This window comes from Ranitomeya variabilis, chromosome 4, assembly GCF_051348905.1.
Source record: "Ranitomeya variabilis isolate aRanVar5 chromosome 4, aRanVar5.hap1, whole genome shotgun sequence".
Classification (NCBI taxonomy): Eukaryota; Metazoa; Chordata; class Amphibia; order Anura; family Dendrobatidae; genus Ranitomeya; species Ranitomeya variabilis.
Window position 1 is genome coordinate 690,159,141 of NC_135235.1, and position 72,089 is coordinate 690,231,229.

A 72,089-nucleotide genomic window follows, 5' to 3' on the forward strand; every position below is an offset into this window, starting at 1 on the left:
CTGAGGGACTTCTCTCAGAGATGTGTCGGACATGGACTGCTTGACAGGGGGAAGGGAAGGACGAGACCCTACGATCCCTTCCAAGTCCGTACTGGTATAGCAACTGATGGCTGAGGGACCTCATATTCAGAGAGGTGTCAGCCACTGCTTGACAGGGGAAAGGAAGGCCGAGATCCCCCTTAGCCGGTGGACGTTGCACGGACTATCTTCACTCCAAGAGCTACCTCTCATAAAACCATCCCCTGTAGGGACAGGAAAAAACACTGGCGGGTGGAGAAGGGAGGGGCCTTTTAACCTCTCTGCCCCGCTACAGGACAAGGAAGGACTACGTCTGTGGTGCTGTCTGGAGGGACGTAATGGAAAAGTGTGTCTTATAGTCCAAGTAATATGGCAAGTTCTAAAGTAATTTCCCTTTCTCAATCAATAATACGTCTGGCTGTTCTAAGTTTTTGTACAATTTTTCAATAACGTATATTGCTTCTCAGAGTTATTTTATTATTCAACAAAATACGATTTTTCCAGTAATTCACATTTCACTCTCTAGGTATGACAATGTCTTCTCCTCTGTGTGGGATTTTGACTTCTAATTCCTCATGTTTGGTCCTGTTAAAATAAAAAAAACCTTGTATAAACCTCCCATGCTGGTGCGGATCCAGCAGTGTCAGCACTTGCGTTTTGGGGGCTCAGGTTATTATGTCACACGAGCCCTGTGTCCAATTAGCGCTGGCTTCACTGTTCTCACCTTCAGACAAAAATCGAACAATAAGAGGAAGTCAAAAGAGAAGTCGCAGCCCTGGCTTCCAGTTGATTTTCAATACGTCTCAGGGCAGGGACAGTGAAGCTGGGGCTGATTGGGCACAGGGCACGTGCTATGTAGCAACCTAATAGAGCCCCAGGAACATGATTGCTGATTCCGCTGGAACAGCACTGACATGGAGGGTGAATATGATTTTTTTTTTATAATTTTAACAAAGCCAAACATGATAACAACCCATTTAAGAAAATACCTTTCAGTTTAAAAGATTTCCCACATTAAGAACATGAAAAAAGCTTCTCCCCAGAGTGAATTCTCTGGCATTTAAGCAAATCTGATTTATGGTTAAAACATTTCCCACATTCTGAACAGGAAAAAGGCTTCTCCCCTGTGTGAGTTCTGTTGTGTTTAACAAAATTTGATTTCTGGTTAAAACATTTCCCACATTCTGAACAGGAAAAAGGTTTCTCCCCTGTGTGAGTTCTGAGGTGTATAACAAAATTTGATTTCTGGTTAAAACATTTCCCACATTCTGAACAGGAAAAAGGCTTCTCCCCTGTGTGAGTTCTCTGGTGGTAATCAAGATGAGCTTTCTGGTTAAAACATTTCCCACATTCTGAACAGGAAAAAGGCTTCTCCCCTGTGTGGGTTCTCTGGTGCTTACGCAAATCTGATTTATGGTTAAAACATTTCCCACATTCTGAACAGGAAAAAGGCTTCTCCCCTGTGTGAGTCCTGAGGTGTATAACAAAATCTGATTTCTGGTTAAAACATTTCCCACATTCTGAACAGGAAAAAGGCTTCTCCCCTGTGTGGGTTCTCTGGTGGTAATCAAGATGAGCTTTCTGGTTAAAACATTTCCCACATTCTGAACAGGAAAAAGGCTTCTGCACTGTGTGAATTCTCTGGTGCTTACACAAACCTGATTTATGGTTAAAACATTTCCCACATTCTAAACAGGAAAAAGGCTTCTCCCCTGTGTGAGTTCTGTGGTGTATAACAAAATCTGATTTCTGGTTAAAACATTTCCCACATTCGGAACAGGAAAAAGGCATCTCCCCTGTGTGAATTCTCTGGTGCTTACGCAAATCTGATTTCTGGTTAAAACATTTCCCACATTCGGAACAGGAAAAAGGCTTCTGCCCTGTGTGAATTCTCTGGTGCTTACGCAAATCTGATTTCTGGTTAAAACATTTCCCACATTCGGAACAGGAAAAAGGCTTCTCCCCTGTGTGAATTCTCTGGTGCTTACGCAAATCTGATTTCTGGTTAAAACATTTCCCACATTCGGAACAGGAAAAAGGCTTCTCCCCTGTGTGAGTTCTGTGGTGTATAACAAAATCCGATTTCTTGTTAAAACATTTCCCACAATTGGAACAAGAAAATCTGTTCTCAGCTGTGTGAATTGTTTGATGTTTAAGAAAAGTCTTTTCAAGGGGAAAGCCATTTCCATCTTCTGAAGGTGAAAATGGCTTCTTTGATTTAGGAGCAGTTCGTTTTTTAATGCTTATTTCACGAATTTGATTTTCCTTAGTAGTCGGTAATGAATCGGAAGACAGGACCTGTTTTAAAGGATCAGATGACAGACAGATGCTGTGAAGGGATGATGGGATATCTGGAGTAATTGCATTCACTTCAATTGCATCCTGTGGGATCTCAAGATCTTCTTCAATTTTTAAATCAGATAATGTCAGCTGTCCCTCTGATCTCCTGGTACAGTCATCTGTCAAAAATAAAACCAATTATTTTTCAATTAAATATCCTCAAACTTAATATTTTTGAACATTTCTATTTAAACTGTCAATAAAAATGGCAACTTATGTAAAAAAAAAAACGTAGTTACTTACCGATAACTGTATTTCTCTGATCCCATGACGGCACCACGGAGAGAGAGGGATCCGCCCTCAGTGACAGGAAACCTACAGGTAAAAAAAGTGGTACCTTTCTCCCACATCAGTTGGTTAACAGAGCATTAAACAGAACTTCAGCTGAACTTAAACAGTTAAACCAAACAAATATTTTAATTCAGACTTATTAATGTGTAGTCACGCGGTGCCTCTAATGAGTAATCTTAGTGTGCACACCCACACGTGAAGGGAGGGAATGTACGGGTGCCGTCATGGGGTCAGAGAAATACCATTATCGGTAAGTAACTACGATTTTCTCTTTCCCCCAATGACGGTACCATGGAGAGAATTTCATAGAATGTACATTGGGGGGGGGGGGGACCACTGCCTCCAGAACCCTTCTGCAAAAGGTGAGGTCTGAAGAAGAGGTCAGATCTAGTTAGTAATGACTAAAGAAAGTAGAGGGAGAAGACCAAGTAGCTGCTCTACATATCTGCTCAATTGAGGCTCCGGCTCTCTCTGCCCATGAGGTCACCACTGATCTGGTCGAATGAGCTCTGACCCCCTCTGGAATTGCTTCATTACACGAGGAATACGAAAGGATGATAGCGTCTCTTATCCATCTCGCCAGTGTGGCCTTTGATGCTTTATGTCCTTTGGACCCTGAAAGCAAACAAAAAGAGACCTATCCCTCCCTACAGTCCCTCTTGGCTGACAGATATTGGACCAGGCACTTCTTAACAACTAATGTGTGTGAAACCCCAAAGCTCTACTATGTAGTTGAATACCGCTGGTTTAATTCCCACTCCCCCTGCCTCAGCTGTGTTCGACTTAAAAACATCTGCGGCCTGACTTTTCGTGCCTTTGATGTGAAGAGCTGATAATGAAGCTAGATTGGTTTCTGCTAACAGCAGGATGGATTTTGTTACGTCCATCAATGCTCGAGACCTGGTGCCCCCCTGGTGATTCAAATATGCCACCACCACCCTGTTGTCTGAGAACACCTTTACATGATGGGATTGGAGAGAGTCCAGAAAGTGGCTGATATGAAAGAACTCCTGGCGGTGAAATATCCTGCTTGAAGAACCAATTTTATGCTCTTCTGACCAAGGACCTTGAGCAATTTGTCTGTCCAGATGCACCCCCCAGCCCAGGGGCTTGCGTCTGTGGTTAGTGTTATAGACAGGGCCGCCATCAGGGCATTACAGACGTGACTGGTGTATGGGGCCCGGTGGGCAGAGGGGGCCCGCATCGGGCCCCGTCTCATCTGCCCACTGGGCCCCTACCGGCAGCCGCAGGCTGAACCGGGCCCTTAGCTGCGGCCGGCGCTACAGCGCTTTTGACGTGCGGGCCCGCGCCCGCACGTCAATAGTTAACAGCCGCCAGCCAATCTGAGGCTGGCAGCTGACGTTAGCTGCAGCGTGCATGTCGCCGGCGTCTGACGTCATTGTCAGTCGCCGGCGAGTGCACGCTGCAGCTGCTTGGAGAGCAGGATGTAAGTAGAACTTGTTTTTGTTTTTTTTTTTTAATTGAGAGCGGCGATCCGGGGGGGGGGGCAGGGCAGAGCGCTGGACACAGGGGGGCAGAGCGCTGGACACAGGGGGGCAGAGCGCTGGACACAGGGGGGCAGAGCGCTGGACACAGGGGGGCAGAGCGCTGGACACAGGGGGGCAGAGCGCTGGACACAGGGGGGCAGAGCGCTGGACACAGGGGGGCAGAGCGCTGGACACAGGGGGGCAGAGCGCTGGACACAGGGGGGCAGAGCGCTGGACACAGGGGGGCAGAGCGCTGGACACAGGGGGGCAGAGCGCTGGACACAGGGGGGCAGAGCGCTGGACACAGGGGGGCAGAGCGCTGGACACAGGGGGGCAGAGCGCTGGACACAGGGGGGCAGAGCGCTGGACACAGGGGGGCAGAGCGCTGGACACAGGGGGGCAGAGCGCTGGACACAGGGGGGCAGAGCGCTGGACACAGGGGGGCAGAGCGCTGGACACAGGGGGGCAGAGCGCTGGACACAGGGGGGCAGAGCGCTGGACACAGGGGGGCAGAGCGCTGGACACAGGGGGGCAGAGCGCTGGACACAGGGGGGCAGAGCGCTGGACACAGGGGGGCAGAGCGCTGGACACAGGGGGGCAGAGCGCTGGACACAGGGGGGCAGAGCGCTGGACACAGGGGGGCAGAGCGCTGGACACAGGGGGGCAGAGCGCTGGACACAGGGGGGCAGAGCGCTGGACACAGGGGGGCAGAGCGCTGGACACAGGGGGGCAGAGCGCTGGACACAGGGGGGCAGAGCGCTGGACACAGGGGGGGCAGAGCGCTGGACACAGGGGGGGCAGAGCGCTGGACACAGGGGGGGCAGAGCGCTGGACACAGGGGGGGCAGAGCGCTGGACACGGGGGCAGAGCGCTGGACATTGGGGCAGGAAGCTGGGCACGGGGGCAGGAAGCTGGGCACGGGGGCAGGACGCTGGACACGGGCAGAACGCTGGACACGGGCAGAACGCTGGACACGGGCAGAACGCTGGACACGGGCAGAACGCTGGACACGGGCAGAACGCTGGACACGGGCAGAACGCTGGACACGGGCAGAACGCTGGACACGGGCAGAACGCTGGACACGGGCAGAACGCTGGACACGGGCAGAACGCTGGACACGGGCAGAACGCTGGACACTGGGGCAGGAAGCTGGACACTGGGGCAGAAAGCTGGACACAGGGGCAGAAAGCTGGACACAGGGGCAGAAAGCTGGACACAGGGGCAGAAAGCTGGACACAGGGGCAGAAAGCTGGACACAGGGGCAGAAAGCTGGACACAGGGGCAGAAAGCTGGACACAGGGGCAGAAAGCTGGACACAGGGGCAGAAAGCTGGACACAGGGGCAGAAAGCTGGACACAGGGGCAGAAAGCTGGACACAGGGGCAGAAAGCTGGACACAGGGGCAGAAAGCTGGACACAGGGGCAGAAAGCTGGACACAGGGGCAGAAAGCTGGACACGGGCAGAAAGCTGGACACAGGGGCAGAAAGCTGGACACAGGGGCATGATTGGAGACACTGGGGCATGACTGGAGACAGATGGGGCAGGAATGGAAACAGATGGGGCAGAATTGAGACACAGGGGGCATGATTGCAGAAATGGGGGCATGATTGGAGACGGGGCAGAATGGTGATACGGGCATGATTGGAGACACTGAAGGCAGGATTGGAGACAGATGGGGCAGGATCATGGGGCAGGATGGATACGATGGAGACAGATGGGGCAGGATGGGGAGATCATATGGGGCAGGATGGATACTCATTAGGGCAGGATGGGAGAACATATGGCTGACGCCAGGAATGAGACACACAGGGCTAGGATGGCGAATATTATTACCATAGGGGCTAATTAAGGGATATTATTACTGCAGTGATGTATTTATTTTATTTTTTGAGTACACTGTTTTAAATGGAGGGGCGGTCCTATTACTGTGTAGAGTGACACTATGTCGCCTTCTTCATGTGGTGTAATGTAGAAGTTGGGAAAATTAAGTAATGTGTTCTGCAAGCGAACTCGAGATAACGGTGTTATTTCCTGCAGAAACGAGTCCTGGCTGCATGAAGTGATGGCGGTCTGTGCGGGATGAAAGATGAAGGACTTCACCTAGAGACGTCACTGGTGAGTCAGTGTGTTACCTATACACTGACACTATACACTGTATACTATATACAGAGCTCCTGTGTATAATATCACCAGTGATCACTGGATTACCTATAGACTATATACAGAGCTCCTGTGTATAATATCACTGGTGATCACTGTATTACCTGTACACAGACACTGCATACTAAGTACAGATCTCCTGTGTATAATGGCACTTATGGTGATAGTATTGTGGTTTTTTTTATTATTGATCAGTATTGTAGTATTCAGTCACTATGTGTTGGTAATATGTGGTCTGGTCATGATGTTGTGGTATTTGTTCCTTGTATTTGATATTATTCGATCACTGTGGTGGTAATATGTCATCTGGTCATGGTGTGGCGGTATTTGTGCCTTGTAGATAGTATTATAGGTCACTGTGGTGATATGGTGTCTGGTCATGGTGCTGTGGTATTTGTTCCTTGTATGTGGTATTATAGGTCATTTTAAAAATTGAAAAATAAAAATATACCTAAATTGTACTGCATATTTTAACAAATATTTAATAGGTTACAGTATAGTAGGGCCTGGCCAAAAGTGTCTACCTTGTCATTTTGGTGGCTTAAAAAATCTTTTGGCCAAAACAAAAGCTGCCGACTATATATGTGTGATCTGGTGATGGGAACTGTCAATGTGTGATAGGTGAGAAGTGGAGTTTTTCCAAGAGAGGACGGTGGGACTGTGGAGAGTTTGAGGGGTGGAGCGTAGAGGCGGGGCTGGGGTGGAGCCTGGGCGGAGTCTCAAGGGGGCCCCGGAAATTTTGCCAGTATGGGGCCCCGAAATTTCTAGTGGCAGCCCTGGTTATAGATATTAGCCACACCCACGGGACACCCCTGACTAGGTTGTCTGGATGCACCCACCAAGCTAGGGAACGTATTGTTTTTGATGAGATTTTTAAAGGGAACCTGTCACCCCCCCAGGCGTATGAAACTAAAAGAGCCACCTTGTGCAGCAGTAATGCTGCATTCTGACAAGGTGGCTCTTTTAGTTCTGGGTGCTGTAACTAGAGAAATAATCAGTTTTATTATTTGTCTGACATACCTGGTCTCCAGTCCTGGAGGCCGGCGTTTCCCCCCTGCTTCAGACAGCACACAGCTGTCACTCACATCTTCTTGGCGCCGCCTCCTCCTCACCGCTGTTTTCAAACTAGCCGGCGCCTGTGCTCTTTTCCCCTGCCTGGTGCAGGCGCAGCGAGCGCTGGCCGTCTGTCCTCATATGCAGCCCAGCTGACTGCGCCTGCTTGGCCACCCTGCCTGTGAATCCCAGCCCCGCAACCTCCCTTTAAACGAGACTCTGCCTCTAGTATCTCCCATCGAAGGTCCCTGGTATCACTTTGGGCCCATCAGACCGCTGGAATACAGGCTGTCATTGCTTCTAGTATGGACATTGCTTTGCGCAAGGTGATGACCGGGGATTCCCTCAGTTGTGCTACCAGCTGCACCATGTTCGAAATTTTCCCGTCTGGAGATGGCATTCTTGCCTGTTTGAGTCTGAGTCATTCATTATTCCTAGGTACTGCTGCATTTGAGTTGGAATGATCCTGGACTTTGCTAGGTTTAACAGCCATCCTAGGTTTGTCAGGGATGTCATCACTTTGTCCAGCTGTTGACTGCAATGGTGAGAGGATTTGCCAACCACCAGGAAGTCATCCAGATATGGAACTATCAGAATATTTTGTTCTCTTATGTGAGCCATGACCTCCGCCATTAGTTTCGTAAACACCCTCGGGGCTATGGCTAGGCCAAAGGGGAGGGCTCTGAATAGGTAATGTTTTAACTCCCCTTGCATCATTACTGCCACCCTGAGGAATTTGATCTAAGTGGATTGGCACATGGTAATATGCATCTTTTAAATCGATGACAGTCATGAAACAAGACGGATAAAGAGCTCAAACTTGTCTTTATTGTCTCCATTTTGAATTGTTGAGTCACTAGATATTTGTTTAGTTTTTTCAAATTTATTATTGCCCTGTAAGTTCCATCCGGTTTTATCCGAAGAAATAGAGGGGAGTAAAATCCCATGCCTTTCTCCCAGTCTTGGACTTCTTGCAGGACATTTTTTGCTAATAGATTCTGTATTTCTTTTTGGAGGCCTAGTTGCTCGGCTTCTACCTTCCTTTGAGGGGTTATGACAAAGTGACGGGATGTGATAGTATGTAACTTCATCTTTAGACCTGTTCTTATTAGATTTAAGATCCATGCGCTCCCTGATATTTTTTCCCAGGCTGGAAGAAAGTAGGCCAATCTCCCTCCCACCTGGGTCCCACCTTCATTTGGGTGGTTTTTTGTTTTCGGGTTTGTTGAACATGAACCCTTTCCCTCAAAATCTTTTATCCTCCCATCCCTCCTTTTGACCATTAGGGGGCTTTTTACGTATGAATCTCCTACTCCGAAAGGGCCGTCTATAGAACTGGTTGGAAAATCCCGGGAAAGCCTTTTTCTTATCCCCTGCTTTATCAAGAATGTCGTCTAGGGTTGGCCCAACTAAGAATTCTCCTTCGCAGGCAATGGGGCATAGTTTGGCTTTTGTTTGTAGGTCGGGCCAGCATTTGAGCCATAAAGCCCTTCTCGCCGTGTTTGAAATGGAAGCGAACCTTGCCGCTAACCTAACCGAGTCGATAGAGGTGTCTGCTAGGAATGCAGCTGCTCCTTTCATTATTGAGACCGAGTCCAAAACTGATTCTCTCGGGGATTTATCTTTTAGTTGTGACTAAGTGGTCTAACCACACCATTAGGGCTCTGGCGGTGCATATGACTGGTTTTAATCCCCTCCCCGGCAGCCTCCCAAGCGCCTTTCAAGAATATTTCAACCTTTTTGTCCATGGGGTCTTTCAGGGTCCCCATGTCCTCAAAAGGCAAGGCGAATTTTTTGGAGCCTTTTCCCCAGAAAGAACAAACAGGGTCATCAAAGGGGTATTTTCTCTTTGGGGGTCAGGAGGACTTTGTCTGAACTTTTCCATTCCTTTTTTATTAGGGATTGTATTTTCTCGTTTAATGGGAACGCTCTTCGTTTCCTCTGCTCTAGTCCTCTAAACAAAGTCCTGCGCCGTTCTTTTGGGCCGTGACTCTACCAGCCCCATTGTTGATCTAACAGCTTTTACTAAAGCATCCGTTTCTTCAATAGGGAAGCAATTGCAACCCCCCTCCGAGGACGAAGAAGATGAGGGTGAAGAGAGTGAGCTACTGGAACTGGAAAGGTCGCTATCTTCCTCACTGGTACTCGATTCTGGGGATCTATGTCTGGATTTGCGCTTTCTTTTTGAACTTTTAATAACTTTAATCGCATCTTCCACCTGGTTTTTGATCAGTTCTTTTAAGTCAGATGCGAATCTCGGGGACTCTTCACATATGGTATGTTCTATACATGTAGTACAGAGCATTTTGACCCACGTAGTGGGCAGCTCTATAGAGCAGATTGTGCTTACTCTGTGCCTGGATTTTGCTGCGCATTTCTTTCTCTAAGAAGACACATCAAACCCCATTTAGAAGATGAACTTTCACGAAGGTGACGACACAACTCCTACGCCAGAACCAATACCCCCCTTTCAGCAGGAGGGTATCGGTTCTGGCGTAGGAGTTGTTTCCACGACTTGAACCGCTGATGGCCTTTCGTATCCACCGAGCTCTCTGCTGCGTTGGGATCCCGAACTGCGACGCTGAGAAGAGACATCTCCTTGTTGCTGTCACCGCTGTGGGTGGTGGTGCTGTTGCTGCCGGTGCTTATTTCGAGGGGACTGCAGGGTTTGCTCTACCGGTTGCTCCTGGTCACTCATAGAGAAACAGAGCACTGGATGCGCATTCTGGATTTCCCAGAGATGCCCTGCGGCTGGCGTGCGTGCCTCACTTCTGCAGCATGCGGCCTCCAGGAGGGAGTGTCGGAAGCAGCTGCCAATGCCCCAACTAGTAGCAGCGCTTCCCTGCAGGCAGCCGCCGCCACCATCCTCTCCTGGGCCACAGGTCGACCGGCGATGTAACACCAGGTGACCGCCGCCACCTACTACCGGCTGTAGGAATCCACAGGGAGAGGCAGACAGGATCCTGCTTCACTGCCTCTCCCCCTCGCACACGGCCCGCCGACCCAGGAACCGTGGCGCTTTGGGGAGAGAAGACCATTATGCCCGAGGCAGGGCTCCCCGCTGCCTAGATCGGTCAGATGGACCCCCCCCTGGCATCCCACGACGACTAGTCAATCAGGTATGCTGTAGGTTCTCCGTCAGGGACAGGAAGCTGAACTGATGTGGGAGAGAGGTACCGCCTTTTCCACCTGTAGGTTTCCTGTCCCTGAGGGCGGATCCCTCTCTCTCCATGGTGCCGTCATGGGGGAAAGAGAAATTTGAATTATTCACCAAGAAAATGACAGTTCTCAGTCTAATAGAAAACCTCATAGGATGAACCAGTAGAGCGTGGTGTTCAACTCTTTGTTCATTCTGCCTCCCAAATACGGAATAAAAAGCCACCAAGCAACGTTTGTAGAAAAAAAAAAAATACTACCAATAAAAAGTTCTATTCATCTTACAAAAACAAGTCCCCACTCCGGTCCATCATCTGTCAAAGGAAAAACAGAGGTTTCTACATTGTTAGTGGCTCAAAGGCTCTTGAAAAGCAACATGGCTTCCATAAACCAATCCAGCAAAATACACTCTCCCAAAGTCAAATTTCCCCCTCGCTTCTGAGTCTTACAGTGTGCTCAAACAACATTTAGAATCAATGTATTTGGCATTTACAGTCAAGAAACGGGGTGCTCACTGTTGAATGGGGTCTCTGGAGTAAAAAGTCAATAGATCAAAATTGTAGAAATTTATCTAACGTTTTGTTGTGCTGAAACAAGAAAATCCACAATTTCAGATAATAGACCCATATGAATACAGATGTGTTTAAATCATGAACATTTCGGCACATATTTGCCTTTCTCAAGATACATCTGTTTTTACAGGTGTAAAGCAGAAATAAGCAGGAGGCGAAACGCGTGTCGGGGTGAGGGGACACCATAAGCACAGGGTAACATACCCCTTCACTGCATTGTATGATATTTGGCTTCCACACTGGTCCACTCTAGGGGGTTGTTTCGGGTGGCATACCTTCATCAGCATTTTTTGCCTATGTAAATAGAGGCCATTGTGCTGATTAGGATTACCTTTTTATAGGTTATTAATGTATTGTTTGGGCTGTATATGCTGTCTATATTATATGACTACGTGATGTAATAACCGCCTTCTTGTGGACATTACCTTTTGGAATTGTGTCCAGATTGATTTGTTTCTCAGTGGAGTTACTTGCTAATATTTACTATATATCACATTATGTGTATAGGTATAGATATCTGTGTATGGTGGTGTGCCCTACGGTATTGTTTGCTTTTTTATCATGTTATTTTTAATATTTATTAATAAACATTGGTTTTAATAATGATTTGGGAGCTCTTCTCGCATATAATTATGTGGGATTAGTTGGTAGGTACAAAATGAGGGAAGGACAACCTCTTGTAACCTATGAAATTTTGAGGCTACCTTTTGAGGAAGATAAAGAGGATCAGGTCTCATAATAACTATTTTCTTAAACTGCATGTACAGAGGCTGTCTGGACAAAGCTTGTATATCACTAATCCTTCTCGCGGAGGTAAGCACAACTAAGGGCCCCTTCACACTGTGCAATCAAAGTCTGAACGAGCGTTCGATTTGTGACGTTTATCCGTCCTCGTTCCGAGGTTGCAAAGTGTGACATGGCGTTACGATTTGCGACGCAGCCCAGCATCGTACGATGTGAAAGAAAGAGCAGAACTTTCTTTCGTCGTAAATGTCTCGCTGTGGCGGTCGAAATCGTAGTATGTGACGGCGGTCATACGAGCTCGTAATGCGACTACGTGGGTTGGGCTTCCGCATACCTGTCTCCTGATTGGGCGTGACGTTTTAGCACGCCCATGCTAGTAATACGTCACGCTCGGAGTCGTAGGACTATGGCGGTGTGAAGGGTAGCGTACGATTGCGACGCGTGACGTTCACATCGCAACTACGTCAGAAAAAGCGTTAACATCGTAGAGTGTGACCGCTGGCTACGAGCTCGTACTGCGATGTCGAATATGACGCAAATGCGTCGTAATCGTAGCAGAATCGACCAGTGTGAAGGGGCCCTAAGAGCTGTTTTCAGGGATAGAATTTTAATCCGGGCATCATCAATAGGCTCAAATGGAGCTTGCGTTAAAGCTGAGAGAACAAGATTTAGGTCCCATGGAACTACTTTTTGTTTAATGATTGGTCTAGATCTCGTAACTGCCTTGAAGAATCTGACTATCCAATGATTGGTGGCCAAATTTCTATTGTATAGTGCACCTAGAGCTGATACTTGAACCCTAAGCACACTTGTGGCTAGGCCAATATCTAACCCTTTTAGCAGGAATTCTAAAATTTGGTTAATACAGGGTTCCTGATCAATCCGTGTTTCTGAAACTGATAAGAATTTTCTCCAAATCCTAACGTAAATATTTGTTGTAGAGATTTTCCTACTTTTGAGTAATGTATTTACCAGGTCCCGCGAAAAACCCCTCCCCCTTAGTAACGACCTTTCAAATTCCACGCCACTAGATGTAAATTGGCCACTGGTGGATGGAGGATTGGGCCCTGGGAGAAGAGATTTGATATTTCTGGAAGAATCCATGGCTGAGAAATGGACCTTCTGGGCCAGAATGGGGCTATCAGGATTATTCGGGCTCCGTCTTCCCGTATTTTCCTCAGAACTATTGGGATTAAGTTCAGAGGGGGAAACTCATAGGCGAGATTGAAGTGCCATGGAATTAGAAGAGCGTCTACTGCATACGGATTGTCTCTGGGGTGGAAGGAGCAGAATCAATGTAGCTTTCTGTTTCCTCGGTTGGCAAAGAGATCTATGTCTGGACAACCCCACAATTGTATGATCTGATTGAAGACGGATGAGTTTAGTGTCCAATCTCCCTGTCTGAGTTGGTTGTGGCTTAGATAGTCAGCCATGATATTGTACTTCCCTTTTATGTGAAGAGCCGTGAGTGAAAAATGATTTTCGGCCATCAGAAAAATACGAATCGCGACCTCCATTAATGAACCGGACTGAGTACCTTCTTGATGGTTAATGTAGGCTACGGTTACCTGGTTGTCGGAAAAAAGTCTGACGTGCCGACCCTGTAGGGGGTATAAGAAAACTACTTAAAACGCATTCTACCGCTAATAACTCATTTAGATTGGATGACAAACTCTGTTCGGGCTGAGACCACAGCCCCTGGACCCAACTACTTTCCAAGTGTGCCCCCCCATCCCCTGGGGCTAGCATCTGTAGTTATTATCAGAGTTATATGATTTGTCCAGGGAACCCCCCCCCCTACGTAAATTTGGTACGTGTGTCCACCAATGTAGTGATTGAATAGATTCAACAATGAAAATTTACTGTCAACATGAGCTTTCAGGCGAATGGAATTTTGTAAAAGGTCCCACTTTAGTGTTCTGGTATGATATTGAGCCCAGAGAACTGCCGGAATACACGATGTGAGTGAACCCAATAGTGACATCGCCCCTCTTACAGAGACTGATGTATTATTAATCATTCTGGTCGCTAGTCGCTGGATACCATCCACGTTTGAATCAGGCAGACAACACTCCTGCCGACTGGAGTCTATGGTAAGACCCAGCAACTCCTGAACTTTTAAAAAGGTTGTAGACGAGATTTTTTTAAATTAATAATCCATCCCAATTTGTGTAACACGGATGTCACCTTCTCCAATTGGTTTTTGCAATGTGACTCTGAATTTCCCACAATCTATAAGTCATCTAGGTAGGGAACTATTAATATGTCCTGTTTGTGAAGGTGTGCCATAACTTCTACCATGACTTTAGTAAAAACCCGGGGTGCAACCGTGACTCCGAAAGGTAGTGCACGATATTGTAAGTGCTGTACTGAGCAGTTTAGTGAAACCGCCACCCTAAGGAACTGTTGGTGATCTACGTGTATCGGGACGTGATAATGGGCGTCTTTCAGATCTAGGACAACCATAAAAGCAATTGTTAAAGAGAAGTTTTATTGCCGTCTTTACAGATTCCATTTAAAATAGACGGGACCAGCAAAAATTTATTCAGGCCTTTCAAATTAACGATGGTACGAAAAGATCAGTCAGGTTTTTTTTTTACAAGAGAGGGGAGAAGAACCCTTTACCTCTTTGTACCGCGGGCACTTTGATCAGAACCCCTTTTTTCTGAAGTTCCTGAACATCCGACTCTAGTGCCATTTGTTCTGCAGAAGAAGAACGGATGGGTGTTAAAGTAAATTTGTCATGAGGAATCCTTTGGAACTCAAACTTTAGGAGAGTTTCAATAACGCTGAGAATCCATGGACTGTTGGAAATTTGTAACTACCTGGTCTGGCAGTCACTGAGGTTTTTCTATAGTCCCGAGAGGTATTAAACATATATCCTCTACCTTTCCTTCTATCATATCTGGGTCTTTCTCTATTCGACCTTCTGCGGCTAAACCATCCTTTATTGTAATCCCGTCTATAAGAGGGTCTTCCTAGGTAAGGGAACCGTTTCTTCTTATCGCCCGCCTTTTCTAATAGTTCACCAGCAAAAATTTATTCAGGCCTTTCAAATTAATGATGGTACGAAAAGATCCGTCAGGTTTTTTGACAAGAAAGAGAGGGGAGTAGAACCCTTTACCTCTTTGTAACGCGGGCACTTTGATCAGAACCCCTTTTTTCTGAAGTTCCTGAACTGCAGACTCTAGTGCCATTTGTTCTGCAGAAGAAGAACAGATGGGTGTTAAAGTAAATTTATCATGAGAAATCCTTTGGAACTCAAACTTTAGGCCAGTTTCAATAACGCGGAGAATACATGGACTGTTGGAAATCTGTAACCAGGCAGGATAGAAGGCTGAAAGCCTACCCCCTACCTGGTCCGGCAGTCATTGAGGTTTTTTATAGTCCTGAGAGGTAGTAAACATATATCCTCTACCTTTCTTTCTATTATTATCATATCTGGGTCTCTCTCTATTGGACCTTCTGCGGCTAAACCATCCTTTATTGTAATCCCGTCTATAAGTGGGTCTTCCTAGGTAAGGGAATTGTTTCTTATAATCGCCCACCTTTTCTAATAGTTCATCAAGAACTGGTCCAAATAAATGTGCCCCTTCACATGGAATGCTACACAGTTTTGATCTGGCTTGCAAATCTCCAGGCCAACATTTAATCCATAGAGCTCTACAGGCTGCGTTATAAAGGGCTGAAGATCTGGCGGCTAATTTAACAGAATCTGCTGACGCGTCTGACAGAAAAGCTGCTGCCTCCTGAATTATAGGTAGGGAGGACAGGATCTCATTCCTGGGAGCCTTATTCTTGAGTTGATCCTCTAAGCGGTCAAGCCACACCATCAATGACCGTGCCGTGCAAGTGGCTGCAATCGCTGGTCTTAGGGATCCTGCTGATGTTCCCCAAGCCCCTTTCAGGAAAACGTCAGCTTTTTCATCTAGTGGATCTTTTAGATTTCCTAGATCTTCAAACGGAAGAGGTCCTTTTACACGCCTTGGCCACTGCTGCGTCTAGTTTCGGAGCCTTGTCCCATGAGGATGAAGCTTCTTCTTCGAATGGATATCTCCTCTTAAATGCCGGTGGAAGTGAACCTTTCCTTTCGGGTTTTTTCCACTCCTTTGTAATCAATGTATTTATCTTATCCACCACCGGAAAAGACCTTCGGGATTTTCGATCTAGGCCTTTAAACATAATGTCCTGCATGGAGCATTCTGTCTGGGTCTCCTCAATCCCCATTGTGTTGTTTACCGCTTTAACATGATGGTTTACTCTGTCTAGCGGCAAGTAGGTGTGACCGGACTCGGTCTCTATAGATGAAGAGGATGACGGAAAGGAATCAGAGCTCAGTTCACCCGAGTCCGACCCCAAATCCGAAATTGTGGACCGAATAAGTTTGCTTCTCCTGACATCCGTTTTCTGAGACATGGATTTAATAGAACCTTTAACTTCCTGTCTAACCATATGCCTTAGAGTGGAAGTAAGGTCAGGGGCTTCTTCCTCAATTAAGCGTTGTATGCAGGGTTTATATAGCTTTCTGTCTTGGCCATCTGGGAGTGGTTCCCCACATTCGGCGCACTCCCTATGTTTGGCTTTGGCGGAACATTTTCTCCCCTAACAAGGAGAGAGGGAATATAAGGAGTAACAGGAAATCACTAAGTGAACTTTCACGCAGATCACTTACACAAACGTGCAGTGATTGATACCATAATCAGTGGGGGGGTCCTTCCTAGCCGGCGATGTTTTACGGCTTGAGGACTTGCTCTGCCTTGATTTTTGGGTATCCTTGCCTCCACCAGCGAGACTACTGCCACTAGATCGCCGCTGGGATATAGTTTGAGGCTCCACACTGGGCTGAATCTGCTGCTGCTTGTCAGGCAGTGGTGCTCCCTGCTCCAGCGACTCCATTACAATGATTCAGAAGCACTCAGCAGTTGTCAGACTCCTCATTAAATACCCCCAAGTTACCGCCCCCTGATGGGGGTCAGCAGGTTCCAGGTGATCTGCCCGGTACCATGATTAAATGTTGGAGTGTCTCCCCCTGGGCCACGCCCCGGACCGACCGTAAACAGACCTCCGCCCCCCCGAAGGCCCATCTGCAAACCTGCCCCCCCACCGCATAATCGCCGTGTACCAGGATCAGGCGAGGATGCGATAGAGACATCAACGGCCGGCGTGGCCCCACTGCGCATGACCCAACACGTCATCCAGACACGCCCCTTCCGGTCGAGACCGCGGTGAGCGTGCCCACGCACGGTCGAAGAAGCCATAGCCGCCCGGCCGACTCGCACATCACCACCAGGCCGCGGACAGACCCCAGGAGGACCCCCAGGCATGGCCACGGCAGAAGACCCCATATACTCACCTGGTACCTGACGGCGATGGATCACTTAAGAGGCAAGCATTTAGATAAAAGCTGCCCCTGTCTACTGATACCGACACCAGCAGTTCCCCTGCCGTGTGGTGCTTCCGGTGTCCTGGACAGACGGAGGTAGGGGACCCCTGCTACCTGAATCAGCCTACCAGGACTGGGTTATCTTCGTTTCTTCGACCTTCTTCATAAGGTCTGTCTGAAGAGGTTCCCCTGTCAGGGACAGGAAACCAACTGATGCGGGAGAGAGGTGCCGCCCTCTGTCCCTGAAGGGCGGATCCCCTCTCCCTCGTGGTGCTGTCATGGCAACTGAATAAATGGTGATCACATGATTGTGATATGGCCAGACTACACCAATGATAAAGCAGCCACAGCCGGTGACTGAGAAGAATCTGTGACTTCTCTGCATTTAGTGGTTACTACTCACCTGGGTAGTCATATGTAGGAATCTCCTCCTTACACCACTGATCACCACTCATATATGTCAGATCTTTACCCTGAAACAAATATTGTAAAAGTCACAGAAAGATGGAGAAGTCACATCTATGATCAGCTCTAAGGCTACGTTCACATTTGCGTTGTGCGATGTTGCGTCGGAGACGCAACGCAAACAAAAACGCAACAAAACGCACGCTAAAACGCTGCGTTTTGCAACGCATGCGTCCTTTTTTGCCGAAAGTTGGACGCAAAAAAAATGCAACTTGCTGCGTTTTCTGCACCCAACGCTTGCGGCCAAAAAAACGCATGCATCGCAAAACGCAGCACAACGCATGTCCATGCGCCCCCATGTTAAATATAGGGGCGCATGACGCATGCGGCGACGCTGCGGCGCCGAACGCTAATGTGAACGTAGACTAATCCTGCCATCTCCACCGTTCTCATTACACAAATATAAAACATATAATACTGGTGGATAAAACTAGACTGAGCACAAGACCTTCACAGCCGTGTACACATCATAGGGGAGATGTCACTCATGACACATTCTCTCCATCTACCTGATGATCCTGATCAACATTGGGATCTTCTTGTTTACAGTCCTGTGGAAGAAGACATCTCTCTGGTGTTGTCCTCTTACTGGATAGATCTGGAGGAAACACATACAGGGACTGAATTCATTCTTTACATACAGATAATTATAGGCCGTGTGTATTTAGTCCTGTCTATTACCTGGTGATGTGAGGGGCTGGGGATCCTCCATCATGATGTCCTTGTACTGACCTTTTTGTCCTTCTAAATACTCCCACTCCTCCATGGAGAAATAGATGGCGACATCCTGACACCTTAAAGGAACCTGACACATACAATGATACAGTCATGCCCCGAACCATTCATATTGTTACTGTATAATGTCCCAGCATTCCCAGCAGTGTCACCTCTCCAGTCAGCAGCTCAATTATCTTGTAGGTGAGTTCTAGGATCTTCTGGTCATTGATGTCCTCATGTATCAGGGGGTGAGATGGAGGCCCTGTGATTGGGCTCAGGGTTCTTACCCATTCCTCAGACACAGGGTCCTGACAGCGCTCACTAGAGGTCTTCTTCACCACTGTGTAATCCTGGTTATGGAGAGACACATTAATAAATCTCACTACAGACATTTCCAGAGTCCTCACCTCCCCAGTTCTGTCCATCTGTTATTCCCATAGATAAGAATGATGTAATGTGACGTCACCAGAATCTCTCACCTCTCCAGTAAGCCGGAAGAGAATCTCTAGGGTGAGGTGTAATATCCTCTCCGCCATCTTGTCTCTGTCCATATTCATCTTTGATGGGTAATTCGGAAAAATTATCTTATATACAAGATCTTCACAGAGGATACGATATTGTAGAGACCTGAATGAGAAGAAGATGAGCCGATGTAACATCATAAAAATCCTGTGTAGTAATACAATTACTGGAGATAATAAGGGAAACATATGAGGAGATTTATTATTTTACAGTATTTAGTTTTCTTCTTTACATCTAATATATAAAGGTGAGTGTGTGTGTGTGTGTGTGTGTGTGTGTGTGTGTGTGTGTGTGTGTGTGTGTGTGTGTGTGTGTGTGTGTGTGTGTGTGTGTGTGTGTGTGTGTGTGTGTGTCCGGGATTTGCATCTGCACCGTCGCAGCCACAGCCACAAAATGTTGCACACTCACACGTCTGGACCCAGAGAGCTTCACAGGCTATGTTGTGAGGTGAAATTTTAACCCCGCACTTTCCAATTCACCAAACAATTTTGCCCCTATCTACATAATGGGGAAAAAGTGAAAGGAAAAGTGTTGGAGGCAAATTGACAGCTGCCAGATGTGAACAAGGGGGACTTAAAGAATGAGAGCAATGGCGCCAAAGAGTATATACCGTACAGTTGCTAAGGTGGGGCGCCGACATGGGATACTCACCACACGCGGGGATATGAACACACACACAAAATGCACCACACACTACCACGTGCTTGAACACATATCACCCTCAGCACACATTTCACCACACATACACCAACCTCGCCACATAAAAGTTGAAACACAAAAGTCGCCGCTCAAAACGCGCCACGCGCAAAACTAGGCTCACGCAAAACTCACCACACCTGCAAAACTCATCTCATGGAAAACTCGCCACACGCAAAACTTGCACACGCGGAAAAATTGCCACATGCACAAAAGTTGCAACACATGCAAAAGTTGCCTCACACAAAACTTGCACATACTCAAAACGCTCCACACATAAAACTCACCATGCGCAAAACTCGCCATGCGCAGAACTTGCTGCACACAACTTGCTACACTAACCTGTCACATGAAACTCGACACACAAAAAGTTGCTACACGCATGTCGCCACACAACTCATCTCACAAAAGTCGCTACATGCATGTCGCCACACGCAACTCAACACACACAACTCGACACATGAAACTCACCCTAAAACACACACAAGTCTGGTATTATCCTTCAAAAATAAAAATCTGATTAATATGCAGACAAACTACAAGAGCAACAAATGTACCATATAGGAATCCGGCAACTGTCAGTCACATGACCAGTGTATTATGTGTATGTGTGAGCTAATATATACTGCCAGGGGGTGGGCTTACTGTTGGCTGGGGATTTATCAGGCTGCCAATTTAGCTTACAAATACTGAGGTAAAAATACTGACCAAATAACGTGTGAACGCGGTCTAATACAGGAGATGACACACAGGTACATACTATATACAGGGGAGATGACACACGTACATACTACATAAAAGGTAGATGACACACAGGTACATACTATATACAGGAGATGACATACAGGTGTATACTATATATAAGGGAGATGACAAACGTATGGAGTGAGGGGGGGGAATGAGAGGAGTGAGGGGGGGAATGAGAGGAGTGAGGGGGGGAATGAGAGGAGTGGGGGGGGGAATGAGAGGCGTGGGGGGGAATGAGAGGAGTGAGGGGGAGAATAAGAGGTGTAAGGAAGAAAATGAGAGATGTGAGGGGGAAAATGAGAGGCATGATGGGAAAATAAGAGAAGTGAGGTATTATAACTAACCACAGATATTTACTATGCCCAGGCAACCAGGGCCAGTTTTAGACGAAGTGGGGCCCTAGGCAAAAATTTAAAGTGGGGCCCCAAATGCTAACATTGTAAAATCACGCATTTAGGTTACATTACATGAGCAGGATGCGGATACAGTTGGTGGAGGGGCCTGGAGCCAGTGCTCACACTGTGGCCCCCATATTTAGGGGCCTTATATCGGCCAACAGGCCTGCCACTGTTAGCTGTATGCAGGGGCGTTGCTAGAGTTGCCCCCAACTCCCTCTTAATTTTTTTTCTTAACACCACAGATAATACAGTGATAACTCTCTGAGTACAGATAATTTAGTAGATGTCACCTGCAGTCCTATGTAACACCACAGATAGTCTTACTCTGAAACGCTATGTCTATGTTCACATGCAGCATTTTTTTCAGTAGCCAAAACCTTTTCTATTAGCAGTAAAAACGTTGCGTTCAAAACACCTGTTTTTCAGCTTGTTTTGTGGTGTTCTTCACACTTTTTTCAGCTTTTTTTGGAGTGAGGATGTTTGCTTTGTCTACAGTATGTTTAAGACCACATTCATACGATCAGTATTTGGTCAGTATTTCACATCAGTATGTGTAAGGGTACTGTCACACAGTGCAATTTTGATCGCTACGACGGCACGATTCGTGACGTCGCAGCGTCGTATGATTATCGCTCCAGCGTCGTAGACTGCGGTCACACTTTGCAATCACGGCGCTGGAGCGATGCCGAAGTCCCCGGGTAGCCAGGGTAAACATCGGGTTACTAACCCGATGTTTACCCTGGTTACCAGCGTAAACGTAAAAAAACAAACAGTACATACTTACATTCCGGTGTCTGTCCCCCGGCGTTCTGCTTCTCTCCACTGTGTAAAGCGCCATAGCCGGAAAGCACAGCGGTGATGTCACCGCGTCACCGCTGTGCTCGCTTTCCGGCTGGCAGGCGCTCACAGTGCAGAGAAGCTGAGACGCCAGAGGACAGACACCGGAATGTGAGTATGTACTGTTTGGTTTTTTTACGTTTACGCTGGTAACCAGGGTAAACATCGGGTTACTAAGCGCGGCCCTGCGCTTAGTTACCCGATGTTTACCCTGGTTACAAGCGAACACATCGCTGGATCGCTGTCACACACAACGATCCAGCGATGTCAGCGGGTGTTCAAGCGACGAAAGAAAGTTCCATACGATCTGCTACGACGTACGATTCTCAGCAGGGTCCCTGATCGCTGCTGCGTGTCAGACACTGCGATATCGTATGGATATCGCTAGAACGTCACGAATCGTACCGTCGTAGCGATCAAAATTGCACTGTGTGACAGTACCCTAAGCCAAAACCAGGAGGGTGATAAATACCGAAGTGGTAACGGGTTTCTCAGGCTATGAGCATACGCTGTGGATTTTGCTGTGGATCTGCAGCAGTTTTCCATGCGTTGTACAGCACCATGTAAACGTATGGAAAACAAAATCCGCCATACACATGCTGCGGAAAATACCACGTAGAAACGCTGCGTTGTATTTTCTGCAGCATGTCAATTCTTTGTGCAGATTCCGCAGCGTTTTACACCTGCTCCATAATAGGAATCCGCAGGTGTAAAAACGCAGTTGAAAACCGCACAAAAAACGTGGTAATTCCGCCGTAAATCCGCCCTGTGTTTTACCTGCAGATTTTTAGGAATCTGCGTGGAAAAATCCACGGCAGATTCCGCAACGTGTGCACATAACCTCATTGTTCCACTGCTGTTTCTGCATTACAAATACTGATGTGAAATACTGAACATGTGAACGAGACCTAATAGTTTAATTCGCCAAAACCACTTAAAAATTGCAGTGAAAAATGCTGTTGCAATATCTGCAGCTTTTTTTATTCTTTCATTGCTTTCTACGGGTGAAAACGCACTGAAAGAAGTGACACACTACAGATTTATAAAGCGCTACAGTTCTGAAATCCAGTCAGAAAAAAAAACAAGCGCCTGCAGGAGATTTCGGAAATCTCCTATGTTTTGCTGGCACTTTGAAAAGCAGCTTTTCGCTATGTTCATATGCAGAATTTTTGCAGCTTTTTCTTCTGCAAATAAGAAGTTTATAGCATTTTACAGCACAAGCAAAAAACTGAGATTTTCAGAAATCTCCTGCACACCCTTTTATTTTCCCCTGACTGATTTTCACAACGGCAGCGTTTTTTAAATCTGCAGCATGTCACTTTCAGCAATATTTTTCACCCGTAGAAAGCAATGAAAAAGTTTAAAAAAATGCTACAAATGTTGCAACGTTGTTTTTCGCTGCATTTTTTTGTGAATAACACTAACTTTATTAAACATGTACTGTAGACAAAATGCAAACTGTAAAAAACAGCAAAAGCTCTAAGGCTAGGGTCACATTGCGTTTATGGCTGAGCGCTAACGGACAGCGTTGCACGGGGAAATTAACGCCGTGCAACGCGTCCGTTAGCGCTCCCATTGCCCGCAATGTTAAAGCGCATTGCTAGCGCATGTCATTTTCGGCACGCGCTAGCGATGTGCCGGTCTTTTGTAGCGCGCCTCGGACACTGCTTGCAGTATCCGCGATGCACCCGAGGTCCGATCCCCGCTCTCGCAGATCGGGGATCTGCGCTAGCGGGGACGTTTAACGTGACCCAGAAAAAGACATTGCGTTAGCGCAATCCGCTAGCGCTTAGCGCTAAACGGATTGCCCTAACATAATGTGACCCTAGCCTAAGGGTGTGTGTCCACAATCAGTAAACGCTGCGGGTCAGCTGCTGTGTACTTGTGCAGCTTCCAACCCGCAGCGGCCACATGTTACAGTATAGTGGATAGAATTTCAAGAAACCCCATCTCTACTATGCGCGCACCGACACCCGCACCTCACCCGCAGAGACGGACATGGGGCGCGTCTGTCCAGGCTGCAGCATGTCAATTTATATGGCGTAGACGCAAGTCTCCACAGGAGAAATCTCTCCCGTACAATGTATAGGACGCGGTGATAACGCCCAGATCAATGAACACACACGGAATCACCTGTGTGCAAAACATGGCAGCACTTTGGACCCAGCACATGTCCACTGCATCCAAGGGGCTGCCATTTCCGGATCCTCTGCACATACCCTAAAAAATGAGTACTTTGAAAGCAGTGTTTTTACTGCCAAGAGAACATGTTTTGGCTGCAAAAAAAAAAAAAAAAAGCACCAAAAAAATGCTGATTCCTATGCACACCTGTACTATATGTGTATGGTTTACCCTTATCATTTCACGTGGGAATTTATTTATTTCTATATAATAAATACCCTGATTCAGCAGACAATATTCCTGTCTTGTGTCATCCAGACAGTAGTGACAGGAGGTCGCCCTGTCAGATTAGGCTACTTTCACACTAGCGACGCACGACGAATTGCGTCATTGCGACATACCGACGCAAGCAGTGAAAGCGCCGCACAACGGGGGCAGCGGATGCTGTGTTTCAACGCATCCGCTGCCCCATTGTGAGTTGCGGGGAGGAGGGGGCGGAGTTCCGCGCATGCGCGGTCGGAAATGGCGGACACGACGCACCAAAAAACGTTACATGCAACGTTTTTTGGTGGTGACGGTCCGACGCAACAGTCGCACGATGGTTGCGACGTGTGTCAATGCGTCGCACTGCGTCGCTAATGCAAGTCTATGGAGAAAAAACGCATCCTGCAAGCACTTTTGCAGGATGCGTTTTTTCTACAAAACGACGCATAGCGACGTGCAGTGCACGACGCTAGTGTGAAAGTAGCCTTACAAGCAATGATTTAGTGACTGGTCAGAGCCCATGCTGATCCCTGCTGTATGTGACTGTGAAACCTGATCCTACAGCAAACAGCACAGAGCTCCAGGACCACATGAGTAAATCACAGCACTGAGGGGGTCTCAAGGTGGGTTTGGGAGACACGTTCTGTGACTACAGAGCAATGCACAGCATTATTCACTGCTGAAAACCCTCTGGGCACTTCATACAGGGGTTGGAGATGCAGGGGGCCCCCTTGTAGGTGGGGGCCCCAGGCGTCTGCCTGGTCTGCTTGTGCCAAACGCCGACCCTGCAGGCAACGCCGGGCTCTTCAGCTAGTCTACTAATAAAACTAAATAAGATATTTTAGGCCACAGACAACAAGCAGTCTCTTCCTCGGAGTCGGCAGCTGAATACGTTTCTCATAAACTCATCTTCCATAACGCTAATTCTCATCTCATTTACCGACACTGGAATCGGCATTAGCAATACTGCAGGAGATATTCATTACACGTGACAGGAGAAATAACTACGTCATGATGAGGACGACATTTTCATCTTCTACTACGGCTCTAGAAACAGATTTGGCCAGAGTCCGTCACTGACTCCATCACCACCGGCCGTCTATATGAAGGTTTCCCGTATTCCCCGCACTGTAATCTTCTATCACGTTAGATCTCAGGTCTGATTCACACACAGAAGCCTATTACTTGGTTGCACAACCTTTAGCCAAAATAACTGCGACCAACCGCTTCCGCTAACCATCAATGAGTTTCTTACAATGCTCTGCTGGAATTTTAGACCATTCTTCTCTGGCAAACTGCTCCAGGTCCCTGATATTTGAAGGGTGCCTTCTCCAAACTGCCATGTTTAGATCTCTCCACAGGTGTTCTATGGAATTCAGGTCTGGACTCATTGCTGGCCACCTTAGAAGTCTCCAGTGCTTTCTCTCAAACCATTTTCTAGTGCTTTTTGAAGTGTGTTTTGGGTCATTGTCCTGCTGGAAGACCCATGACCTCTGAGGGAGACCCAGCTTTCTCAAACTGGGCCCTACATTATGCTGCAAAATTTGTTGGTAGTCTTCAGACTTCATAATGCCATGCACACGGTCAAGCAGTCCAGTGCCAGAGGCAGCAAAGCAACCCCAAAACATTAGGGAACCTCCGCCATGTTTGACTGTAGGGACCTTGTTCTTTTCTTTGAATGCCTCTTTTTTTTCTCCTGTAAACTCTATGTTGATGCCTTTGCCCAAAAAGCTCTGCTTTTGTCTCATCTGACCAGAGAACATTCTTCCAAAACGTTTTAGGCTTTTTCAGGTAAGTTTTGGCTAACTCCAGCCTGGCTTTTTTATGTCTCGGGGTAAGAAGTGGGGTCTTCCTGGGTTTCCTACCATACAGTCCCTTTTCATTCAGATGCCGACGGATAGTAAGGGTTGACACTGTTGTACCCTCGGACTGCAGGGCAGATTGAACTTGTTTGGATGTTAGTCGAGGTTCTTTATCCAACATCCGCACAATCTTGCATTGAAATCTCTTGTCAATTTTTATTTTCCGTCCACATCTAAGGAGGTTAGCCACAGTGCCACGGGCTTTAAACTTCTTGATGACCCTGCGCAGGGTAGACACAGGAACATTGAGGTCTTTGGAGATGGACTTGCCTTGAGATTGCTCATGCCTCCTCACAATTTGGTTTCTCAAGTCCTCAGACAGTTCTTTGGTCTTCTTTCTTTTCTCCATGCTCAATGTGGTACACACAAGTACACAGGACAGAGGTTGAGTCAACTTTAATCCATGTCAACTGGCTGCAAGTGTGATTTAGTTATTGCCAACACCTGTTAGGTGCCACAGGTAAGTTACAGGTGCTGTTAATTACACAAATTAGAGAAGCATCACATGATTTTTCTAGCAGTGCTAATACTTTTGTCCACCCCCTTTTTTATGTTTGGTGTGGAATTATATCCAATTTGGCTTTGGGACAATTCTTTTTGTGTTTTTTTCATTTAAGACAAATTAAATGAAGATAATAATAACAAAGAATTTGTGTTTGCAATCATTTTCAGGAAGAAACTGAGTATTATCTGACAGAATTGCAGGGGTGTGAATACTTTTGGCCATGACTGTATGTATGTATGTATGTATATAGCAGCCACGCGGTACATGACACAGCCCACGCGGTACATGACACAGCCCACGCGGTACATGACACAGCCCACGCGGTACATAGCAGTGTGGGCACCATATCCATGTTAAAAAAAATAATGAAAATAAAAAAATAGTTATATACTCACCCTTCGGCGTCCAGCGAAGCTGTCCCGATGCGCGCGCTGCTGCGGCCAGCTTCCGTTCCCAGAGATGCATTGCGAAATTACCGAGATGACTTAGCAGTCTCGCGAGACCGCTAAGTCTTCTGGGTAATTTCACAATGCATCTCTGGGAACGGAAGCTGGCGGCAGCCGTGCGCATTGGCGGATGACGGAAGGCGAGAATAGCAAGTTTTTTGTTTTTTTATTATTTTTAACATTAGATCTTTTTATTATTGATGCTGCATAGGCAGCATCAACAGTAAAAAGTTGGTCACACAGGCTTAATAGCAGCGTTAACGGAGTGCGTTACCCGCGGCATAACGCGGTCCGTTAACGCTGCCATTAACCCTGTGTGAGCGCTAACTGGAGGGGAGTATTGAGTAGGCGCTGGGCACTGACTGTACGGAAGTAGGGAGGGACTAATTCTCGGCTGGACTGTGCCCGTTGCTGATTGGTCGCGGCCAGGACCAGTCAGCGACGCGGGATTTCCGTTACAGACAGACAGACGGAAGGAAGTACCCCTTAGACAAATATATATACAGTGCCTACAAGTAGTATTCAACCCCCTGCAGATTTAGCAGGTTTACACATTTGGAATTAACTTGGCATTGTGACATTTGGACTGTAGATCAGCCTGGAAGTGTGAAATGCACTGCAGCAAAAAAGAATGTTATTTCTTTGTTTTGTTTTGTTTTTTAAATTGTGAAAAGTTTTTTCAGAGGGTCATTTATTATTCAACCCCTCCACCCACCAGAATTCTGTTTGGTTCCCCTAAAGTATTAAGAAGTAGTTCAGGCACAAAGAACAATGAGCTTCACATGTTTGGATTAATTATCTCTTTTTCCAGCCTTTTCTGACTATTTAAGAGCTCTCCAAACTTGTGAACACCACTCATACATGGTCAACATGGGAAAGACAAAGGAGCATTCCAAGGCCATCAGAGACAAGATCGTGGAGGGTTACAAGGCTGGCAAGGGGTACAAATCCTTTCCAAGGAGTTGGGCCTACCTGTCTCCACTGTTGGGAGCATCATCCGGAAGTGGAAGGCTTATGGAACTACTGTTAGCCTTCCACGGCCTGGACAGCCTTTGAAAGTTTCCTCCCGTGCCGAGGCCAGGCTTGTCCGAAGAGTCAAGGCTAACCCAAGGACAACAAGGAAGGAGCTCCGGGAAGATCTCATGGCAGTGGGGACATTGGTTTCAGTCAATGTCAATACCATAAGTAACGTACTCCACCGCAATGGTCTCCGTTCCAGACGAGCCCGTAAGGTACCTTTACTTTCAAAGCGTCATGTCAAGGCTCATCTACAGTTTGCTCATGATCACTTGGAGGACTCTGAGACTGACTGGTTCAAGGTTCTCTGGTCTGATGAGACCAAGATCGAGATCTTTGGTGCCAACCACACACGTGACGTTTGGAGACTGGATGGCACTGCATACGACCCCAAGAATACCATCCCTACAGTCAAGCATGGTGGTGGCAGCATCATGCTGTGGGGCTGTTTCTCAGCCAAGGGGCCTGGCCATCTGGTCCGCATCCATGGGAAGATGGATAGCTCGGCCTACCTGGAGATTTTGGCCAAGAACCTCCGCTCCTCCATCAAGGATTTTAAGATGGGTCGTCATTTCATCTTCCAACAAGACAACGACCCAAAGCACACAGCCAAGAAAACCAAGGCCTGGTTCAAGAGGCAAAAAATCAAGGTGTTGCAGTGGCCTAGTCAGTCTCCTGACCTTAACCCAATTGAAAACTTGTGGAAGGAGCTCAAGATTAAAGTCCACAAGAGACACCCAAAGAACCTAGATAACTTGGAGAAGATCTGCATGGAGGAGTGGGCCAAGATAACTCCAGAGACCTGTGCCGGCCTGATCAGGTCTTATAAAAGACGATTATTAGCTGTAATTGCAAACAAAGGTTATTCCACAAAATATTAAACCTAGGGGTTGAATAATAATTGACCCACACCTTTATGTTTAAAATTTATAAAAATTTAACTGAGCAACAAAACTTTTTGGTTTGTAAGATTTATGCATCTGTTAATAAATCCTGCTCTTGTTTGAAGGCTCTAACTTATTTGCATCTTATTAAACCCGCTAAGTCTGCAGGGGGTTGAATACTACTTGTAGGCACTGTATATATATATATATATATATATATATATATATATATATATATATATATATATATATATATATATATATATATATATATATATATATATATATATATATATATATATATTTAGTTTGTAAGAACAACAAGACAGCAGTTATCTAATGCTAATGTCTCCATGTTCAGTGTTTTTTCTGGATAGGTTTTTTTTTGTTTTGTTTTGTTTTTTTAGCATTTTTGCTTTGGATTCCATATAACATATATACTTGAGTATAAGCTGAGGCACCTACTTTTGACACGAACAACTGGATAAGCTTATTGACTCGAGTATAAGCCAGGTATACATTGTCCCCTCATCCCGATCATGGTTTTTTGCTTTTTTTTTTTATTAAGAAGATCACACACATCCCTCTCACCTACCTGCGCAACCTGCATCGTTCTGGCCACCGGAGCCTGGAGCTCTTCCAGTACTGAGCGATCACGTGGCCCTGCTCATTAGGTAATGAATATGCGCCTACACCTATGGGAGTGGAAAGTCATGCATATTCATTACCTTAATGAGCGGTCCCACGTGATCACTCGGCAGGAAGAGCTCCAGGTTTAGGCGGCCAGAACGAGATGCAGTGCCAGCACCAAGGGCACGCCGGTAGGCGAGTACGATGTATGGCTGGAAACCGGCGGCTGCGGCTGGCACTGTGAGCTACTACAGCAGCGGCTCAGGCTTTAGCCACAGCCACCGGCTCCTGCCTCTGTGACCCGCTGACCTCCACTCCCCCTCCGGCTTTCTGGGACTACGATTCGTGTATAAGCCGATGGGGTCATGTTCAGCACACAAAAAAAAAAACGTGCTGAAAAACTCGGCTTATACACGAGTACATAAGGTATTACATGAAAGAAACAAGAGATAAAATAAAATTGAGGATGGATGTACTGGGGGAACCAAGAAGGTGGCACTGTAAGGCATCAAGAATGGGGATAAGGGAGGATTTATTACCTAGTGGTTTGGGTGGTAGCAGATTGTGTGGGGTTTCTTGTACTATTATATTGTGTGGAGGATCCTGTGGGAACATTATACAGTGTGGAGGCCAATAAATGGGCATTGTACTAAGTGAGTAATACTTGTTTCAATGGTTCCCGTCTTTCATAGTTGGGTCATTTGTATCTATTAGCGGAAAAGGAACAAAACCATTGTGATTCTTATAAGGAGACAACACAAACCCCCTAAATATAACATTTTATAACAACCCCACAATCTGTGACTCTTCAGGGTAAATCGCTCTCACCATTGGATTAGAGCTGATACTATGGAGCTAAAGTGACTAAACAGACTTTGTCACCTCCATAAAGGGGCACTTCTCCGTGTTTGTCAGAACTGTCCGAGGATTATTAGAGGTGATAGTTTCCCCCAATTAGAAGGGACACCTGTGGATATTGGGGTCGTTACCTGCTGCACTCCACATAGAGAATGGAGCCTCCAGCACCTACCTCCACCCGCAGAGCCGCACTCCACTTATATGGCTGCTCTCTCTGTGCGAACAGGACCTGTGATGAGGTCACAGGAGGGGAGGAGTCAGGGGTCACATGATCAGGGGCCTCAGTGTATGCAGGACTCTGCTGTGCTGGTTGTCATGGTGCTGGATGAGGGGAAGTTTATGTGTGGGGTCAGGAGGGGTTTACAGTGTGGATGTAGCAGAGCCGTGTGTGTATGTGGTGTATGGAGCAGAGCCGTGTGTGTACGAGGTGTACGGAGCAGAGCCGTGTGTGTACGAGGTGTACGGAGTGGAGCCGTGTGTACGAGGAGTATGAAGCAGAGTCATGTGTACAGAGCGGAGACCCGTGTGTATGAGGAGTACAGAGCGGAGCCGCATGTGTACGAGGAGTATGAAGCAGAGTCATGTGTACAGAGCGGAGCCGCATGTGTACGAGGAGTACGGAGCAGAGTCGTGTGTGTACGATGTTTACGGAGTGGAGCCGTATGTGTACGAGGTGTACGAAGCAGACTGCATATAACAGAAGTACTGGGTGTACCCTGCGCACAGAGCGGGTATATAGGCCGCAGTGCAGACACTTGTTGAGTGTGAGGAGCGAGTGGAGTGGGATCCCAGTGAGAAGAGAATCTCCGCTGCTCCATCCATTGATGCCGTACAAAGTGCTCCTTGGATCTGAACATTGTTATTATTAAACATAAAGGGAACAGGTGAGGGGGAAAGGTAGACTGAAATTGTCACATAATCTACTCTAAAAAATGGAGGCACATTACCTTGGGGGCGTCTGCGCATCCTTGTGAATCTTAAGCTGGTTTCACACTTGCGTTTTGATCTGCAGCGTTTTTACCCCAAAAAAGGCATGCGTTTTTTTCCTATGTTTAACATTAAAAACGCATGCGTTTTTTTGTGCATGCGTTTTGCCGCATTTGTCAACACATGCGTTTTTTCTCTGCTTGCGTTTGATTGCAGAAATGCAACATGTAGTAATTTCTAGAGGCTTTTTTTGCCGCAAAACAACGCATGCGTTTTTTTTGCTGCAAAAAAACGTATTGCTGTCTATGTAAATGCATGCGTTTTTAAGCACATGTGTTTGTTTGTGTTAAAAACGCATGCGTTTTTATAGAAAAAAACAAGAATACACACTGCTAAGCCACCCCCCCATCATCAAGGTGATAAAGGGATCCAAAGCCTAACCCTACCCCTAACCCCACCCCTAACCCTAGGGATCCAAACCCTAACCCTACCCATAACCCCACCCCTAACCCTAGGGATCCTAACCCTACCCCTAACCCTACCCCTAGGGATCCTAACCCTACCCCTAACCCACTATAAATAGAAATAGCTAGGGGTAGGGTTAGGATCCCTAGGGGTAGGGGTAGGGTTAGGATCCCTAGGGGTAGGGTTAGGGTTAGGACCCCTAGGGTTAGGGTTAGGCCCTAACCCTACCCCTAACCCTAGGGATCCTAACCCTAACCCTAGCTATGTCTATTTATAGTGGGTTTTCTTGTTGATTTTGATGATTGGCAGCTGTCAAACACTTCTCAGCATGCGTTTCAAAAACGCAAACGCAGGAAAAACGCATGTAAATGCGGCAAAACGCCACGTTTTTTTACAGCATGCAAAAACGCATGCGTCTAAAAAACGCAGAGTTTGCATGCGTTTACATGCGTTTTTTCACCACCTGCGTTTTTTTTTTTAAACGCTGCAGATCAAAACACAAGTGTGAAACCAGCCTTAGGCCACAAATAGAGAGTGGGAGTGGTAGGTTCTGAAATCATCAGGGCCGTAGCCAGTTCCTTAGTAATGGTCCCACTCTCTCTAGCTCTACCAATGATGGTATGTAATTGTGTGGTATATGTGGACAAGAGGCTGAAGGTGAGGTTCTTATACCACACCTTATTGTTCAGATGGCAGAAGGCCTCTTTCTCGTCCTATCCTGGACGCGGTACATTGATGACATATTGCTGATCTGGCAGGGCTACATGAGTTCATGTCCTTCTTGAATATCAACGACCGGAACATCTTCATCACATACAAAAGTGGTGGCGATGCCATTGAATTCCTTGATGTAACAATAAATAGAGATAGTAATGGTGAGATACAAACCGATATATATTCCGCAAACCTACTTCCACAAACATGGCACTGCACGCCTCTTCCTCACACCCTGGGCACATCACTCAATCCATCCATGATGCTGATTTTAGAATACAGGCGGAGGACCTGAAACGACGGCTAGTAGAACGCGGCTATAGCAACCGCATGATAAAAAAAGCTCATAATAGGGCAAAGCATTCTTCTAGACAGAGCCTTCTATATAAATCTGAGGTAAGGAAGGACCAGGACATTGTTCAGTTTGTCACTAGTTTTCACTCCCAATTCCCACTTATGAGGAGCGCACTTGATAGTTTACGGCCCATCCTAAAGGCAGAGCCCATTATTTCACCATTCTTACCTGAGAGGGCTGCCATCACGGCACGATGTTCCAAGAACCTATGTAACCATCTGGTTCGTAGTCATTACGTGGGCGAATCAGCCACTACGTTCCTTGATTCATTTGCGGGGCAGTGTGGGTACGTCCAATGTGGCCGCTGCGTGGCATGCTCAGATGTTGACCACTGTGATACATTTTCGGATTCCGGTCGGTCTCGACAATACGGAATCAGGAAGTGTATCACATGGACAAGCACGAATGTCATCTATTACGCAGTGTGTCCTTGTACTATGATATATGTCGTATTGACAACACAATACGCATTAGAGAGCATGTAGTCGGCATCACTGCTGCAGCGGCCCAAGAGGACGGATCCACGTTAAACACTCCCACGCCATGTTACATTTTACCATAACTGTGATGGCAGCCTTCTCTGGGTCAGGGGTACCGATATGATCGATGTCCGTGGTGGTGGGATCTCTAGGAGACTTGAATCCAGATGGATTTGGACTCTTGACACACTCGTCCATCTGGGCTCAATGAGAATATTAGTTACGCCCCATTTCTGTGATCGCCGGCCTATCTGTAAACAAACATGGTAAATGTCACTTTATATGTCTGCTGTTATTGTTTTTATGATTGTAACATGGATTTTTATTCTAGCAGCTTACGGATCATGCACACATGCACTTTTCTTCTGCTCGGTGTCCTTTCATACAACAGCAACCCTATTTGGTGGTACCAGTACTGTGGATGTGGATCACAGCGTTCACAGCACGAGTTATATAGAATGAGAATTGTATCTATATTTATAGGATTTTTCCTTTTTGTCTGGATATGACCTTTGGGTTTGTTATTTGTATTGCTGCAGTGCTGTCTCCCTCTTTTAGACTTTTGTGTGTCCTTTAAATCAATACCTCGTTTGATACTGATGGAGGTATGGTATTCTTCTTATTTGTGTATTTGCTCCCTTATGGGCCACTAATTATATGCAGATACTCACTATTGTATTTTGTGATGTCCTTGCTATCATTATATAGCATTATACCATATATTGTGGTCGTTGCGGCGCTCCCTGTCTGTATGCGCCCTGTCTGCTCAGCCCCTGACAGCTCTCGGCATCTCTATGCGGTGGTTGACATCCGCCCCTGTTGGCTCCCACTGTGTGATGCCAATGACGGCTGGCATTGTGGTTGGCATGGTGACAAGCACGTCACACCTGACTGGGGCCGCAGCCTCCATGTGTCACCGCTTCCAGGTTACAACCGGAGACTGCGGGACTATAAATACTATGCATGAAGATGGATGTGCAGGCCCCCTGACGAAGGCAGGACCGAAACGCGCGTCGGGGCGGACGTGCATCCCTCCGTGTTGTGGACTGCTCCCTCTTTAGGTAAAAGATCTCCTTCATAAATATCACTTTTAAGATGCTTTGTGATTGCTATAATTCCTGTATATTTGCATGCTCAATAGAGGTCAGCACCTCTTTTGGCTAAGGGATCTGTAATGTTGGTGATTTGCCCTGTGTCTATACCTTTTGTCAAAAGTGACATTGTACATAGGAGGGTATCAGTTATATATATTCCACTGCCACCTACCCGGGGTTATGCGCCTCCATTTTCTATAGTACATTGTGTGACAATTTCAGTCTACCTTTCCCCCCTCACCTGTTCCCTTTATGTTTAATAATAAAGTTTAGGTTTATATCCACCTTGACCGGTCTATCATCTCTTTCCCCTGTCGCTCACCTAATGTAGTATGATGATCGGTCAGTACCAGTCCTTTACTAATAAGCACATGGTTTTCTCTTACAAATGTCTTAGTGTTGTGAAATTGGATTCTGGGCTCCCCCGGTGGCCACTTGTGGAATTGAACTTGTGTGCATCATCCCCTCTGTTCACCTGCTCCTATCAGGATGTGGGAGTCGCTATATAACCTCGCTCCTCTGTCAGTTTCTTGCCGGTCAACAATGTAATCAGAAGCCTTCTGTGCTTGTTCCTGCTACTAGACAACTCCCAGCTAAGTTGGACTTTTGTCCTTGTGTGTTTTTGCATTTTGTTCCTGTTCACAGCTGCTGTTTCGTTACTGTGTCTGGAAAGCTCTTGTGATCGGAAATTGCCACTCTGGTGTTATGAGTTAATGCTAGAGTCTTAAAGGAATTTCTGGATGGTGTTTTGATAGGGTTTTCTGCTGACCATGAAAGTGTCCTTTCTGTCTTCCTGCTATCTAGAAAGCGGACCTCGATTTTGCTAAACCTATTTTCATACTACGTTTGTCATTTCATCTAAAATCACCGCCAATATATGTGGGGGCCTCTGTCTGCCTTTTGGGAAAATTTATCTAGAGGTGAGCCAGGACTGTCTTTTCCTCTGCTAGGATTAGGTAGTTCTCCGGCTGGCGCTGGGCATCTAGGGTTAAAAAACGTAGGCATGCTACCCGGCCACTTCTAGTTGTGCGGCAGGTTTAGTTCATGGTCAGTATAGTTTCCATCTTCCAAGAGCTAGTTCTCATATATGCTGGGCTATGTTCTCTCGCCATTGAGAATCATGACAGTTTGACCGGCCAAAAAAAGGGTTAAATTACTGGCTGAGAAAGGAGAGAAAAAAGAAGTCTGCTACAATTTTTTTTTTTTTTTTTTTTCCTCTAGTTCTGAGTGTGCTCTTAATTGAATCACTTGCTAGTCTGCCTATACTGCAGCCTTCCTCTCTTTCTCTCCTTCTAATCCTTGAATGGCTCTGTGTTCACCTGTTTCAAATGGATCTTCAGAGTGTAGCTACAGGTTTGAATAATCTCGCCACAAAGGTACAAAATTTGCAAGATTTTGTTGTTTATGCACCTATGTCTGAGCCTAGAATTCCTTTGCCTGAATTCTTCTCGGGGAATAGATCTCACTTTCAAAATTTTAAAAATAATTGCAAATTGTTTTTGTCCCTGAAGTCTCGCTCTGCCGGAGACCCTGCACAGCAGGTCAGGATTGTAATTTCCTTGCTCCGGGGCGACCCTCAAGACTGGGCTTTTGCATTGGCACCAGGGGATCCTGCGTTGCTCAATGTGGATGCGTTTTTTCTGGCCTTGGGGTTGCTTTATGAGGAACCTCATTTAGAGCTTCAGGCGGAAAAGGCCTTGATGTCCTTGTCTCAGGGGCAAGATGAAGCTGAAATATACTGCCAAAAATTCCGCAAATGGTCTGTGCTTACTCAGTGGAATGAGTGCGCCCTGGCGGCGATTTTCAGAGAAGGTCTCTCTGATGCCATTAAGGATGTTATGGTGGGGTTCCCTGTGCCTGCGAGTCTGAATGAGTCCATGACGATGGCTATTCAGATCGATAGGCGTCTGCGGGAGCGCAAACCTGTGCACCATTTGGCGGTGTCTACTGAGAAAACGCCAGAAAATATGCAATGTGATAGAATTCTGTCCAGAAGCGAGCGGCAGAATTTTAGACGAAAAAATGGGTTGTGCTTCTATTGTGGTGATTCAACTCATGTTATATCAGCATGCTTTAAGCGTACTAAGAAGCCTGACAAGTCTGTTTCAATTAGCACTTTACAGTCTAAGTATATTCTATCTGTGACCCTGATTTGTTCTTTGTCATCTATTACCGCGGACGCCTATGTCGACTCTGGCGCTGCTTTGAGTCTTATGGATTGGTCCTTTGCCAAACGCTGTGGGTATGATTTGGAGCCACTGGAGGCTCCGATACCTCTGAAAGGGATTGACTCCACCCCATTGGCTAGTAATAAACCACAATACTGGACACAAGTGACTATGCGTGTTAATCCGGATCACCAGGAGGTTATTCGCTTTCTGGTGCTGTATAATCTACATGATGTTTTGGTGCTGGGATTGCCATGGCTGCAATCTCATAACCCAGTCCTCGACTGGAGAGCTATGTCTGTGTTAAGCTGGGGATGTAAAGGAACTCATGGGGACGTACCTTTGGTTTCCATTTCATCATCTATTCCCTCTGAGATTCCTGAATTCTTGTCTGACTTTCGTGACGTTTTTGAAGAACCCAAGGTTGGTTCACTACCTCCGCACCGGGAGTGCGATTGTGCCATAGACTTGATTCCGGGTAGTAAATACCCTAAGGGTCGTTTATTTAATCTGTCTGTGCCTGAACACGCTGCTATGCGAGAATATATAAAGGAGTCCTTGGAAAAGGGACATATTCGTCCTTCGTCATCTCCCTTAGGAGCCGGTTTTTTCTTTGTGTCTAAGAAAGACGGCTCTTTGAGGCCGTGTATTGATTATCGACTTTTGAATAAAATCACGGTTAAATATCAATATCCGTTACCACTGCTTACTGATTTGTTTGCTCGTATAAAGGGGGCCAAGTGGTTCTCTAAGATTGATCTCCGTGGGGCGTATAATTTGGTGCGAATCAAGCAGGGGGATGAGTGGAAAACCGCATTTAATACGCCCGAGGGCCATTTTGAGTATTTGGTGATGCCTTTTGGTCTTTCAAATGCCCCTTCAGTCTTCCAGTCCTTTATGCATGACATTTTCCGCGATTATTTGGATAAATTTATGATTGTGTATCTGGATGATATTCTGATTTTTTCGGATGACTGGGACTCTCATGTCCAGCAGGTCAGGAGGGTTTTTCAGGTTTTGCGGTCTAATTCCTTGTGTGTGAAGGGTTCTAAGTGTGTTTTTGGGGTTCAAAAGATTTCTTTCTTGGGATACATTTTTTCCCCCTCTTCCATCGAGATGGATCCTGTCAAGGTTCAGGCTATTGGTGATTGGACGCAACCCTCTTCTCTTAAGAGTCTTCAGAAATTTTTGGGCTTTGCTAACTTTTATCGTCGATTTATTGCTGGTTTTTCTGATGTTGTAAAACCATTGACTGATTTGACTAAGAAGGGTGCTGATGTTGCTGATTGGTCCCCTGAAGCTGTGGAGGCCTTTCGGGAGCTCAAGCGCCGCTTTTCTTCCGCCCCAGTGTTGCGTCAGCCTGATGTTGCTCTTCCTTTTCAGGTTGAGGTCGACGCTTCTGAAATCGGAGCTGGGGCGGTGTTGTCGCAGAGAAGTTCCGACTGCTCCGTGATGAGACCTTGTGCTTTTTTTTCCCGTAAATTTTCGCCCGCCGAGCGGAATTATGATATTGGGAATCGGGAGCTTTTGGCCATGAAGTGGGCTTTTGAGGAGTGGCGTCACTGGCTTGAGGGGGCCAGACATCAGGTGGTGGTATTGACTGACCACAAAAATTTAATTTACCTTGAGTCTGCCAGGCGCCTGAATCCTAGACAGGCGCGCTGGTCGTTGTTTTTCTCTCGGTTTAATTTTGTGGTGTCGTACCTACCGGGTTCTAAGAATGTTAAGGCGGATGCCCTTTCTAGGAGTTTTGAGCCTGACTCCCCTGGTAATTCTGAGCCCACAGGTATCCTTAAAGATGGAGTGATATTGTCTGCCGTTTCTCCAGACCTGCGGCGGGCCTTGCAGGAGTTTCAGGCGGATAGACCTGATCGTTGCCCACCTGGTAGACTGTTTGTTCCTGATGATTGGACCAGTAGAGTCATCTCTGAGGTTCATTCTTCTGCGTTGGCAGGTCATCCTGGAATCTTTGGTACCAGGGATTTGGTGGCAAGGTCCTTCTGGTGGCCTTCCCTGTCACGAGATGTGCGAGGCTTTGTGCAGTCTTGTGACGTTTGTGCTCGGGCCAAGCCTTGTTGTTCTCGGGCTAGTGGATTGTTGTTGCCCTTGCCTATCCCGAAGAGGCCTTGGACGCACATCTCGATGGATTTTATTTCGGATCTGCCTGTTTCTCAGAAGATGTCTGTCATCTGGGTGGTGTGTGACCGTTTCTCTAAGATGGTCCATCTGGTTCCCTTGCCTAAGTTGCCTTCTTCTTCCGAGTTGGTTCCTCTGTTTTTTCAAAATGTTGTTCGTTTGCATGGTATTCCTGAGAATATCGTTTCTGACAGAGGGACCCAATTCGTGTCTAGATTTTGGCGGGCATTCTGTGCTAGGATGGGCATAGATTTGTCTTTTTCGTCTGCTTTCCATCCTCAGACTAATGGCCAGACCGAGCGGACTAATCAGACCTTGGAGACATATTTGAGGTGTTTTGTGTCTGCGGATCAGGATGATTGGGTTGCTTTTTTGCCTTTGGCGGAGTTCGCCCTCAATAATCGGGCCAGCTCTGCCACCTTGGTGTCCCCGTTTTTCTGTAATTTGGGGTTTCATCCTCGATTTTCCTCCGGTCAAGTGGAATCTTCGGATTGTCCTGGAGTGGATGCTGTGGTGGAGAGGTTGCATCAGATTTGGGGGCAGGTGGTGGACAATTTGAAGTTGTCCCAGGAGAAGACTCAGCTTTTTGCCAACCGCCGTCGTCGTGTTGGTCCTCGGCTTTGTGTTGGGGACTTGGTGTGGTTGTCTTCTCGTTTTGTCCCTATGAGGGTTTCTTCTCCTAAGTTTAAGCCTCGGTTCATCGGCCCGTACAAGATATTGGAGATTCTTAACCCTGTGTCCTTCCGTTTGGACCTCCCTGCATCCTTTTCGATTCATAATGTTTTTCATCGGTCATTGTTGCGCAGGTATGAGGTACCGGTTGTGCCTTCCGTTGAGCCTCCTGCTCCGGTGTTGGTTGAGGGTGAGTTGGAGTACGTTGTGGAAAAGATCTTAGACTCTCGTGTTTCCAGACGGAGACTCCAGTATCTGGTCAAATGGAAGGGATACGGTCAGGAGGATAATTCTTGGGTCACTGCCTCTGATGTTCATGCTTCCGATCTTGTCCGTGCCTTTCATAGGGCTCATCCTGATCGCCCTGGTGGTTCTGGTGAGGGTTCGGTGCCCCCTCCTTGAGGGGGGGGTACTGTTGTGAAATTGGATTCTGGGCTCCCCCGGTGGCCACTTGTGGAATTGAACTTGTGTGCATCATCCCCTCTGTTCACCTGCTCCTATCAGGATGTGGGAGTCGCTATATAACCTTGCTCCTCTGTCAGTTTCTTGCCGGTCAACAATGTAATCAGAAGCCTTCTGTGCTTGTTCCTGCTACTAGACAACTCCCAGCTTAGTTGGACTTTTGTCCTTGTGTGTTTTTGCATTTTGTTCCTGTTCACAGCTGCTGTTTCGTTACTGTGTCTGGAAAGCTCTTGTGATCGGAAATTGCCACTCTGGTGTTATGAGTTAATGCTAGAGTCTTAAAGGAATTTCTGGATGGTGTTTTGATAGGGTTTTCTGCTGACCATGAAAGTGTCCTTTCTGTCTTCCTGCTATCTAGAAAGCGGACCTCGATTTTGCTAAACCTATTTTCATACTACGTTTGTCATTTCATCTAAAATCACCGCCAATATATGTGGGGGCCTCTGTCTGCCTTTTGGGAAAATTTCTCTAGAGGTGAGCCAGGACTGTCTTTTCCTCTGCTAGGATTAGGTAGTTCTCCGGCTGGCGCTGGGCATCTAGGGTTAAAAAACGTAGGCATGCTACCCGGCCACTTCTAGTTGTGCGGCAGGTTTAGTTCATGGTCAGTATAGTTTCCATCTTCCGAGAGCTAGTTCTCATATATGCTGGGCTATGTTCTCTCGCCATTGAGAATCATGACATCTTAGGTATTCCACTGAGAGGACTTGCACCGTATGTAACTGTCGGATAAGTTGTACTCACTTTCTATTGTTGTACAACACTTGGACGTGTTTGTTATTTTGATTTTTATCTTAAAATTTATTAAAGGGTAAATTTTATATATCCTAATTTTTGCTATTACCTAGGTGTCCACCAGGTCTTCACTAGAGCTACTGGTGGAGAGGACAGGCTGGACAGCCGCTGGACTCCAGATACTACTCCAGGGTAGTCCCCAGGACTGGAGTAGCTGATCGGGAGTCAGAGACAGAAGTGTGAGGTACAACAGGCAACACAAACTGGACACTTGCAGAATGAACAGCCTAGGAACCAACATTCAGCAGAGCGGAGGGTGGAGCTGCCTAATACAGGACCTGCCGGCACGGGATAGGCTGGGGAACCTAATCTCTGAAGGACACAGCAGGGTTATATTCCTGTAGAGACCGGCCAATCCTGCCATAAGGCCAAATGGAAGCAGCATGCTGCGAAGCCGTGCGGTGACCATAGTGAGTAGGGAGGTGCTGAGAGGGCAGGTGACGTACCACCGTGACACCTGGTAAGAAGCCCCCTCAGATGTTTCCCCCCTGAGCTGAGCCCCTCACTGCGCCTCAGAACAAATGTAATATTATCTTCACAACCGAGTGATAAAGAAATCAGTGACAGCTGTGGGATAAAAATGCCCATTACACCCTGAGATGACTTCCCTGGTGGGTACAGTGTCCGAAATGGGGTCACTTTAGGGGCTTATATGTCTTCACACACCTCGGGGGCTTTGTAATTAACCCCCACAAGTGAGGACTGCCAAATTACTGCTCCAAAAGCAAAAAAGTGACTCTCCCCATTGGAGCCCGGCCGTGTGCAGTCATTTCTGGCCTCAGGATTGGGGAGAAATTTCTGTATAAATTGTGGCTCCATTTTACTCTGTGAAACTGAAAAGTTTGGACCCAAAACATTTTAATGGAAAAAATAATTTTTTCTTTCCATGACCAGAAATATAAAGATCTATGAAGCAATAGTGGGAAGAAAACGTCCCCCACACCCAGATGGATTCCCTGAGGACTGTCGATCTGAAATGGGGTTACTTTGGGGGGGGGGGGGGGGGGGTCGCTGTTCTGGCCGCTGCACATTATTCCACACAAATAACAATCCAAAAACCAAACAGTGATTCTTCCCTCTGGAGCCGCGGAAGCGAGATCTCCTGCCACATTCTGGGGGTCGCCTCATTCTCCAGAAATTGCTTTATACATTGTGCAGCGTCCTATAAGATATTCCTGCCCACAGCGCCCCCATACAGCGAGTGTCTGAGAAAGGTCATTACACCGAAACGTCACAATATTCAGATCCAAGGAGCACGATCACATTTATCATTGCTGCGCACTGTGTACGGCACCAATGGAGGGAGCAGCGGAGATTCTCTTCTCACTGGGATCCCACTCCACTCCTCACACTCAGCAAGTGTCTGCACTGCGGCCTATATACCCGAAGCATTATACACGGCTCCGCTCTGTGCGCAGCGTACACCCAGTACTTGTTACATAGTCTGCTCCGTACACCTCATACACACGGCTCCGCTCCGTACACCTCGTACACACACGGCTCTGCTCTGTACACCTCGTACACACACGGCTCCGCTCCGTACACCTCGTACACACACGGCTCTGCTCCGTACACCTCGTACACACACGGCTCCGCTCCGCACACCTCGTACACACACGGCTCTGCTCCGTACACCTCGTACACACAGGGCTCTGCTCCGTACACCTCGTACACACACGGCTCCGCTCCGCACACCTCGTACACACACGGCTCTGCTCCGCACACCTCGTACACACACGGCTCTGCTCCGCACACCTCGTACACACACGGCTCTGCTCCGTACACCTCGTACACACGGCTCCGCTCCGCACACCTCGTACACACACGGCTCTGCTCCGTACACCTCGTACACACACGGCTCCGCTCCGCACACCTCGTACACACACGGCTCTGCTCCGTACACCTCGTACACACAGGGCTCTGCTCCGTACACCTCGTACACACACGGCTCCGCTCCGCACACCTTGTACACACACGGCTCTGCTCCGCACACCTCGTACACACACGGCTCTGCTCCGTACACCTCGTACACACGGCTCCGCTCCGCACACCTCGTACACACACGGCTCTGCTCCGTACACCTCGTACACACACGGCTCTGCTACCTCCACACTGTAAACCCCTCCTGACCCCACACATAAACTTCCCCTCATCCAGCACCATGACAACCAGCACAGCAGAGTCCTGCATACACTGAGGCCCCTGATCATGTGATCCCTGACTCCTCCCCTCCTGTGACCTCATCACAGGTCCTAGTAGTGATGGGCAGTCTGGCTCTTATTTTTAAATAGAAATACGTTTTCCACAGTCATCGTTCCCGGTCTTTCCCTGTACAGTGAGAGCCTCATTATTCACCTGTATAAGTATCTAGTGAAGCAGTAAAGACTTTTTTTTAGCATTGCTGTTTGCTCAGATTGTTCGCTCTTGTGAACACGGCCCCTCTGCTACTCTGTTGTAGTCTTAACGTATTACTTTCTAATATGTGGCGGTTTTTGTACATTGCTGTAGTCATTCCCTCTTGGACACGATTTTTCTGCATCCGTATTTTTTCTGTAAACGCATGGAAATGCATCCTGATCAGGATTTGGTTGGAAATGTGAAATTCTGACTTCTGGGGCAGAGAGGAGAGGACAGAGACTGGTGAAAGTAAGGGTATGTGCACACGCTGCGGATTTTGCTGCGGATCCGCAGCGTTTCCGCAGCTGCGGATCCGCAGCGGTTTCCCATGCATTTACAGTACCATGTAAAGCTATGGGAAATGAAATCCGCAGTGCACATGCTGCGGAAAAAAATGCACGGAAACGCAGCGGTTTTATTTCCGCAGCATGTCAATTCTTTGTGCGGAATCCGCAGCGGATTTTCACCTGCTCCAATAGGAAACTGCAGGTGAAGAAACGCAGCGGAAACTGCAATAAAAACCGCGATAAATCCGCAGTAAAAACCGCAGCGGTTTTGCACTGCGGATTTATCAAAAACGCTGCGGAAAATTCCGCAATGGAAACCGCAGCGTGTGCACATGGCCTGAAAGGGAAAAAAAGGCTCCGAGCATGTGCAGTATGACATCCAAATGCAGATTGGACGCAGACATCCTGATTCGAGTGCATCATATGTTTGCAGGATGTTTGCATATTTTTTTAACACCCAAAATTCGCAACAAGCTGCGTTTTGGGAGCACATGAAAACTCCTGATGTGTCCTGATCCTGATGCGTTCTGATGCAAACGCAGGTCCATGCATCCCTATGTTAAGTATAGGGATGCAGTCTGGATCAGGATACATCAGGATTGCTACATATCACCACACACAGTACCAAAGCGCTAGTGTGAAAGCAGACCCACCCGTGCAGCCCCTAACCAGGTGCCCCATCTTATATACATGCTCCCAATACATTTTATTAACATTAGCACACTATAACAAAGGGCACAAACCCTTCTAGTGAGGCAGCTCACTGACAGCACAGCATGCATAGTCTACATTATGTCTGCATCCTGCTCCCATACAGTTTCATCACTTTCCCATACAGCACATCCCTTGCTTCTGAGCATGCTCAGTTCTGCATAATGGATCCCTGCACATGGAAGCACACAGATCCGTGTTGTCCTGAATCCGTGCTCCATGGTAATTCCAGATGTGTAGCCACGGGTCCATGCGTGTCCCTGTGCCTGTGTGTTTTTCAGACACAAAACAAAAGTTGCGTTTTCGTGCGTCTGGTAAAATATGTAGACACACGGATCCGTGGGAAAACAGTGACAACTGGATGCACACGCAGGTCCCATCTGTCACCACTAAAGTCAATGGAGACAAAAACGGATCTGTGTGCATTCATTTTCACACAGATTGCGAAATATGCAAGTGTGAAACCAGCTTAGCTCTACTCACATGCATTTACTAACAGTCCACATCTACAGTATGTTAAATCTACGATCTCAAAGAACAACTGCCCATAATAATATACGCTATTCACAATAAATACTGGAAGTGAAGCACCATGTATCTTATCAATGGTATCTACACTCCCTGACAGAAGTTATGTCGCTTATCCATGTTATGGAATAAAAGCTTATAACCTGATGTTAAATTCATCCATTAGTTGTATAAATTATTCTTTTGAAAGCTGAAACCCTCCGAAATGGGGTTTAGATTAAAAAATAAATTGGCATCAATGCAGAAATATTGATCAGTTAATGGACACAGAATGGTCAGATTTTGGCAAGACAAAAGTTTTGGCACCTGGTCATATAATGCACCCAATCCTAGTTTACATCCTCACCTGTGCTCAGTAAATGATCGGTTAATGTGTGTGTGTGTGTGTGTGTGTGTGTGTGTGTGTGTGTGTGTGTGTGTGTGTGTGTGTGTAAAAATATCCACCCTGAGACCAAAGCCTGGATTATCAAGAGGCTGAAGACCAGATCCACTGCAGAGGTGGCTGGCACCTTTAATGTGTCTCATCATCAAGTACAAAGAAGTAAAAAAAGATTTGAAGAAACTGGAGATGTGTTTGACAAGCCCAGGTCCGGCACACCCCACAAGACAACTGCTCAGGAGGAACGTTTATGTTGGTTAGAAAATCCAAAACAGCCCCTCTTCCACTGCAGCAGAGCTCCAACAGGCCTGGTCACCTCAAGTCCCTGTGTCAGGTAGAACGTTTGTAGGATTCTGTCTCGAAATGGCCTCCATGATGGAATCAGTGCCAAGAAGCCAGCACTAAACAAAAGGCAAATAAAAAACCGTGTGTCATTTGCAAAGTCCAACAGCCTGCTAAACAGATGGACGCTGGCAAAAGGTGGATTTCTCTGATGAATCTTCAGGAGAATTACACCACAGCCGCTGAAAATACTGCAGGAGACCTACTGGAGCCTGCATGGATCCAAAATACATCCAGAAAACAGTTAAATTTGGTGGTGGAAAGATCATGGTCTGGGGTTACATTCAGTATGGGGGTGTGCGAAACATTTGCAAGGTGGAAGGCAATATCAATAGCCTAAAATATCAAGAAGTATTAGTTACATCTTATAGTCCAAATCATAAAAGGGGTCAAATTCTGCAGCAGGATGGTGCTCCATCTCATACATCCATCTCTATAACAAAGTTCCTCCAGGCAAAAAAGATCAAGGTGCTCAAGGACTGGCCAGCCCAGTCACCAGACATGAACATCATTGAGCATGTTTGGGGTAGGATGAAAGAGGAAGCTTGGAAGACAAAACCAAAGAATCTAGATGAACTCTGGGAGGCATGTAAGACTGCATTAATAATAATAATAATAATAATAATAATAATAATTTTATTTATATAGCGCCAACATATTCCGCAGCGCTTTACAAATTATAGAGGGGACTTGTACAGACAATAGACATTACATCATAACAGAAATCACAGTTCAAAATAGATACCAAGAGGAATGAGGGCCCTGCTCGCAAGCTTACAACCTATGAGGAAAAGGGGAGACACGAGAGGTGGATGGTAGCAATTGCTTTCATTTTTCAGGCCAGCCATAGTGTAAGGCTCAGGTGTTCATGTAAAGCTGCATGAACCAGTTAACTGCCTAAGTATGTAGCAGTACAGACACAGAGGGTTATTAACTGCATCAAGTGTATGAGAACATGATGCGAGGAACCTGATTATGGTTTTGTTTATTTTTTTAATGGGCCACACAGGGATAGTTAGGTTAGTGCGTTGAGACGGTAGGCCAATCTGGACAAATGAGTTTTTAGGGCACACTTAAAACTGTGGAGATTGGGGATTAATCGTATTAACCTGTAAAGTCTTGGAGACGGGAGTGGGAGGTTCTGATTATTGAGGATGCTAACCTGAGGTCATTAGCGGAGTGGAGGGCACGGGTAGGGTGGTAGACTGAGACCAGAGAGGAGATGTAGGGAGGTATTGATATTGTTTGTCCAATAGGGGCAATATACAAAGAGAAGAGGAGGGGGCCTAGGACTGATCCTTGAGGAACCCCAATAAGGGGAAGATGAGAGGAGGAGGAACCAGTAAAAGATACAGTGAAGGATCGGTCAGAGAGATAGGAGGAAAACCAGGAGAGAACGGTGTCCTTGAGGCCGAAGGAGCGGAGCATAGTGAGGAGGAGCTGATGATCCACAGTGTCGAATGCTGCGGAGAGATCCAAGAGAATTAGCATGGAGTAGTGACCATTAGATTTAGCTGTTAGTAGGTCATTAGAGACTTTAGTGACGGCAGTTCCAGTAGATTGTAAAGAGCGGAAACAAGATTGAAGAGGATCAAGAAGAGAGTTATCTGAGAGATAGCGGGTAAGACGGGAGTGGACCAGGCGTTCAAGGAGTTTAGAGATGAAGGGAAGATTAGAGACAGGTCTATAATTCGCGGCACAGTTTTGATCGAGGGATGGCTTTTTAAGTAATGGATGTATGATGGCATGCTTAAATGAGGAAGGAAAAATACCGGAAGTGAGAGAAAGGTTGAATATTTTTGTTAGGTGAGAGGTGACAGCCAGGGAAAGGGACTGGAGGAGATGTGACGGAATGGGGTCACTGGTGCAAGTGGTTGGGCGAGAAGATGCAAGGAGTCTGATTACTTCTTCTTCTGTAACTGGTTCAAAGTCAGAGAGTGAAGTAGATGCAGTGGGGGAGGGAGGACAGTGCATGGTATGAAGAGATTGGGAGATGATTTCCTGACTGCATTCTTTGCTATTCCTGATGACTTCATTAATAAATTGTATGAATCATTGTTGAACCGCATGGATGCAGTCCTTCAAGCTCAAGGAAGTCACACAAAATATTATATATGACTCTAATAGCACCACAACTTCATTCTCCAATGTTATGCAACATATATTTGTATTTTATGTTAATTATTTGTTTGAATATCACATTACTTTCTGTGGGCGACAAAACTTTTTTCTTGCCAAAATCTGACCATTCTGTGTCCGTTAACTGATCAATATTTCTGCATTGATGCCAATTTATTTTCTAAACCTAAACCACATTTCGGAGGGTTTCAGCTTTCAAAAGAATAATTTATACAACCAATGGATGAATTTAATGTCAGGTTATAAACTTTTATTTACATAACATGGATAAGCTACCTAACTTCTGTCAGGGACTGTAGTGGAGGGACCATTATTAGTATTCATCAGCAGGAACTATCCTCCAGGGACAACAGACCAATATAGTATATAATTAATCTGCATATAGTTTATCACCATGAGGATTTAATTTAGTTGGATAGTAGATATACAGTACCGTGGGTACGGAAAGTATTCAGATCCCTTTAAATTTTTCACTCTTTGTTTCATTGCAGCCATTTGGTAAATTCATAAAAGCTCATTCTTTTCTCATTAATGTACACTCTGCACCCCATCTTGACTGAAAAAAAACAGTAATGTAGAAATTTTGCAAATTTATTAAATAAGAAAAACCGAAATACCACATGGTCATAAGTATTCAGACCTTTTGCTCAGACACTCATATTTAAGTCACATGCTGTCCATCTCCTTGTGATCCTTCTTGAGATGGTTCTACTCCTTCATTGTAGTCCAGCTGTGTTTAAGTAAACTGATAGGACTTGATTTAAAAAGGCACACACCTGTCTATTTAAGACCTCACAGCTCACAGTGCATGTCAGACCAAATGAGAATCATGAGGTCAAAGGAATTGGCCAAGGAGCTCAGTGACAGAATTGTGGCAAGGCACAGATCTGGCCAAGGTTACAAAATAATTTCTGCAGTACTCAAGGTTCCTAAGAGCACAGTGACCTCCATAATCCTTAAATGGAAGAAGTTTGGTACCACCAGATGTCTTCCAAACCTGGCCAAACTGAGCAATCGTGGGAGAATGGTCTTGGTGAGAGAGGTAAATAAGAATCCCTAGATCACTGTGGCAGAGGTCCAGAGACACAGAAGGGAGATGGGAGAAATTCCACAAAGTCAACTATCACTGCAGCCCTCCAACAGTTGGGCCTTTATGGCAGAGTGACCCGACGGAAGCCTCTCCTCAGTGCAAGACATATGAAAGCCCGCATAGTTTGCGAAAAAACACATGAAGGACTCCCAAACTATCAGAAATAAGATTCTCTGACTTGGCCGAAGGTTCACCTTCCAACAAGACAATGACCCTAAGCACACAGCAAAAATAACAAAGGAGTGCCTTCAGAACAACTCTGTGACTTTTCTTGACTGGCCCAGCCAGAGTCCTGACCTAAACCCAATTGAGCATCTCTGGAGAGACCTGAAAATGGCTATCCACCAATGTTCACTATCTAACCTGACAGGACTTGAGAGGATCTGCAAGAAAGAATGGCAGAGGTTCCCCAAATCCAGATGTGAAAAACTTGTTGCATTATTCCCAAGAAAACTCATGGCTGTACTAGCTCAAAAGGGTGCTTCTACTCCATACTGAGCAAAGGGTCTGAATACTTAAGACCATGTATATTTCAGTTTTTCTTTTTTAATAAATTTGCAAAAATGTCTACATTTCTGTTTTTTTCAGTCAAGATGGGGCGCATTGTGTACATTAATGAGAAAAAAATGAACTTTTTTGAATTTACCAAAATGGCTGCAATGAATCAAAGAGTAAAAACTTTAAAGGAGTCTGAATACTTTCCGTACCCAATGTGAGGCGCTGGAAATCTCCCACTGTGCAGGATAGATCCCAGGCATTATCTGGTACTGTGGTCTCCCATTCTGGTCCAGCCGCTGCGACTGCTGCTCAGCACAATATGTAGAAAGCAGAACCTGGCACTCAACTAATGTGAATATGAAAATAATTGTATTCGGTCCCAGACAGTGGTACCTCAAAGTATGGCAAAACGTTTCGGTCTCAAACATAGACATTCATCAGTTGCTGTGACACACATAGTAACCAAAATAAAAGCAAATACATAATATATGTGGGGGAAAAAAAGGAAAAATAACAAAAGTATATACAAGAAATTATTGGCAGTAAAGAAGAACTATTAATCTAAAAAATCATATTAGAAGAGGCGGGTCATGACACAATCTACTGTATATGTGATGAGAAGTACTAAGAGGAAAAACATACCATACTCCAGAGTAAGTGGGACGTGAAGACCAAAAAAAAAAGAGAGAAGATCACTGGACAACATCCACCACCATCCACCCACAGAAAGCATTCCGGCAAACGCATCCCCTTTGTATACTTGTATCATCCATTTTCCTTCATCCTCCATAAGGCCATCTGTAAATGCAGCGCCCCAGAGTCCTGGTCGTTGCAGTATTGTCGCTCTTCCACTAGGGGGAGTGATGGTACGTCTGATGGTACTAAAGGAGTTCACCTGACCAGGTATCACAGTCACACACTACACTTCACACTCCGGCCACCAGGGGGAGCAAAAGGTTCTATCTATTAGGCCACTCCTCACACTCGGGTAAAACTGGGGGTTGGATAGTAAGTTAGTCGGAGAAAGCTGCTGGGTGAGACCCAGGAAAGACCTGTCAGGCAGACAGGAGGAGAAGGAGGAACATCTGAGCTGCAGACAGAGGTCCCTGTCAGGGGTGGGATCCTGGCAGAGACTTAGCACGAGATAGAACGTTACGGAGCTGCGCCTGCACCCCATTGCGGCAGCATCCTAAGAAAGGACAAGAAGCTGAGTATATTGTGGAGAAGTGAGAAACGAGATCAAAGCACAAGGAGATAATACCGGGAGGAGTTCTGCCTTAAGATCGGCAACATCCTTCTGAGGCGTGTAGCCAGTGGCCGGAACACCGAGGAAGTAATAGGCTCTACGCATTACTTAAAACTATGGCAGGACAGTTAATTCCAAGTTGGCTGCCCAACCTTTAACCTAATGAAGACAATGGAGGCAAATTGTGGGAGAGGGGCGTCTCTAGGGTCCCTATAAAATAGCTCCAGGCCTACCCCGTCATATGGGTCGTCCTATCCATATCATCTGGGGGACAGAGAGAGAATATCAGAAACATACACGACAGTTGTGAGGACTATCCCGTGGTGCTCAGCAGGGAGGTACTACAACACACAGGCACAAGTAGGAAGGCTACTGATTTCCACCTGCAAAGGGAACTCTGGATGTGCCTTCGGACCGGCCGGATTCAGCCAGCCTTGTTAGCAGTGCTCTGGATTGTGGACGCTGAAGTCTACAGTAAAAGGTAAAGAGACTGCAACCCTGTGTCCTCGTTATTTACTGCGACCTACACCATCATCATCTACCTTACTGGGAAGCCCTGGGGACACACTTCACCTGTGGGAAGGTATTCCATCTAGCTGCCATAACATCACCCCAGCGGACCCCTAAGCAGCGTCGGTCACCCTGACCGAACACCACAGGTGGCGTCACGAACACTTGACAAACTTCACCCCTTTGATTGGGTGCCCCTTAGCAGGGCCACGGACCGGGTCGGGCCACCGTGACATCCCTAGAACCGAGACAGAGGGACCCAGTACCGAGTACCCCACTGCCCTGGGGGCACTCCATAAACATTGGCATTTATTGTCAACTGCACATCCTAACATTGCAGAGTTCCACGAACCTTTCCTACCATACTTCAAAAGACCTCCAAACATAAAAGATACCCTAGTAAATGCTGATATGTGCTCCACACAGCCACACAAACAACTTTTCCTAGCTAGGCCTAAAACAGGGACACTTCCCTGTTTACATTGTGCACAATGCAACAACGTCCTCAAGGACAGTACTTTTCATCACCCTAGATCAGGTAAGGTATTTAGAATCAGGGACTATTCAACCTGTGAAACGTTGTTTGTCATTTTTTTAATAAAGTGTCCCTGTGGTCTGCTCTACATTGGAGAGACCACCCAGTCCATACGGGATAGAATCTCAAAACACAAGTCTACGATTCGCTGTAAGAACTTACTCCTCCCTATCCCCAACCATTTTCATGCACTGGGACACTCTATCTCTCAACTCAAATTCCAGGTCATAGAGTGTGTACCCCCTTTGAGGCGGGGTAGTAACAGAATCTCCAGACTAAAAAAACGCGAAGCATACTGGATTCAGACTCTAGAAACCCTTGCTCCCGGAGGCCTCAATAGGGAATACGATGCATTGTCATTTTTGTAAAGAATTGTCATCATTATTATGTGTCACCAATTCATTATGGGTTTTCTGTGATAATATGTTACCTCTTAATCCAGCCAGTATTATTTATGCTCATATATACTATAGATGACTAACATGCCGTTTTCTGTCTCCCTAGAGCGTCTATACTGAATTCTGGACACCATCTATCACAAGCACCGATTCAGCATTCTTCTGAAATAGTTCACCTTTAGCCTCACCCTCTCCTGGATATTATTTGCATACTCATCTGTTCCTCCCATGTTCTTCACCCTTAAGATGGTGCACACCGTCCTCCGCCCCGTTCAGTCCCTTATATTTTACACTGTCTGTACATTTTCTCATACAACACTTTTTTTATTTGTATTTTTTTGCTAAATTTCTTTCAAGCGTTCTTAGTCTTATTATTAGGTATACTAACTTCCCCTCGTTCTTAATTATACAATAGTACGCCTATATAAACTCTGGACAGACATATTCTGTTTCTCCCACCACTGAGCCATGCTATTAACTCTCCCCACCGTAGGAATACAAGTGGAACGCACACAAACTGCAGTGGAACGCACCAGCTGCCACTTCTGGTTCCCAACTGAGCAGTGGAACGCATACTTGTCCCCTGGAACGCAGGGAGACTTCCGCTGATGCCACTTCCGGTCTCCGATGGCCGACATCACAGCGCAACGCTTCACACTGTTTTTCCTGTCTCCCTCCCTTTATATACCTGGCCTTTTTACTACACCACAGACCAGCGGTGGATGCCGCATCTGCACCGACAAGTCACAGGTAATTTTTTCCCAGTTACCTTTATTTGTATATAACGCTCAGCCCATTAACTAGGCATTGTTTCTGATTCCAGGCTGCAACTAGGTTTTGCCTTCCTCTCCATAGACTGAATAAGTCTCAGTGCATCTATATACGGGTATGTTTTAACCCCTCATTGTGCCCCACACATCAATTGCTCTACATACAATACACTCCTCTCTTTTATACTGTGGGTATTTAACCACATCATATCCAGTGATCTTCTCTCTTTTTTTTGGTCTTAGCTGACCATTCACGTCCCACTTACTCTGGAGTACGGTATGTTTTTCCTCTTAGTGCTTTTTATCACATATAGATTGCGTCATGACCTGCCTCTTCTAATATCTTCTAGTCCCAGGTTAGGGGTATTCTTCCCTCAGCAGCTGACCATGCAATATGATACTTTGTCTGCTTATGTAATTGTGCTCACCAAAAAACTTGTTAATATCTATTCTCGAGTTTTTTCTTCATTAACAGATCCAGATTCAGTATCCGGTATGCACTCCTTGAAGCCAGGAGACTGGGTGTTGGTGAAAAAGTTTGTAAGGAGAACACTACTCGATCCCAGATTTGATGGTCCTTTCCAAATGCTGATGATAACAACAACCTCTGTGAAACTGGAGGAAAAACCCACTTGGATCCACGCATCGCCTTGCAAGAAAGCTCCCATACCAGAAGATACACCCAAGCCAGAATGATGTTGTGGATGCCCTGCCTGACCGGATAGTTGACCTACCTGATAAAAAATACACACCACTGACTACACCTGCTGTTAAGTAAGAGACTATGATTACAATGCCATGAACCCCCATTATGGACAGATTTCCTGACTGCCCATTTGCAAAAGTCTGTATGGAGTGGGGTGTATGAGCTAGGCATGCATCAGCTCACCGGCAGCATAAAAGAGTTGCAGCACTTTGGGACAAGAGGTTACTATGAGGGCAAGTCATATCTAAGGGGGGATTGTGATGGAAATGTATACATTTCATATAGATTTCACTTGCATATATACTCATATGTACTCATATAAACTCACAGCTAATATATACACTATAATCAATTGCTTAACTTAACCCCATGAGCCAGACCAGCTCAAACCAGACAGCTCCTTGGCATTTCTAGACACCAAAAATAGGAACCAACACCAGATGTCTTGGCTGATGTCTAGATTTTTGCTGAATAGCAGGAAAAAGACGACAGCTACTTATGAAGTGCTAAATCAGCTTGTTGTTATGCCTCAACCAGAATCTTTCATGTATTCAGACAACCAATAACAGAGGAGCTTGACAATATGGTAATTAACTAACCACCCCTTTCTATATGCAATTATAAAACCATTGTTAAGTCCTTCTCAGTCCCTGGCTTACTAGAGGTAGGGATCCGAGTGAAATGACACGCAGCACAAAAGGTTGTGTGATCATATACAGGGGAAGCCCAGGAGCACGTCTGACTCACTGGGCTCTACCCCCTTCTTTTTATAGCAAAAAGTTAAACATTTTACAGACATGCGCACAAGCGCTCATATTTCACATCCTTTTACAAAAACAGTCTATACTAGAGATAAGGTTCAGTTTCTGGTATGTAGGTAAAAGGTTACAATGTCAAGAAGGAATGCGTCCATAAAAGGAAATGTCAACTTTGCTTAAGTTTCTTGAAATAAGCCAGATGTCTCAGGAGAAAGACACAATGGATTCTTTCAGTCTGATCTCCACAATTCCCCCCTTTGACATATTCTTTTATTTTTATTACCACAGGGCTAAAGACAAAGCCTTTATTTTTGGTATTACACATGTACATGCTTGTATTCAATAAGAGAATCAAATCTAGTATTAATTCTTCCGTTTAACTCTCGCAACCTTTTCTTTGTTTTGCAATAAGTTTGTTCATTCTTTTTTTCTTTATACGGCAGTATACTAAAACATTTATGAAACAACAAAAAGTTAATACGGTAATAATAATTAGAATCACTAGAAGATAACATAAGAAAAGAAAAAAAAAATTTATACTCTTGCATCTATTACACAAAGTTTATCTGTGCATACTGAGATACCCTTGAGCACAATCTGGAATAGTACGTATATGACTACAATAATCATAACTATATGTATAATGCTCTGCATAATCCCAGCAACCCACCCACCGATTCCTCTGAACCAGTTGGCTGGGTTAAGAAAAGAAAAGGTATCTGACCACCAGCTATCCTTATTCTGGTCATTATCTTTGTCATACTGATCTCTGAGTCGTTGTACGTCCTTTAATTTAAATGTCATACTCATAGTACTATTCGGGTCTATATAATGACAGCAGGTGGGTCCGATGATTTGACACATACCCCCTTGTGAGGCAGTTAGGTAATCCAATACCAGGGTATGTTGGTTGACGACTATTATAAGCTGATTCTGTACAGCTATACTAGTGTTTAGTATATCCAATATATCCCAAATTTGATCATCTAGATAGTCTGTGGCCCTAACCAGTTTATCCCACATTTGTGTAATCATAGGGTAAATAAAAATAGAACTGACAATTTTATTGGCTATACCCATTTGCACTATGTGTGGTCTCCCCGAGGGGCGTGGTGAGTTATCTGCAGCTCTTTTATACAGTGTGTGCTTGGGCACGGCTTGCATATTCACTTGTTTATTTGAAATTATGAAAGTAGCCGGGGTTAGGCGTCCTAATGTACAAGTACCCTTTATACCTACGGGAAGCCATTTATATGCTCCTTCTCCGCATATCCAAAATGTACCTTCAGGCAGATCCCATAGAGCTGAGTGCTGCAATACCAATCTGTGAGCCAAATCCACAAATCTAGATACATTCTGAAGCATACACCAAGAGGGTTTTTGTCCCAAGGGGCTACAGTACCCGGCTGCGGGATTTCCACATACAGGCATTCCATTGACATACTCATCAGATTCATTACAAACCAGGTTCCCCGGTTTGCTTGTACAATCGCTTGCATTACCTTGAGGGAACAACTCAGAATGTTCCCAATTTCTATTGTGTATGTATCTTTCCAATACTACAGGTTTGAAGGCATCAGAGGAAGGGACGGTTGTACTGAAACTGAGCTGTAGATTTTCAGTGGGGACCTGTCCTAGATCAGTTAATCCAGTCTTATTCCTAGGTACCCATTTTCCTCCCTTGAATGCTAAATATTGTAGATGTGTATTACTCCCTGAGAGATTACCCTGCCACCAAGGAAATTCTACCCATCCCACAATTGGTATGGCGATTGTAGTATTCCACAGCCTAGCATTACCAGTTTGGTTGTTGGCCAGGTTGTCTGAACAATTAGGCCAAGCGAATATTTCTTCTGCTGACACGGGAACTGCTAGATAAGGTATACTTGTGGCTGATACCGGTGAATGGGTACAGATCCAACAATCTGTCAGGGTTTGTGTATTGTTTAACAAGTCATGCACTAATTTTCTATGATGTTGTACGAATCTATTGTTCAAAGGGGTTAGAGAATTTAGTCTTTCCCATGCCTTTGTCGTGGTTAATACTATTAACATCAATATCATGAGTTTATACTGCTTTTTTTGCAATGGCTTGCATGTATCCATGATGCCTTTCCTTCAAGCTTGACTGATGTAGGTGTTGTCAACAGGACTTGGAAGGGTCCGTCAAACCTTGGTTCTAGAGCCTTTCTGGTGTGTCTTTTTACATAGACTTGATCACCTGGTTCCAACTTGTGACTTCCTTCAATGTTGTCAGGATCTGGAAGGGAAGCAAAAACTTGTGCATGCACCTTAGTTAATTGTTTCTGAAGATTTTGCACATAAGAAGTCAATGACTCAATATTTAACACAAGTTGCTGTGGAAAATAACATCCTAAATTGGCAGTCCTACCAAACAAAATTTCATATGGAGACAGTTTAGTCTTACCCCTTGGGGTATTGCGTATTGAGTAAAGGGCCAGTGGAAGGCATTCTGTCCAAGGCTTTCCTGTTTCAGCCATGGCTTTCTGTATTTTTAATTTTAAAGTTCCATTCATGCGTTCCACCTTACCAGAACTTTGAGGATGATACGGAGTGTGTAACTGACTTTCAACACCCAACATTTTCAGTACATTTTGAAATATTTCTCCAGTGAAATGAGTACCCCTATCTGACTCGATCACTTCAGGGAGACCGTAACGGGGTATCAGTTCGGCAACTAGCTTTACAGCAGTGTTTTTAGCTGAAGCCTTCCGAACTGGATAGGCCTCTGGCCACCCTGAGAACATGTCCACACACACCAACACATACTCATACCCATTACTTTTTGGCAGCTGGATAAAGTCTATTTGTAATCGCTGAAACGGATAGAGAGGTCGGACGTGGTGCTTCATAGGGGTCTTTGTTGTCTGTCCGGGATTATGTGCCAGGCATATAGCGCATGCAGCACAATAGTCTCTTGCATAGTTGCCAAAACCTGGAGCCAACCAGACTTGCTTTGCCAGTAGTGTCATTGCATTTGCAGACACATGAGTAGGGTGGTGCAGTCCACCAACTACAATCGGGTACCAGGCTCTAGGTAGACATATTAGTCCATCTTTCTTCCAAATTCCTGCTTGTTCTTCTGCCCCTTCCTTTTTCCATCTATCCCTCTCCTCTTCTCCTGCATCTTCCTGTGCTTGTCTCAGTCTATCTTCAATATTTTCTGTGAGGTTTACAGTATGAACCTGTCGTAAGGGTTTGACTGCCGCTGCTTTGGCTGCTTTATCAGCCCTATCATTTCCCCTAGATTCCCTAGTGTCGAGTCTCACATGTGCAGCTACCTTAATTACTGCTACTTCTTTTGTTTCTTGTGCAGCCTCTAAGATCTGTTTGATCAAAGAAGCATGTTTTACGGGTTGTCCTGATGCTGTCATGTAACCTCTAGCTCTCCAGATTACTCCAAAGTCAAACACAATACCATGTGCATACCTAGAATCAGTGTATATATTAGCTGTCTGATTCTCAGCTATTTTTAGCGCTTCGATCAATGCTGTTAGTTCTGCTTCTTGTGCAGACTGTTTTGGTGGAAGTGGTTCTGCTTTGAGAGTTTCAGATTCTGACACAACTGCATACCCTGTATGGAAGTTACCTGTGTCATCTGCAAACCTACTACCGTCTATAAACAGCTCTAAATCTGGATTTTGAAGTGGTGTTTCGGATACATTGGGTAAGCCTGCTGTTTCTTGTAAAATGAGCTCTGTACAATCATGTGTGTCTGTAGGGAAAAAATTTGCGTGTGGATCAGTGTCCTTATTCCCCCCTTCAGACTCGAGAGGTAGCAGTGTTGCTAAATTAAGAGTCTGAAGCCTTGCAAATGTGATAGTAGAGGGGAGCAGCAAAGAACACTGTTGCCGCAAATGTCTGGCCATGGAAATGTGTTTTGGTTGGACCTGGTTTAATATCCCATAAACATCATGTGTAGTTTGAACTGTGAGTGGATGCTCTAGGACAATTTCTGATGCTTTGTCCAACAATAGTGAGACAGCAACAACTACACGTACACAGGTTGGCGCTGCTCTAGCTACGGGATCTAACCTTGCTGAAAGATATGCAATTGGTCTTTGTTTCCCTGCATGCTTCTGGGTAAGAACTCCTGTAGCATGAGAATCAACTTCTGCAGCCATAAGCTGAAATGGTTTGGTGTAGTCTGGTAGCCCTAACGCTGGAGCTGAAACAAGGGCATCTTTTAATTGTTGGAACGAAATCTGACCTTCTTTTGTCAACAAATAAGGTTCACTTTTTACACAGTCATACAGTGGTTGCATTAGTTGACTGGCATGTATAATCCATTGTCTACAATGAGACACTATTCCTAAAAATGCTCGTAGCTGTTTATGATTTCTAGGCTCATTCATCTGTCTTATTGCTTCAGTTCTTTGAGGTGTAAGATGCTTTTTACCTTGAGAAATGCAATGACCTAGAAAGACCACTTTGATCTGACAAACTTGTAGCTTTTGTCTATTCACTTTACACCCTTCTTTTTCTAGAAAACATAGTAAACTCACAGTGGACCTTTCTGCAGTTTCTAGATCTGGGCAGCAAAGTAGTATGTCATCCACATACTGTAAAATTACTACCTGTGGTTCGGGTTCAAACCTTTGAAGAACTGTTTGTAGGGCATTTGAATAAAGAGTAGGGGAGTGTATCATTCCCTGTGGAAGGCGTGTCCACGCCAACTGTTTGCCCTTAAATGTAAATGCAAACAAATGCCAACTGTCTTGGTGTAAAGGAACCGAGAAAAATGCATTTGAAAGATCTATTACAGTAAACACTTGAGAACTGGCTGGTATCTGTGATAGTAACGTATGAGGATTGGGTACAACTGGGGTGATTGGATCTAGAACTTTGTTTATTTCTCTTAGATCATGTACCATACGATATTTGGGCATAGAACCCTTATCAAGAGTTCTCTTCTTGACTGGATACAGAGGAGTGTTAGCAGGTGATTGTATCTCTACCAAAACTCCTTTCTCTCTATATCCCTCTATCTGTTTTGTAATCACTAATTCCTGCTGGGCACTCACAGGGTATTGTCTGAGCTGTGGGAGAACAGTTCCTGGTTGCACAGATAATTTTACAGGAGAAATATGCAATAATCCCACATCAGTGTCACCCTGTGCCCACAGTGTTTCTGGGATCATTGAGAGATCTAGATCTGTGGTGTACTCTTTTTCTTCAGTATAATCCTCAAAAGCCTGAATTTTAACATATTGTTCTAATGTTTCTGCATCATCAGGGATAGTCAGCATAACTGTGCCATCTTCCCTAAAATTGATGTTAGCTTCTAATTTCTTTAGGACATCAGTTCCTAACAGACATGTTGGGGCACCTCTGGCATACAAAAATCTGGATGCAAAACATTTAGGTCCTAATGAGACCTCTAGGGGCACAGTATATGGCAGTGTTCGAATTACCCCATCATAACCCTCAGCAAAAGTTGTTTGTTCTGAAATATCTTCCGGATTCGGAAGAAAATCTTGATTCAAAATTGAGGAAGTTGCACCTGTATCTATCAAAAATGGAATCTCTCTCCCCCCCACATTCACCTGTATCATAGGTCTTCTAGCTGGTAGGGAAGTTTGTAACACATCGAGTCAATCTGAATCTGGTATGGGACCATCTATGATGGTAGATTTCTGCTGGTTGTCCGTTTGGGGAGGGTTATTTCTGGGAACAAATTTGCCTGACTTTATATCTGCCAACTTCTTCCTGCATTCTCTTTGAAAATGACCTGGCTTTTTACAGTAGTGGCAAGGAAAATTGTGTCTCACTCTTCCTCCTGTATTAGCTTGTGCTATTCTAACAGGCTTACGATTCTCTCTCATATCCATGGCTATTCCTAAACATCGTTGTTTCACAATATTTGGTTGTTCAATTGTTCTCCAATCTGGAGTAGAGGATTTAAATTTTTCTCTGATTTTCGGATCTAGCCCCTCTATTAATTGTTTTGTAAAAAGTCTCCTTACTGAAGCATCAGTCAAATCCAATCCTTCATCCCTAAAGCTATTTTCTAGTTCTTGACTATATTCTTCAATACTTTGCCCAAATTTCTGCATAATCACACCCGTAGATCCCCTTTCCCTCTGTTTTCCTCTCATGAAAATTATTAATGCCTCTGTGAACTGGGTACCTGATGCTTCTGTCTGTAAGGCACCCCCTTCTGCCACTGGTCTATTGGGCTGTAGGTGTGTCAATAATTCCTGAAAAAGTCCGGGGGACATTTTCATTCTACATAATTCTTCCCCGTCCGCCCAGACCCCAGCATGAGTCTGCATGATTTGTTGTATATACTGCGCAAATCGGATAGGATATTGAGTGGGATCAGGCGCATTATGCAGGAGGGACATACCCTCAGCAGGGGACCAAGGAAAGTATTGTCTGGTCTGATGATATCTGGTGTTCATTACCCCGTCAGCACCAGGTTCCCTAAAGGGTCTTGGTACTACCCTAACAGGGGCAAGTACAGCGCCATATCTAGGTGTACCACAGGCTAGGCAATCATTTCTCCAATCTGGATTTTGTTGTCCACAGTGTGAACATTCCCATCCTCCTACCCCACCAAGATTGGGATACAAGGCTGGAAATTGTTTTCCTCCTTCTGCTCTTCCAGATGGTACAAATGATTGGGCTTTTGGATCTAGGTAAGGTGGCGGGATTATGTCACAACTTTTTCCCTTCCCCATGATCCATTTGGAAGTGTCTGGATCATATCTCCAATTTTCTTCTCTTGCTGTTTTTGAGACTTTTATCATGCAGTGCACAATATCTTCCCACCCATTATCTTTGATAATTCCACCTCGTTCTTTACTCAGTTTTTCCCATTCTGTACTGAACATAAGTGCTTCTGAAATTCCCAATTTTTCTCTTACCCTCCTAATCTGCCTTCTGACTATCTTTCCACATCTTTCCTGTATGATATCTGCTGCTTCCACTTGTCCTAAGACGGTTTTTGTCTGTTTATTTCCCATTTTTCTTTTCAATATTAGCTATGACTACCCTAGGTGACGTTTGGACAACCACTTCCTCTGTTGGTGGCGTCTCGTTGCCTTCTCTCCTAAGGAGCTAAAATATTGAAGGGCTGATCTGCTCCGTTCTTTCTAATGTGCAGAATAAACTTGATTCCTACAATGCACGCAAACAGGATCAGCAACACCAAACAGATCACAAAACTCTCAGTCTCAGATATCATACTTGTCCCAGGCTCATGAAACCGCGTCCTGGGCTCATTCTATCAAACCTTATCCAGAAATAAAGGGTTTCAAGCACTTAGAGAGAGTCAAGCATGGGCGGAGGTCTCCCAGAAGGACGCAACCACATGACCCAGTTAGGCTGACTTCCGTGTATAAGGCTTATACCCCAACTATTTCGGCTTATTTTTCTACGCACTTTTGCTCTTCTTTCACAACATACCACAACCTTCACACTGTTCACACACTGCCAGGGACAGGACTCATAAATCTATACAATATGGTAACCCGAGTTTTATAGGTATCTACTCACTACTAGACTAACCCAGCGTGACACGGCTCATAGAGATCTTTCGGATAATACAGGGCAGATAAAAGAGAACTAATAATGTCTCTTACCTGGCCAGGTTTTTCAGTTCATTTGCCGTCCATTATCCCAGATCTCCGTTGTCCGTATCCGCAGGTAAATCTCGAGCAAATACTCTCACCTCAGGTCCCTGTTCGGTGCGCCAAAGTAATGTTAAGTCCTTCTCAGTCCCTGGCTTACTAGAGGTAGGGATCCGAGTGAAATGACACGCAGCACAAAAGGTTGTGTGATCATATACAGGGGAAGCCCAGGAGCACGTCTGACTCACTGGGCTCTACCCCCTTCTTTTTATAGCAAAAAGTTAAACATTTTACAGACATGCGCACAAGCGCTCATATTTCACATCCTTTTACAAAAACAGTCTATACTAGAGATAAGGTTCAGTTTCTGGTATGTAGGTAAAAGGTTACAATGTCAAGAAGGAATGCGTCCATAAAAGGAAATGTCAACTTTGCTTAAGTTTCTTGAAATAAGCCAGATGTCTCAGGAGAAAGACACAATGGATTCTTTCAGTCTGATCTCCACACCATGTATGTACAATAAACCATCAGTATTGGTGGAATGTTATTCTGTTACCATGGTGTACAGTCTCATTCTTGATGAGCGCTCAAAATAATCAGTCTTATTGGGATCAGCCACAGCACAAACAGGGATAGATTTATCCAAACCAAATTTCCATAACATCTGGCGCCTGCATGCGGGGCAAAGCGACGAAGCGCACGGGGACCCTGCTGACCGGAGATATGGAGGTGTTATCCACGGCCTCGGCTCATGGGACGGAGACTGCGCAGCTCCATAAGTAAGGTAAGAAAATCTTGTAATCTTACCTGAATGTCCCCTGTGCCCAGACCGGGTCTATACCTCTTGCCGGTCAGATGTGGTCACCACCGCATTCCCAGGTAGTGTAAAAAGTCCACGCCTTATCCAAACCCTGGGATATAAGTCATGGTGTCTGCTGTGTGCCGTGTATTATTATTATTATTATTATTTATTTATATAGCACCATTAATTCCATGGTGCTGTACATGAGAAGGGGTTACATCAAAATTCAAATATCACTTACAGTAAACAAACTAACAATGACAGACTGGTACAGAGGGGAGAGGACCCTGCCCTTGCGGGCTTACATTCTACAGGATTATGGGGAAGGAGACAGTAGGTTGAGGGTTGCAGTAGCTCCTATGGTGTTGAGGTGGTCGTGTGGTCATTACAGGTTGTAAGCTTCTTTGAAGAGGTGGGTTTTCAGGTTTCTTTTGAAGGATCCAAAAGTAGTGGATAACCGGATGTGTTGGGGCACTGAATTCCAGAGGATGGGTGATATTCGGAAGAAGCCTTGGAGGCGATTGGATGAGGAACGAATAAGTGTGGAGGAGAGAAGGAGGTCTTGGGAGGACCGGAGATTACGTGAGGGAAGATATTGAGAGATTAGTGTGGAAATATACGGAGGAGAAAGATTATGGATGGCTTTGTAGGTCAGTGTTAGTAATTTAAACTGGATACGCTGAGAAATTGGGAGCCAGTGAAGGGATTTGCAAAGAGGGGAAGCAAGAGTGTAGCGAGGAGAGAGATTAATTAGTCGGGCAGCAGAGTTAAGGATGGACTGGAGGGGTGCGAGAGTGTTAGAAGGTAGGCCACAGAGGAGTATGTTGCAGTAGTCGAGGCGGGAGATGATTAGGGCATGCACAAGCATTTTGGTAGAGTGTGGGTTGAGGAAAGGATGGATTCTGGAGATATTTTTGAGCTGGAGGCGACAGGAGGTGGCGAGAGCTTGGATGTGCGGTTTGAAGGACAGGGCAGAGTCAAGAGTTACTCCGAGGCAGCGGATTTTGGGCACAGGGGAAAGTGTGATTTCATTTATTTTGATAGATAGATCAGGTAGGGAAGATATGCGAGATGGAGGAAAGATAATGAGTTCAGATTTGTCCACATTGAGCTTGAGGAAGCGAGAGGATAAGAAGGAGGATATGGCTGATAGACACCCTGGGATTCTGGAGATCAGAGAGGTGACATCTGGGCCAGAGAGGTAGATCTGAGTGTCATCGGCATATAGATGGTACTGGAAGCCATAGGACCTTATGAGTTGTCCCAGGCCGAGTGTATAGATTGAGAAGAGTAAGGGTCCTAGGACAGAGCCTTGAGGGACACCAACAGAGAGGGGGCGAGATGAAGAGGTAGTATGGGAGTAGGAAACGCTAGATGTGCGGTTGGCAAGGTATGAGGAGATCCAAGATAGGGCAAGGTATTTGACCCCAAAGGAAGAGAGGATCTGTAGTAGGAGGCAGTGGTCAACTGTGTCGAAGGCAGAGGACAGGTCTAGGAGGAGGAGTATAGAGAATTGTCTGTTAGCTTTGGCTGTAAATAAGTCATTAGTAATTTTGGTTAGGGCAGTCTCAGTGGAATGGTGGGGACGGAAGCCAGATTGTAGGTTGTCGAATAGAGAGTTAGATGCAAAGTGAGAGGAAAGTTCAGCATGGACGTGCTGCTCAAGGAGTTTGGATGCAAATGGGAGCAATGATATGGGGCGATAGCTGGACATAGCGCTTGGGTCAAGGGATGGCTTTTTGAGGATAGGTGTGATTGTGGCATGTTTGAAGGCAGAGGGGAAGGTGCCAGAAGGTAGTGAAAGGTTGAAGAGATGGGTTAGGGATGGGATTAGTGTGGTGGTGAGGTTGGGGAGGAGGTGGGATGGGATGGGGTGTATGTGTTCCATATATGTGTAGATCCGGGAGATAGTTGGAACAGTGACTGATTTTGTTTGTGGTGGCTGGGAAACCGATAACAGAAAGTCAAATTGCTCGATAAGTTATGACAGATTCCCATGCATAGGAGGGACAGGTGGTCCAAGACGTCCAGGCTCAGATCGTGATAACTTAGAGGGATACCACAGATTCCCGTAACCGGCGAGCCAGGTAGGACAACTGGAGCGGTAGGTAAGAATTCCTGCCTGCCACACAGGCTGCCTGAGCATTTGAGTGCTCTGTGCGATTGGCAGTTGCTTGTTACCAGGACGGCTTGTACGTGTCACAAAATAATAAAGAGGGCATCAATTTCTCCCGGACGTCTGTTTATCTATTCTTGTTTATGTGACGTACTGTTGCTTTGAATGCATAAAGTTGCAATAGGGAAAGTTTTTTTTTCTAGCTTTTTCACACTTCTCCTTTTGCGGGTAGAAAGGATATATCCATTGTAAATCACACTGTCACATCTGTTTTTGCTCTGTTTCCTGTCTTTGCATTCTGAGATAAGTGCTAGCTACAGCATAGGAGTTTTGTGGAAGTGAAACTGAGTGATATCTGTGACTGCTGTGAGATACCTGTTTTTAGATGCGTGACTTTGGAAACACCAGCATAAGAAAGGGGAAGTGTGTGTGTCTGTCTGAGTGTGAGCACAGACAGAAGTGTTAGAAGTTGTACCAACTTTTTTTTTAAGCTTTTTTTTTGTTTTTGCTTTTTTTGCTTTTGTCATGGGGAATAAGGTGGCTAAGCAGCAGGAGGGTCTCTTACTTCCTGAAGAGAAAGCTACTCCCCAGATAGTGGCAGAACAAGAAGGTGTTAAGTATGTGAAATTTTTTTAGGAGGTACAGAAAGATGTGAACAAACCAGGAAATGATTTTTATGTGTATAAGATGGGGAAAGGTGTTATGCCATCAGTGCCTCCCCCATATGGGGATGGGAGATAATGGGGATGGGAGATATTGGACATGTGCAGTCTGCTCCCAACAGAATCCATGGTATAGTGAGTTTTGTGCAGTATGTGGGCGCTCCCCAAACCTCCCTACAGGGAGAATGCATTATTCCAACCATGCCCTCTCAGACTGTACAGAAGAGGGAGGATTTCTCTCCTCTATACTCCTCCTCTTTCTTTGTCAGTCTTTCTCTCTCCCTTCTTCACTCCCTTTTTCTCTTTCTTTTCTCTCTCTCCTACCCTCTTCACACTTCTGACTTCTTCACTCCCCTCACCACACCTCTCTCCTCTTCCTCCTCTTTCTTCTACACCCCTCTATCCTCCTCTTTCTTCACCACACCTCTCCCCTCCTTCTCCTCTTTCTTCACCACACCTCTCTCCTCCTCCTCCTCTTTCTTCTACAACCCTCTCTCCTCCTCTTTTTTAACCACACCTCTCCCCTCCTTCTCCTTTCTTCACCACACCTATATCCTCCTCTTTCTTCTACACCTCTCTCTCCTCCTTCTCTTTCTTCTCTGTTACAGCTATCTCCTTTTTCACATCTTCCTTCTTCTACTCATTCTTCTTCTGTGTTGCCAGCTGGGCCAGCCCCAATTCAGTGTGGTGTCTCTGTATCCGGTGCTTACAGCACAAGGCACTTTTATGTCCCAAGTACTGCACAGACATTGCCAGTTATGATATCGGGAGAAGAGTGTGACCTCCCTGCCCATAGTACTACAGGCAGCCCCCAGACACATCAGGCAGCAGACAGCTCAGCCCGGGGTGCAGAGGGACGAAGACTGACGACATCATCTGCTGACAATGTACAATTTCAGCACCGGTCAGAGCTTCTCACATTTACACCAACATGGAACTATAACCCTAATCCACCACAGCTTCAGCAAGGGGGGATATATCTTTACACAAAAAGGTAACTTCTAAGTCCAAATATCAGCCAGTGCATGACCCCAGTCACAACTATTCCTCTGATGAAGATGAAGAGGGAACGTCATACATGCTGCCTAGTACTAGGAAAAGAAACCTACAGGCACCAAGAAAGCAGCGGCAGATAGAGGCACCACCCTTACACTATGTACACTTCACCCCAAGTCACGTGACCTGCATTCTGAATAATCTGCCTGCAAGGTTCTCAGTCTCTTTGCTATATATGCTGCAATTTTCTGTTATTGAAACCTGGTTTTTCCGTCGGCCATTTTGCTTTGTCCTGCTGCAGCTACCTTGCCATGAGTCAGTATGGAGTTTCTAGCTTCTATGTTTCCGCCCTGTTCTCTGCCTCTTGACTTTTTAAGCAGCCTCAGCTGTTCAATCAGTGCTTCTGAATAATGTCTGCAGTCAGCCTGTGACCTGCTCCTGGAAGTCTTGGACTTAGTAATCCAGCCATCTCCTACTGTGGATCTCTGGGACACTCGTGGAAACTGGAACTCCGCTGCATTCTAAACAACATTTACCAGGGAAATAACAGAGAGACTCTGAACTTGCTTTGTGCTTAATGCTGAACTTAAGGTTTACTCTGGTCTGCTGTGTCGCCCGCCGTGTCTCCTGCCTCTGTACCTGCCATTGTGTAAAACCTGTTTCTCTGTGGCATACTTGTATGAAGTAATACAAGCAAGTCCTAACTGAACCTGTGTCTCCTGTGTCTTCCTCGCACCCAAGCACAAGACTCTAATGGGCCACAATGGAAATAAAAGCAGGTGATGCATTCTGGCCAGTCAGGAACACTTCAAGCTTCCAGCAGAATTAGATGTACATGCTTGGGAGTCAGGGCCACAGCTAATTGAACAGCTCAGAGAGTTGGCCAAAGGCAGATTGGCAGGACTAACCCTCAGCTTCTATGACATGAGACAAGACAGAGTCTGTGGAGAAGTTTCATGGCAGAGTAATGCAAGTTTTCCAAGACTTAGGTTTCACCATTCATGACCATCTACACAGGCAAATTTTGGCACAGGCCTTTGTGCATGGACTAAGAGAGCCAATCAGGAAACCACTTATAATGGCCAGGCCTGAGTACAGGTCCATAGCAATGGATACCCTGCGGAAGACGGCCCCCCTCATGGTGGCCACAGACCCTGATGAGCCACCGCAGTATAAGGACAGAAGAAGTGTCAAATGTTACAACTGTGGCAGATTTGGCCATTACTGGAACCAGTGCAGAGCACCTCCGCAACCCAAGACCCAGCCCAGAGGAACAGGCCAAGGAAAAAGCACAGAAAGCAGTGAAGTACCCCGTCCATAGGACAGGGGCAAGCCAGGTCCACAACACAACACGCTCCTGACATGTAAAACCCCATCTGCGGGACCAATACCCCAAATTACCCTGAAAGTGTATGGCATTGTCAGATCTTTTCTTGTGGACACTGGTGCAGCCAGAAGTGTGATGAGACATGTGGAACTCCCTGACCCTACCTGCCTATCAGAATCCTCTGTGTGTTGGGTGGCGATTGACGGTCAAGTCAGACATTCTCAGCTTACAAAGCCTCTGAGCGTGTGCACTCAGCCAGGACACTCTATCCTGTCCCAGTTTGTGGTGTCAAGGACCTCCCCACTCAACCTGCTGGGGCGAACCTACTACAGAAGCTAAAGGTGACCATAGTGTTCCAGGAAGATGGGACCGTGATACTTTCTTCACCCCTGACCCAAGAAGAATCAACCATGCTGGCGGCCCTACAAGAACCTCAAACAACCGATGCAGGCCTACCCAAAAAGGTACTGGATGTAGTACCAGAAAGCCTATGGTCTAAGGGACCCCAGAATGTGGGAAAACATCAAGTTGCCCCAGTATGGGTGTCACTCAAGCCAGGTACCCCCTACCCTCGTAAGGCCCAGTATCCCCTGTCTATCACCCAGAGTCAAGCTGTCTCTGACCAACTGAAGGTCTTCCTGGAACAGGGATCATTATTCCCTGCACATCACCTTGCAACACCCCACTTTTCCCGGTCAAAAAAAAGACTGTAAAAGGAGAGCCAGCCAAGTTCAGAACGGTGCATGACCTGAGGGCTGTGAACGAGGCTACGGTATTTGAAACCCCAATTGCGCCAAATCCTCACCCTGTGCTCTTAAATGTGTCAGCCACAGCAACAGTTTTTCAACGATCGACCTGGCTAATGCTTTCTTCAGTGTTCTCCTTCACCCGGACGACCAGTACCTGTTCGCCTTCAAACACCAGGGGGCACAGTACACAAGGACAGTGATGCCCCAGGGGGCCCAGAACAGCCCTTCACAGTTCACCAAAGCAATGTCCACCATCCTCACCAACTGGATCACAGAACATGCAGAAGTCACCCTTTGACAATATGTGGACAATCTTCTCCTTTGTGCAGTTGACCTTGATATGTGTACAGCCCATTCTGTGTCTCTCCTACTCCAGCTGGCGGAGTAGCACTGCAAGGTCTCGAAAAACAAAGTCCAGTGGTGTCAGAAGCAAGTGACGTTCCTGGGACACTATATTGCCCACCAGATAAAAACACCTAACAGATGACCGGAAGGCCACTGTGGAGAAGATGGCTCCCCCAACAACTCCAAAGACACAACAGGCCTTCCTTGGTCTAGTTTCGTATTGCAGGACCTGGATCCTTAATGCCTCAGTCTTAATGCAGCCTCTGTACGATTGCATCAATGCAACCCCATTCCTTCTCTCGGATGCAGCCATCAACTCGTTCAGGAAACTGAAAGACTCCATAGTCTCAGTGCCTACCTGACTATGAGAAGCCATTCTGTCTCTACCAGATGGAAAAAGAAGGTCATGCTACTGGAGTCCTGACACAGATTCACGGAGGAAAACAGAGACCTTTAGGCTACTTCTCAGCCTGCCTGGATCCAGTTGCAAGTGGAGCCCCCTCTTGCATGAGGGCAGTATTTGCAGCACATGCCCTCCTAGATAAGCCTGCTGATATCATTCTTGGACATCCACTGGAGATCATGGCTCCACACGGCATCTCAGAAATCCTCAACCAAACCCAGCCAAAACATCTCTCCACCGCCAAACATCTTCACCTCCAGTGCTCTCTGCTCTTGTCTGACAATGTCACCATCTCCAGATGCAGTCCTCAACCCTGCCACTCTACTCCCACTCCCAAGGGGGATGCGGATATGGACTCTTCAGATAAAAATCTGCATGATACCTGTCATGATTCTCAATGGCGAGAGAACATAGCCCAGCATATATGAGAACTAGCTCTTGGAAGATGGAAACTATACTGACCATGAACTAAACCTGCCGCACAACTAGAAGTGGCCGGGTAGCATGCCTACGTTTTTTATCCCTAGATGCCCAGCGCCAGCCGGAGAACTACCTAATCCTAGCAGAGGAAAAGACAGTCCTGGCTCACCTCTAGAGAAATTTTCCCAAAAGGCAGACAGAGGCCCCCACATATATTGGCGGTGATTTTAGATGAAATGACAAACGAAGTATGAAAATAGGTTTAGCAAAATCGAGGTCCGCTTACTAGATAGCATGAAGACAGAAAGGGCACTTTCATGGTCAGCAGAAAACCCTATCAAAACACCATCCAGAAATTACTTTAAGACTCTAGCATTAACTCATAACACCAGAGTGGCAATTTCCGCTCACAAGAGCCTTCCAGACACAGTAACGAAACAGCAGCTGTGAACAGGAACAAAATGCAAAAACACACAAGGACAAAAGTCCAACTTAGCTAGGAGTTGTCTAGTAGCAGGAACATGCACAGAAGGCTTCTGATTACATTGTTGACCGGCATGAAACTGACAGAGGAGCAAGGTTATATAGCGACTCCCACATCCTGATAGGAGCAGGTGAACAGAGGGGATGATGCACACAAGTACAATTCCACAAGTGGCCACCGGGGGAGCCCAGAATCCAATTTCACAACAGTACCCCCCCCTCAAGGAGGGGGCACCGAACCCTCACCAGAACCACCAGGGCGATCAGGATGAGCCCTATGAAAGGCACGGACAAGATCGGAGGCATGAACATCAGAGGCAGTGACCCAAGAATTATCCTCCTGACCGTATCCCTTCCATTTGACCAGATACTGGAGTTTCCGTCTGGAAACACGAGAGTCCAAGATCTTTTCCACAACATACTCCAACTCACCCTCAACCAACACCGGAGCAGGAGGCTCAACGGAAGGCACAGCCGGTACCTCATACCTGCGCAACAATGACCGATGAAAAACATTATGAATCGAAAAGGATGCAGGGAGGTCCAAACGGAAGGACACAGGGTTAAGAATCTCCAATATCTTGTACTGGCCGATGAACCGAGGCTTAAACTTAGGAGAAGAAACCCTCATAGGGACAAAACGAGAAGACAACCACACCAAGTCCCCAACACAAAGCCGAGGACCAACACGACGACGGCGGTTGGCAAAAAGCTGAGTCTTCTCCTGGGACAACTTCAAATTGTCCACCACCTGCCCCCAAATCTGATGCAACCTCTCCACCACAGCATCCACTCCAGGACAATCCGAAGATTCCACTTGACCGGAGGAAAATCGAGGATGAAACCCCGAATTACAGAAAAACGGGGACACCAAGGTGGCAGAGCTGGCCCGATTATTGAGGGCGAACTCCGCCAAAGGCAAAAAAGCAACCCAATCATCCTAATCCGCAGACACAAAACACCTCAAATATGTCTCCAAGGTCTGATTAGTCCGCTCGGTCTGGCCATTAGTCTGAGGATGGAAAGCAGACGAAAAAGACAAATCTATGCCCATCCTAGCACAGAATGCCCGCCAAAATCTAGACACGAATTGGGTCCCTCTGTCAGAAACGATATTCTCCGGAATACCATGCAAACGAACAACATTTTGAAAAAACAGAGGAACCAACTCGGAAGAAGAAGGCAACTTAGGCAAGGGAACCAGATGGACCATCTTAGAGAAACGGTCACACACCACCCAGATGACAGACATCTTCTGAGAAACAGGCAGATCCGAAATAAAATCCATCGAGATGTGCGTCCAAGGCCTCTTCGGGATAGGCAAGGGTAACAACAATCCACTAGCCCGAGAACAACAAGGCTTGGCCCGAGCACAAACGTCACAAGACTGCACAAAGCCTCGCACATCTCGTGACAGGGAAGGCCACCAGAAGGACCTTGCCACCAAATCCCTGGTACCAAAGATTCCAGGATGACCTGCCAACGCAGAAGAATGAACCTCAGAGATGACTCTACTGGTCCAATCATCAGGAACAAACAGTCTACCAGGTGGGCAACGATCAGGTCTATCCGCCTGAAACTCCTGCAAGGCCCGCCGCAGGTCTGGAGAAACGGCAGACAATATCACTCCATCTTTAAGGATACCTGTGGGCTCAGAATTACCAGGGGAGTCAGGCTCAAAACTCCTAGAAAGGGCATCCGCCTTAACATTCTTAGAACCCGGTAGGTAAGACACCACAAAATTAAACCGAGAGAAAAACAACGACCAGCGCGCCTGTCTAGGATTCGGGCGCCTGGCAGACTCAAGGTAAATTAAATTTTTGTGGTCAGTCAATACCACCACCTGATGTCTGGCCCCCTCAAGCCAGTGACGCCACTCCTCAAAAGCCCACTTCATGGCCAAAAGCTCCCGATTCCCAATATCATAATTCCGCTCGGCGGGCGAAAATTTACGGGAAAAAAAGGCACAAGGTCTCATCACGGAGCAGTCAGAACTTCTCTGCGACAACACCGCCCCAGCTCCGATTTCAGAAGCGTCAACCTCAACCTGAAAAGGAAGAGCAACATCAGGCTGACGCAACACTGGGGCGGAAGAAAAGCGGCGCTTGAGCTCCCGAAAGGCCTCCACAGCATCAGGGGACCAATCAGCAACATCAGCACCCTTCTTAGTCAAATCAGTCAATGGTTTTACAACATCAGAAAAACCAGCAATAAATCGACGATAAAAGTTAGCAAAGCCCAAAAATTTCTGAAGACTCTTAAGAGAAGAGGGTTGCGTCCAATCACCAATAGCCTGAACCTTGACAGGATCCATCTCGATGGAAGAGGGGGAAAAAATGTATCCCAAGAAGGAAATCTTTTGAACCCCAAAAACACACTTAGAACCCTTCACACACAAGGAATTAGACCGCAAAACCTGAAAAACCCTCCTGACCTGCTGGACATGAGAGTCCCAGTCAT

General features: G+C 46.1%; 1 protein-coding gene across 1 annotated transcript; it reads right to left on the minus strand.

Annotated features, from left to right (window-relative positions):
- Positions 1-962: 962 nt before the first annotated feature.
- On the minus strand, positions 963-30,403 carry LOC143767668 (uncharacterized). The gene is made up of 7 exons (XM_077256143.1): positions 30,305-30,403; positions 18,866-19,013; positions 18,557-18,736; positions 18,351-18,474; positions 18,179-18,267; positions 17,608-17,677; positions 963-2,477 (listed from the first exon to the last, which is right to left on the minus strand). Exons 2-7 carry the CDS (start codon positions 18,941-18,943, stop codon positions 1,033-1,035), a joined length of 1,986 nt encoding a protein of 661 aa, XP_077112258.1. The 5' UTR covers positions 18,944-19,013; positions 30,305-30,403; the 3' UTR covers positions 963-1,032.
- Positions 30,404-72,089: the final 41,686 nt, after the last annotated feature.

Coding starts and splice junctions, on each gene's coding strand:
- LOC143767668 (XM_077256143.1), bottom strand. CDS start 18,943: ATGAATATGGACAGAGACAAGATGGCGGAGAGGATATTACACCTCACC. Junction 18,737..18,865: donor TCTTCCGGCTTACTGGAGAG/GTGAGAGATTCT, acceptor CTCCATAACCAG/GATTACACAGTGGTGAAGAA. Junction 17,678..18,178: donor ATGTTGATCAGGATCATCAG/GTAGATGGAGAG, acceptor TATTTGTTTCAG/GGTAAAGATCTGACATATAT.